Below are 72,089 nucleotides of genomic sequence, written 5' to 3'. Positions count from 1 at the left end.
CTTGTTCCTTGCAAAGATTTAGAAATGGGCATGGAGTAATGGAACCCCCGCCTCTCTTTCATACATTTTTATTTCTAGCGTCAAAGAAGGCCATGTGCTTGTCAAATTAGTGGAAATGAGTGCGGATTGTGGAAATATGGTTTACTTTTAATAAGTTTTACAAATCTAGCGATTCTCTTTTACTCCTTAGTGGATGCGGTTGAATCGGTTTGAAATAAAGATGGCTGAATGTGTTTGAGGGTTTGTCACCTTGTCTTTGTAATTTGAAGTTTGGATATCAAAACTTGAGTCCTTTACATCTAGAACCTTGGGTATTCGCAATTATAACCATGAAAGGAACAGGAAAGATTACAGTTGTGGCTGACTGTCAAATCTTAATTCTGTCTCGTGACGTCTGTTGTCAGTCAAAATTATATCACATATCTGAATGCTTTTAGCAGAAATCTGGTGCACATGCAGATAGCAGAAAGTAAATTTCATTGCAGAGTTGCAGAATTTTAATTGCATAAGAGATGCAATTCAAGTGCGACCCTTTTTACTGCTAAGCATTCACAATAGCTCTTGACAATGGAAACTGACCTGTCAAACCAGGTGGCTACTTTGAGTTTTTTAATGTAAAAACTCTGTTATGTGTGCCTATAAGCTTGATCAGTAACGTAATACTTGTTTTCTTGTTTTTTTTAAAAAAATAGGCATTTTAGGCTGTAGATACCAGTAACTGGAATAGGGATGATTTGCCTTCATGTTCTTGGACTGTGCATATGAATAACTGGAATAGACTCATCTTCTAAATTAGGTATTCAGCCCATCAACTTCAGTTAAAGCAGGTTGTGTATCCTGTCAAGCCTGAGTAACACTTTGACTTGTAGGAAATGTACTTCAGTCAAGTTGATAACTCAAAGTCTATCTATATATGGCTGAATTGGTGTCATTAGAAGTCTGATAGCGTGATGCTGAAGGTTAGAAGCTAAATTGAACACTTATAGCATTAAAAATTATTCAGATCTGGACTAAACTTAGGGGGAACTATGCATTGGTATATGACCAAGAAGGTTAGTGGCAATTGAGGAATAAATTTCTATGACTAGTTTTCAGAGTCAGTTGTATTCCTTATAAATTCTTTACCTTGATGTTTGGCTGCAAACTTTCAAGCTTTTACATTTTGCTCTGAATCTGGGTCACGTCAAAACACAGCTGATTTCCTAGTTCAAATTGATTCTAGGTTGGGTCCCTGTTTGGGCTTCTTTTCCGTTTCAAATTTCTCTACCAGGGTTGAACAAGTAGTTATCTCAATAAATAAATTTCAGAACTACTACCAAGTCAATTCTGCTTTCATGCATTGGGATCTGTTATCTTTTAATGCTGTGTTATTGTTTTTAGAGATAACCTTAATTTGGCTCCAAGTATGTACAATATTGTGATCTTTTAATGCATTGTGGTCTTGAACAGGATCATGGTGCACATGGATGTGGAGAAGTTGTTATGGAGGCCTCCTTCAAGTATAATAATTGATATGCATGAAAAGAATCTATGTACAAAAGTTTGGCTTTTCTCAATTTTGCTTCACTACCCACTGGATGGCTTCCTGGGAAATGGGTTAGTTGTTAATGCGTCATTTTGCTGGTAAAGTAGGTTGTCTTGGTTGGTTGAGCCGTGTCAGAAAATGGGTTCATCAGGTGGTATCTCTGAGATTGTTGAATTGAATGAAGAACAAAAACAGTTCATCATTTTAATAGATCTAACACACTTAGTATTAAACCAAAAACAGATGAGCGAGATTGTAAGCCTCGTGGTCATCCTGTGGAGGATGACCTTGACGATCTTTTGAGGACAATTGATCTCAGGACCACATCAAGGATTGTCGGTCCTTCTTGCCAGGCTGGTGTGGACTTACTGAGGAAGAATACTCTTAAGAAGCCAGTTAAGGTTGGGATATCTCAAGCATCAGGAATAGGAATATCTGAATCAGTGACCTTGAAACAGGCACTACGAAGGTTATGCATTTCTCAGGCATCAGAGATGGCTGCTGTGAAGAGGTTATCGAAGCCAATTGGCTTATCTGGTGTCTCAGAAGCTGGAACGATTAAAAGGCTGTATGCATCTGTAGTGGTCCAAGCAAATGACTCTAGTCTTTCTCTTGATGAAGAAAAAGGAAATTTGGTGGAGATATCCATTGTTCCTGAAAAACTTGCCATGGAATCATCTGGAAAAGCCACTGGTCTCTGTAAAACAAGCTTGGAGCCATCCAACCAAGATGCTATTTCTTCACTGCTTTCTGCAGTTCCTAACACAACTAAGGTACCAAAAGTTAGAATTCAAGATGTTCTTGATCATACATCAGCAAAAATGAAAAATGACCCATCAGTTGTCACAGAGATAGAGAAGAAGGGAAAGACAATTTCTGTAACATTCGTATCTGGCTTCCAGAAAGGGGCTGAATCAAGCAAGGTAAGTCCACGTCTGATCAAGCCAGTATTTCGGAGCAAGGCTTGTGTCAAAAAGAAAGGAAAGAGGGAACCTGCTTCAAAGTCTGGTAATTCCAGCAGATGTGGAGAAGTTGACAAAGCTGGTGTTGTTCCTAGTAAAACAAAGTCAGGTTGCCAAAAAGAATCTGTTTCTCCAGCATGCAGTAGTATCAATCCTGCTGGTGCAGTTGCCATGGAAAACATTTACAGTGGTGCGAACAAGCCTGATTTCAGTCCATATATCTGTAGTGGTGGTAGAGCTATTGGTGTGAAAACAAGTGAGTGCTCAAGTTCACGAGAGAAGGGGGAATTCTCCCAAAGTTCTAAAAGTAGCATTGGTGATTATAGTAGCAGCACCAGCATCAGTGAGGAAAGCCATCATAGTGTCTCTAGCAGTAATGGCAGTAGGCCTCACATGTCAAAGGATGTGAGATGGGTAGCAATTCACCACATCATGATGCAACAAGGAAGCTTAGGATTGAAGAATTTTAAGCTTCTCAGAAGGCTTGGCTGTGGGGATATTGGGATGTTTATCTTGCTGAGCTAATTGGTTCAGAATGCTTATTTGCATTGAAGGTCATGGATATTGAATTCCTGGTGAGCAGAAAAAAGATGCTGAGAGCACAAACTGAAAGGGAGATACTGCAAATGCTGGATCATCCATTCCTTCCTACCTTGTATTCACATTTTACGACTGATAACCTTTCGTGTCTAGTCATGGAGTATTGTCCAGGTGGTGACCTGCATGTCCTCCGACAGAGACAACCTGGAAGATTTTTTTCTGAACCAGCTGCTAGGTAGGTAGCTTCAACTGAAGACCACTTGTAGCTTAGCAGTTGCATTTTACTATCAAGAAGGCATGTGAAAATTGTTCAAGTCATCCTTCTAGTTACATTTAAGTCATGCCATGGTTCTCCTTGTTGTGGTTTATTTTAATCATCCCTCCCACTCGCACTTAGACAGGAGGCTTAGGAAGAACCTTTTATGACATTCTGGATCTTTGGTAGGGATAATATTCTATTAATAGTAAATCACATCTAAATTAACTAAACTTGCTAAAGTATACTCTACACAAAGAGACTGATGTGAGCAAACCAATTGCCTTAAATCAGAAGGCAGGCTATTTTAATAACTAGAACCATGGCAAATCCAATAATCTGGCTAGTTGAAACCAGTCAAACCCCCAGATAGTTTCTGCTTTAGTGCCACCAATTTTAGGAATTCAATACAGAATATGATTGCTGATTTGGTTTTGATAAACCGACTTGCAGAAAGTGCTGGAATGTATTAGGTTCTCATGAAATCCAAATGAAGTTCGGGTGAAGAACGTGACAGTGTGTGGCACTTTTCTGTGCAGCTTCTTGAGTGGCATACTGGTTACTGTCTTCTAAACAATTGTCTGAACCCAAATCTACAAACATGAATGATACTTAGTCAGAAAATTCAGCTATCATTTATCTATAGCACCCAACACACCAGATAGGAATCAGAACACTTGCGGCACATGGCCAGATTCAGAGTTGGTAATAATTGAATCTATGGTGAAGCAGAGATTCAATGTGCAATCCATGGGTGTCACTTATATCTTTTGTTATGCTTTAAGAGTGTGTATTCCCTGTTGATGCTACAAACTAATGCTGCACGATTATTTCTGCAGGTTTTATGTTGCAGAAGTCCTCCTCGCACTGGAGTACCTGCACATGTTAGGGGTGATCTATCGAGATCTCAAACCAGAGAACATCCTAGTTCGTGATGATGGGCATATCATGCTATCTGATTTTGACCTCTCTCTTAGGTGTTCTGTGAGCCCTACCCTTCTCAGATCTTCATCCTTGGGCACAGAAGGGCCTGTAAAGAAGCTGTCAGGACCTTGCTCTGAAAACAGTTGCATTGATCCTCTCTGTCTTCAACCATCCTGGGTTAGTGTTTCTTGTTTCACACCCCGTCTAGTGTCTTCGAACATGGCAAGGACCCGCAAGCTAAAAGCTGACATAGGTGGCCAGGTCAGCCCACTTCCACAGCTTGTGGTGGAACCCACTGATGCACGATCTAACTCCTTTGTTGGGACCCATGAGTACCTAGCCCCTGAGATTATCAGAGGAGATGGACATGGAAGTGCTGTAGATTGGTGGACCTTTGGAATATTTCTATATGAATTACTTTTTGGTAGGACACCTTTCAAGGGACCAGGAAATGAAAAACTTTGTCTAATGTGGTCTCTCAGAGTTTGAAGTTTCCCGAGAGCCCAGCTGCCAGCTTCCATGCAAGAGATTTGATCAGAGGGCTGCTGGTAAAGGAACCAGAGAACAGGCTGGGATCCGTCAGAGGGGCAGCAGAGATTAAGCAGCACCCATTCTTCGAGGGGCTGAACTGGGCTCTGATCCGTTGTGCTGTGCCACCTGAAACACCAAGAAGCTATGATGTCGGGACTCCAGTTGTGATGACTAAGAAGAAGGAAGGAAAATGCCTGGATTTCAGGAGTAATGGAGAAGACGTGGAGTTTGAGCTTTTTTAGCAAAGTTCTCTTTCCTGAGGAGTGTACTTGGTTTGGTAGCTGTCGCCTGTCTTTTTACTCCCTTCTCATCATTGTAAGTGATAGCTGTCAATGTAAATGTGGATCCGTATATTGCAGTGAGTTTTCATTTCTTGTTAATAATGTGAATTTGAATCAAGAAAAAATAGCAATCTATTATTTACTTATTTCTGTTTCATCCCAGAATGCTTAGAGGAGGCTCTTTTTTTTTTTGATGCGACATGTCCTTTTTGTTATTGTTTCATGATTGTTTCATGGTTTTAATGAGAGAAATTTCATGGGATTGTGCGTAACTTTTTGCATGAAGAGTTGAATGTGAATATCAATGATCAAATGGGAGGGATGATAGATGTAACATATGTTGCAAATGATGTATAAAGAACTTAAAGCTGAAAGTCAGAGCAGCTGCAACCCTGAGTCTGCTGTTCTGCTGCCTCTTCAATCTTCTGTTAACCCTGCCAATATTTCTTCCTCTTCATTCTTGTCACCATCTCTGCTCCTGGAATCCCATTTTCACTCCATCCTAGGCCGCCTCTTCTGCAGCAGCAGCATTTTTGGTCACTTCCACTATTTCCTGAGGCCTGAGCCATTTTGTCCTCTTCAAGCACCTTGGTAAGTTCCTCCCATATCATAGAAGGAAAGCATGCTCAGTTGTGACATTCCGTGACCTCTATGGGGATTCATCCATCTCCTGGAGTAAACATTTGCAAAAGCACTGAAATGGAGGTTCTGGTCATAGACGTGCTTGCAGGGAAGGAATGAAATTAATGGCAGTTATGATCATGCACAACTGCTTATCATGGGCAATTTTTATTTTCTTCCTTGGTTGCCGAATTTTCATGTATTTTATATTAGCTTTTATGGAATGGTGTTTCAGTTATGTGACTCTTGATGTTCCTTTGGCATCTTCAGGTTTGAAGAGGGATCTACCAGACTGACATATGAGGGTGGCTTCAGGGAGGGCTTGGGATTCAAGTACCATGGATCCCTAGGCCAATGTGCCTCTTGTATCTAGAGGCTTTCCGATACTGGCGAGGATCATGCTAAATATCAGTGAAAATAAAATAGCAAATCAGTCTAAGCTAGCTAACTCTGCTGTATCTAGAGACTTTCTGGTCCTGGCATGGATTATACTAAATGTAGGTGAAAACAAAATAGCATACTGTTCTTTTTTAATATAATAAAGAAACAGTAAAGTTCAAACAGGCACATCTGATACGGACTGTGATTGTTCTTTTATCACATGCAATAAAATAAATATTTGAGCTCCTCCCTGCAGATGCTTGAAATGCAGTTACTGAGAGCATAATATGCAATTTTGAATAAATGGCCGAGAGTCTTTTTCCCCTCGTTTGGTGAAAAAAATGATGGGTTAAGATTTTGAGTCATTTAGTGCAGTTACTTTGTTAAGTTTTTCCATTCTGAAGTGTCCTTTATTCTTCTTACAGATGCTGCTTTGCTGGCGCATGGAAGCAGCTCAATGAGTTGGTAGTGTTTGAGTTCTTGTGGATGAGATTATGTTCTCTTTGCACATCACTATTAGCTTATGTTCTCATGCTTCTTGCGGTTTACTTCTTTACATGTACTGGTGATGGGTACATGTGCTGCATATGGTTTAGTTAAGAGGATGGAGCATTTGATGAAGGTATTGGTAAATATACTCTTCATTTTACTTTAGGTTTTTTTTTTTCTCTTTTTCAGTCATTAATCAAGGAGTTGATAGGGAAGGGCCTGATTTTATTTATTAGATAGGAACATGTTTTTGGAAGGGTAGTGTATGCATGGTCTCATCTGAATGTTTAATTCATTGCGTTCATGTGCAAACATCCAGCCATGCTGGGTGTTTGTGTTTTGTAGACTTTGTTATAAAAATACCTTTGTAGGATCGCGCTGCGTCTAGCCATGCTGGGTGTTTGTGTTATGTGGACTTTGTGATAAGAATACGTTTGCAGGATCACACTACTTGGAATACCTTTGTAGGCTTGTTCTACTTTATGTTGTCGCATTATAAAATCCTTGTTGGTGTGATACCTCTGGTTCATCTGAGGTGAGAATACCAGTTCCAAGGCACGTTTCTATGCATGATTTAGTTTTGCCAGCATGCTGGCATCACCTGAAGTCGGTCAATTGATGCAAGGTGATCACATACTGTACTGGCCTGTAATTGGACAGCCTGACACTTTACTTTCATGCACATGGAGGCTGGGTTCACTTTGCCCTATGTAATTTGCTGTCTGTTGAGATTTCATTTTATCATTGTATTGTAACATGCAATGGTTGGTAAATTGGTCATCATTTATATTATCACCGTCATTAAGACTCTCGTTATCTACTTGTGAATGACTTTTGTCTATTATTTTACATTTCAGGTTAATGTCTTGCTCGTCTCTTGAATATATTCTGGTGACCTGGTGGTTTAGAGCTAGCAAAAGAACAAGAGAACTTCAGACTCTTTGAGATTGATATGGAGGCTTTTAGGATTTTTTTTCCCTACTAATTACGATTCTTCTCGGGAACGGTTTTAATGAAAACTATTCCCAGGAAGAAACTGTCCTAGTAGGCTTAGTAGTATATCTCACAGTCATCAGATAGGTAGCACTTAGGTGGCATAGGTTGTAACGAACATGTCAGAACCCTACATAGTTAGGATGCACGTTGCCTATTAGGACGATATGCAAAAATTGAAAATCCTGGTGAACCATTTTCTCTCATTCTTCGCAAATACTTGCTTATTCAGTTATTAAAAAAAATAAGTCTTAAAATTTTGCCGTTATCTGCTCACTCTTTTGCCAAGAGAATGCTTGGTTTGGAGACGTAATGACAGGGTGTCAGATCAATTTATTGTTTTGCAGTCATATTTTTGGTGGTCATGTTTAGAGATAATGACCGGAACATTCTGCAGCTCTCAGAAGACACCCATTTCATGTTCACTGACTCCGCATTGAATGTTTCCCATGGGTATTCCACTCGCTTTACTGTGAGATGAGCATGGGCGTCACGCTTGTAGCGTCAAGTTGGAGTTTTCTAAGAGTATTTCTGCTGTGTCAAGAATTGGCAGTTTCATACGATGGCAATGTATTGGTTGTCCCTCCAGTATCTTGTAGCTGTTAGAATTTCACCTTAAAATACTTCCCTTGCATACCACAATTCTGTGCGATTATACTTATACTCAAATTTCCAATACTGTTGTGTTTTGTTCTCGTTGTACTACGTGCAGTATGGTGGAATTTGCTGCTGTCACAATATTATTGTAACATCCAGCATTTTAGAATGTCAGTTAATTAGAAGAGGCTTATAGGTGTTATCAGCCCAGCGTATTGGAACTGTAGTGCTTCCAGTTCTCCAAAGAAAGTACCAAGTATATTGTGGACATGCTTTAGGAAATTGACCGTTTTTGTCAGATCGCTGCAATGTGTTATGGAGAATGAGTTCATGACACAATAATTCTTTTATCCGAATAAGGAAATACTGCGCAATCCATTCTCTGAAATCATGGTGCCATGCATTTCTTTTCATAATGTCAATCATATACACCAAGAACTATAGGCCAGCTAGCATGACAGTCCCTGCTTGTGTGGTTCTACCACTGAATGATGATGTTGGTGGTCAATGATGCGTTAATGGCCCACGTATCAGGCGTATATTAAATCTATACCAGCTGATAAGAAAAAGGTAGCATAGAAAGTTCCAAATCATGGGGTTCAAATCATTTCATTCCCATTTCAATCTGCAAAATCGCATGTCTGGACAGTGGTTATATTTTAATTTGATCGGCAGTATGTATGTAGTGCGCCGTACTCTTTTATTGGTTAATTGTGGTATCCAATCTGGTTGAATCGAATGACGTAGGAAGTTATTCTTCAGTGTAGTTTATATTGTTCAGAAAACTGAATTTAATATAATTTTGGGACCGAACGTGGTCCATCCCTACTTTCCCTCGAATCTTCTTGTGCTTCTCTCTCTCTTCTCTTATCACAAATTTTAGAATGTGAGAGCGAGCATTTTGCATGGTTGCTGGAGGCTTTCATCTACATGCTCGTCTCAAGCTCGCAGGAATGCTCATTATTGGGGAATACCGACCGACCCCATTCGTGCCGACTTACGATCGGATATGCACGACCGACCGACCGACCGATCGATCCTCAGATCGACCGATCGATCGACGACTGTCAACCGACCGGAGATACGTCGGTCGAGCAGACCCTTTCTGCCCTCCCGACCGACTGCGTCGGGGGGTCCGATGCCCGACTCCCGCACCGTGTCCGACTGACCGTTGGAGGGGTCCCGAATCTCTACCCGACGCCCCTCAGCTGGCCACCGACCCAAGGTCGGTCGACTCCTCAAATCGTCGTACTACTGTCAGAGACTGTCGGTCCTGACAACAGTATGCGGCACTGCCGCCTAGGGGCATTATCCCACCTAGGGTATGGGTCAACCCTAGCGATTTGACAGCCCCACGACGATTTGACACCTTTACGGCGACTCTGGCAGTCTACAGTGAATTGACAATTCCTCAATTGTCCGCGCCATTAATGATGGTGCCATACCACGCTCCCCTATATATATCGGGGAAGGCAACAGTGCAAGGGGGTCTCTCTGAAAAACTCTCAGGCTTACTCTCTCTCTCTTTTCCTCTCTCGATTGAGCTCTCTGTCTTCTTTTCACTGTTGCCCAGTCTCCTCTCTGACTTGACCGTCGGAGGGTCCCCGCCGGAGCTGCCTCCGGTCAGCATGGACTTTCTTTTGCAGGCGCTCGTTCCCGACGACCAGACGACGAGGAGATTGGCCGCAACAGATTGGCGCGCCAGATAGGGGGGCAGGCAGCGTAACGGTACTTTGTCCCCATGGAATTCGAGATGACAAAGACAAGAGCTCAGCGATCGAGGGTCATCGGGTCGGCGAGGCGCTTTTTCCGTCGGGAAGAAGCCTCTCCTCCACCCTCCACGGCGGAACCCAACTCACCGCACCCCGTGGTGACCATGGAGGTGCAGATCGCGGCGATCGTGCGGCAGATGACCGTGCTGACGGACGCGGTCAAAAGCCTCCAGCAACAGCTGGTCCAGCTGCCGCTATCACCGGTCGGGCAAACGGCGGCACGTCCGATGCCCGCCAGGAGCAGCCGCCGACGCCCGCATCGATCTCCATCGCCTCCGCAGGAGCACCTGCTACAGCGCTCCCATAGGGAGGAGGAGGGACGGCCGCGGCGTGACGCCCATCGATCCCGACAGCATTCTCCCTCCCAGCTGGAACGAGCGAGGAAGGAGAAGCGACCGCGAACGCCGTCCGCCTCTCTCTCGAACTCTTCCGGAGACTCCACTCCTGGGGTCTCCCAGCAGCGATGGACAGACGACTATGAACGCAGGTTCAAGGAAATCGACCGTCGGCTCGCGCAGCTGCAGGTGGACGGGCAGAAGTCTTCAAACGACGTCGACTTCCAGACCGCCCAACCTCTTTCCCGACTCATCCTCGACGAATCGATTCCCAGTCGGTTCAAGATGCCACACGTGGAGCCCTACGATGGCTCCACCGACCCAATCGACCACCTGGAGAGCTACAAAGCTCTCATGACGATCCAAGGGGCAACCGACGCTCTTCTTTGCATCGGCTTCCCCGCCACGCTCCGCAAAGCTGCCAGGGCCTGGTACTCCGGTCTTCGATCGGAAAGTATTCACTCCTTTGGGCAGCTCGAGCACTCTTTCGTGGCTCACTTCAGCACCTGCCGGAAGCCGCCGCGAACGTCGGACAATCTTTTCTCCCTCAAACAGGGAGAAAATGAGACACTCCGACGCTTCGTGATGCGGTTCAACGTGGCCACGCTTGAGGTCCGGGATCTCAACGAAGACATGGCCATCTCGGCCATGAAACGGGGGCAGAGGGCATCCCGATTTACTTACTCCCTGGACAAAATCCTCCCCCGAACGTATGCTGAGCTGCTGGAGCGCACGTACAAGTATATGCGCGCGGACGAAAGAGCTTCCGATCGATGCTTGGCCGAACCCAAAGGCCCGAAGGAGAAGCGGAGAAAGGGTCGGGACCACGCTGCGCCTAGCAGGCCCCCGACCGATAGTCGGGTCTCACCCCCATGATGGGGCCAGAGGTCGCCCCACCGGCGGAGCCCAAGGCCGACACGCCCCAGGTACGATTCTTACACTCCCCTCTCTGCTCCTCGTGCGCAAATCTTGATGGAAATCGAAGGGGAAGAGTACCTGCGACGGCCTTCGCCTCTGAAGGCAAAGGGCCTCGACCGACGGAAGTATTGCCGGTTCCACCGGGGCCACGGCCACAACACCGAGCAATACATCCAGCTTAAGGACGAGATCGAAGCTCTCATCCGCCGAGGATATCTCGATAAATTTCAGAGGAACCCGTCGACTCAACCAGTCGCCGACCGACGACCCCAACCGACTGAGGAAGCGACGACTAATCAGCCGACGGCCGGGGTCATCAATATGATTTCCAAACGACTCGGCCCGGGGACATCTGCTGGAGGGGAGCCGACGAAGAGGCCGCACCCGGACGATGTAATTACCTTTACGGAGGAAGATGTTCGGGGCATCCAAACCCCCCACGATGACGCTGTGGTTGTCTCGGCAACAAAAGCAAACTATGATGTAAAAAGAATTTTTGTAGATAATGGAAGTTCGACGAATGTTTTGTTTTACTCGACTTTCTCCCGGATGGGACTATCGACAGACCGACTCAAGAAAGTCTCTACGCCCCTGATAGGCTTCATCGGAGATGCAGTCACAACGGAAGGAGAAGTCACCTTGCCCATGATGGTCGGTACCGAACCATGACAAAGCACAGTCCATTTGACTTTTGCGGTCGTCCAGGTGCCTTCGGCCTACAACGCCATACTTGGAAGACTCGGACTAAATGCCCTCAAGGCGATTGTCTCGACGTACCACCTCTTGGTTCGGTTTCCGACCAAAAATGGAGTCGGGGAGATGCGCGGAGATCAACAGCTCGCTCGACGATGCTTCCAGATCTTCGTTCAAAGCGACGAGTTGAAGGGCCCCCTGACGATCGACAAGCTAGACCCACGGGAGGAGGAAGAATGGGGTGAACCGGCTGAACAGCTCATCCCCATCCTAATGGCTGGGGATCCCGACCGAAAGGTATGGGTCGGATCTCAACTACCTGACCCAGACCGACGACGGTTGGTGGAGCTGCTGAGGGCCAACGTCGACGTATTCGTTTGGTTGGCAGCTGATATGTCGGGCATCTCCCCGGAGACAATGATGCACCGACTCAACATCGACCCAACGATAAGGCCGGTGAGACAAAAGAAAAGGTCTTTTACCCCGGAAAGATAGAAGGCCATCGACGAAGAAGTGGACAAGCTACTGGAGGCGGGCTTCATCAGAGAAACCGCCTATCCCGACTGGCTCGCCAACGTTGTCATGGTGAAGAAGGCCAACGGAAAGTGGAGGATTTGTATCGACTACACCGATTTGAATTGGACCTGTCCGAAGGATAGCTTTCCACTCCCAAAGATCGACCAGCTGGTGGATGCGACATCCGGATTTCAACTGCTCAGCTTCATGGACGCCTTCGTCGGGTACAATCAGATCCGAATGACGCCCGAAGATGAGGAGCACACCGCCTTCGTGACCCCAAAGGGCCTCTACTGCTATAGGGTGATGCCCTTCGGACTGAAGAATGCGGGAGCTACCTACCAACGACTCGTCAACAAGGTCTTCAAAAATCAGATCGGGCATAATATGGAAGTATATGTGGACGACATGCTAGTAAAAAGTGTGCAGGCTGCAGATCATGTTCGAGACCTCGAAGAGGCTTTTCGCACCCTACGACAACATCGAATGAAGCTGAATCTGACTAAGTATGCCTTCGGAGTAACCTCGGAGAAGTTCCTCGGGTTCTTCGTCACGCAGCGGGGAATCGAGGCCAACCCCGAGAAAATCAAGGCCATCATCGACATGCGGCACCCAAACACCAAGAAGGAGGTCCAGTAGTTGAATGGAAAAATCGTCATCCTCAGCCGGTTCATCTCTCGATCGGCTGAAAGGTGCCTCCCGTTCTTTAAAACTCTGAGGCAGGCGAAGGGCTTCTCTTGGTCGGATGAGTGCCAACGGGCCTTCGAGGACTTGAAGGAGTACTTGGCTTCCCCGCCTCTGCTTGTGAAGTTGGAAGTCGGAGAGACGCAGTATCTCTACTTGGCCACTTCTCTCGAGGTGGTTAGTTCGGTGCTCGTCCGAGAGAACAAGAGCCGGACCCATCAACCTATCTACTATATCAGCAGAGTGCTCCGCGGCGCTGAAGCTCGATATTCGGAGACAGAAAAGATGATTTTTGCCCTGACCGTCTCTGCGCAGTGACTCCGCCCGTACTTCCAGGCGCATGCCATTGTGGTTCTCACCAACCAGCCCCTGAGGGCGATATTACGCCGATCCGACACATCGGGACGACTGGCAAAGTGAGCAATGAAGCTCAGCGAGTTCGACATATAGTACCGACCGTGACCTGCCTTAAAGGCTCAGGTCCTGGCCGACTTTATCGCAGAATGCCCGACGACCGACCAAGGGTCGAAAAATACGGACCCCGGACGAGACGCGATCTCTGAACCTGATCCGGTCTCCACCTGGGTACTGCACATCGATGGAGCTTCAAATGCTCAAGGGAGCGGGGCTGGGTTTCTGCTCACCAACTCGGATGGGGTAGTCACCGAGTACGCCCTCTGATTTGACTTCAAAGCCTCCAATAACCAGACCAAGTATGAAGCGCTCCTCGCCGGCTTAAGGATGGCAAGGGAACTTGGGATCGACAGCCTCAGGGCATTCTCCGATTCTCAGCTGATCGTGGGGCAGGTCAAAGGCGAATTCGAGGTGCGAGATCCAGCCATGGCAAAATATCTCCAGAAAGTGAGGGATCTCATGACGCACCTCGGGTATTTTGAAATCTCCCACATCCCCAGGTCGGAGAACGCCCGGGCTGACGCACTCTCCAGGCTGGCGACCTCGGCTTTCGACTCTTTGGGTCGGACGTTCGTGAAGAATCTTGAGCAACCAAGCATCGACAAGGTCGACGAGGTGCTACAACTGACGGCCGAGCCAAGCTGGATGGATCTGATCGTTCGGTACCTGACCGACGGGATCAGCCCTGAAGACCCCATGGAGACCAGGCGGCTCTGATGGTCGGCCTCCCAATATGTGATCATGGATGGCCGACTCTACAAAAGGTCGTTCTCCCTTCCCTTACTCAGGTGCTTGGGACCGACCGACGCAGATTATGCTCTCCGAGAAGTGCACAAAGGAATCTGCGGGAGTCACTTGGGGGGCAAATCCCTAGCCTACAAAGTCCTGCGACAGGGTTACTACTGGCCCACCATGAGAAAGGATGCGGCTGAGTTGGTCTGAAAGTACGAATCATGCCAGAAGTACGCCAACATACAATGCTGACCGGCCAGCCAAATCACTCCTGTTGTCGCCCCGTGGCCCTTCGCTCAGTGGGGGGTCGACATCCTTGGTCCTTTCCCTCTGGCATCGGGCCAAAGGAAGTTCATAGTCATCGCCATCGACTACTTCACCAAGTGGGTGGAGGTCGAGCCTCTGGCATAAATTACGGAGCAGAAGATGGAGGACTTCATCCAAAAATCCATCATCTTCAGGTTCGGATTGCCACATACCATTATCACCGACAATGGGCGACAATTCGACAACCAAGACTTCAGGGACTTCTGCGCGAGGTTTCACATCATGCACCGACTGACTTCAGTCGGGCACCCGCAGTCCAATGGCGAAGTCGAGGTGACCAACCGGACCATACTATACAGGCTCAAAACCCGACTAAATGAAGCCAAAGGCCTCTGGGTCGACGAGCTGGGCTCCGTTCTGTGGGCTTACCGAATGACCCCCCACGTTCCGACCGGAGAGTTACCTTTCAGTTTGGCCTATGGGATGGAGGCAATGATACCACTCGAGATCGGGCTACCATCCACCAGGGTCGAGCGGCATCGAGAGCCGAACAACTCCGATTGCCGGAGGACCGACCTAGACCTCCTCTTCGAACTGCGAAACGAGGCTCAACTTCGTATGGCTTCATACCGATAGAGGATAGCCTGATATTACAACGCCAAGGTCAAGCCGAAGCTTTTCAGGCCTGGGGACTTGGTCCTGAGAAAGGTAGAAGTCTCGAAGCCCCTGGACCAGGGGAAGCTGGCTCCGAATTGGGAAGGGCCCTACGCGGTGGCGGACACCTACGGGCCAAGGGCTTACCGACTGGAAACTCTGGAGGGAAAATCGATTCTCCGAACCTGGAACGCCGACAACCTGAAGTTGTATCACCAATGAGCTTTGTACTTGTTCATTTGGAATGCAAAACCAGTTCCAAGTTTTGGAGTTTTCGCTCTTCGACTGACAGTCGGTGCTCGCCAAGAAGGCCGAGTCCCGACTCAGACTTAATGTCCACATGGGACCGATGGCTCGATCGCCAATGGTGCATCGGACACTCACAAGGGCCGAACCATCCACGACAACGGGAGTTAGTGCTCCTTCTACGGTCGAACTTTCGGGCCAAACGATCGGCTAACTTGCCGATTAAAGCCCCGACCAAAGAAAGGCATAATGCCTGCGCGACCGACGTTGCGACTTACCGACCGAGCTACGACCGGTCGAAGGATATTCGGCTTACCACCGTCTATCACATGGCGCGACTCCTGTCACATTCATGACTCACCGACCGAGCTGCAGCCGGTCGGGAGATATTCGGCTTACCACCGTATATCATGCGGCGCAGTGTAAAAATCCGACACAAGGGTATCGGGATCCAACTTATCATCGCTCCCCCGACTAAAATGCATCAGACGATACCCGACTGAACGCATCGGAGAAAACCCGACTGCCAAGTCTTATCCGGCGGTCGGTCGGCTTTCGACTCTCAGCCGGGCGAAGGATGCCCGACTTAGGCAATCGACCATTGACAGGCCGATCCAAAGTCGAGACTTGTTCTACCTTCGTGGTGGCACGAGCTACCGAACGTCCTAACTGATCTATATGGGTTAGCGACTCACGTGTTTAAAGGCATTCCACAACATATGAAAAACGAAAGACATGCAGAAGGAAAAAATTCAAAAAGCTTCGACTTCGATTTCATTGAAGATCAAAATAGGCTTTACAAAGTTGGGCCGAAACCCGAATACAAGCCGGAGCGAAAGCAAAAAAGAGAAACAAAAAATCGACTAATCATCAGAGTCGGCCTCCTCCACTGGACGACGATGGGGGACGGTCGGCGAACTCGCTCTGGCTTCGGCAGTCGGGGCGGCCTGATCTTCGGTAGCCTGCTTTACGTCTTCTTCGGCTTCCGCCCTGGTGGAAAGGCCTTCCGATACTAGTTCGGCCGTCTCCTCCGCAACTGGGGCCTCCGACTCCGGTAGAACTATGCTGCTAAGATCAAGCTCCGGGTACAGGCTTCGAACGGCTTCTCGAGCATCCATGTATCCGACCCGATACGAAAGGAAGTCGCTCTCCAGAAGCTCTTCTCGGTACTCTTCTGAGTCACGGAAGTCTTCGACGGCCCGACCCATGGCCTCCTTCGCCGATTCTGCTTCGGCCTTCGCGATGTCTGCGTCGGCCTGGGTGATAGACAAACCTTCTTTGGCCTTGGTGAGGTTTTCGAGGCTTGCTCGGAGCTGCTCGCGGTCGGCCTCCAGCTCCTTGGCGAGGCCGTCCCGCTCGTGCCGAAGCCGACGAACGGTCCGGGACTTCTTCTTCGCATCATCCCGGGTCGACTGAAGCTCCAACTCCGATGTCGCCAAGGCGCCCTTGAGTCGGGAGACCTCCTCCATAAGTCGGGAGACCTCCCCCTCAAGTCGGCCCTCCCGCTCGACCGACTACTGCAGTTGGTCGACCAGGATGACCCTGTCAGCTTCAACGGCCGCGATTTTGTCTCTCCAAGCCGCGCGCATGTCGCCGAACTTTCGGTATCCGGCCTCTAGCTCGAATATGTTGTAGACCAGCTACAGAAACAAAACCGACTGTCAAGAAGCCGAGCCTACGAAAACCGCGTTGAAAATGAAGGAAAGAGGGACTTACCCGAATCATCATCGGGTAGAACGAAGACAGCATGTCGGAGACACGCTGGTTCTTCATCGCCTCGATGTCGGCGGGAAGGAGGAGCGCCTGGCACAGCCTCCTGGTCAAGTCATGATTGGCCAGGCCCAATGCACCTTTGGGGAGGGGGAAGTCTGTCAATCCTCCGCCGGCCGATCGTCCTTCATTGCTCGACGCCATGGGGGCCTTCCCTCGGTCGGATGCCCAGGCCCTGACATCGGAGATCGACGGTAGGCTTGAGCCCGACCGAGTCTCGACCGACGATGCGACAGCGACGGGCATTGGTCGCTCGGATTCGCGAGCCTCCTCCCGATCCTCCTCTGCCTGTTGGGTGGCCGGCACGCCATCTACCGACTCAGCCGCCCTTCTTTCGGGCGAAGCGGCGCCCTCGCCGACAGTGCGATGATGGGCTCCGCCCCGACCCAGTCGGTTCGCTCGGTGGAGCTACGTGGGGCCTCTTGGGAGGCCGCGACGGTTTGGCCCCTTGCGCCGGTCTCTTTCGGACAACGTACTGGCGTACGTCGGCTGCCGTCAGTCTCGACCTCGGCGGCATATCTGCAAACAACGACAGACGATCAGTACCATAAGAAAAAAACAAAAAGAAGAAAAAGAGGAAGAAAAATGAAAAACCAACCTAAGTGAGGGACCGGGCTGAGGCCGGCGTCGTACAGGGCCTGCTCGATGACGAGCTCCCTCTGCTTCGGCACCGAGATATCTTTTAGCCGATGGAAGTCTTCCCGATCTTCGGCTTCCACCCGACTATTCTCATTTGATTTGGTTCGGAGATTCCCCCAACGGACAGGGAATCCCCAAGGAGTGGAGGACGATGCAAAGAAGAACTGGTTCTTCCATCCGTGAATGGACGACGGAAGACCAGTGATGAAGGAAAGCCCCTTCCGAGGATTGAAGTACCACCACCCTCGGGCTTTAGGGTGGGGTCGGATGACGAAGAAAGCTCGAAAGAGGAAGATCCGAGGATCGATCGACAAAAGCCGACACAGAAGCGCAAAGCTAACTATTAGCCGAACTGAGTTCGACGCGAGTTGTGCCGAGCACAGCCCGTAATAGTCAAGGATGTTTCGGACAAACTCCGGGACCGAAAAATGAAGACCAGCCTGAAGGTCCTCCACGTAGAAAGCCACCTGGCCCTCAGGCGGGCTGTTAACCCGACTGTCGGCACCAGGGGCGAACAGCCGAAACTGCCCCGGGATGCGGTATTGCTCCCGGAGCCGGTCGACGTTCGGCCCCGAAAGTGAAGAGACCTCCACCTCTGGGGTCAACCGAGTGTCGTCAGTCGGCTCTCCCGACCGACCACCTCGTGGGGATGTTCTGGCCATGGATTAAAACAAGAAGAAGAAGTGGATCGCGAGAAGACGGAGAAAATGGGGAAGGCCCTTAGAAGAAAATCTGAAAGGAAGGAAAACAGAGTACCTGGAATTACACGGACAGAGTCTCGACAGTGAAATGGAGGCGGGGGGTAAAAAGTGAATAGGGGCGACCCTGTATATATAATACCCCCCGACGGTCGAGATGAGGGCGCGACCAACGAGAAGTCCCCAGATCTTGCCACATGGCATCGTTCGGGCCGTCCGTCGGCCCGACTGTTCGACGCACCTATCTTCAGATTGAGCCACGTCACCTCCATCCGCTCCAACGAACCCATCCCAATGGCCGCACGCCACGTGGCGTAAAGGTCGTGGCGTTTCGTATCCCCGAAGAGACGGCGGGAACGATGGTTTCCCTTCCCGATGGGATGGGACATCTGACACCGACAGGATGTCTGACGCCGATGGGACAGGACATCTGACACCGACTGGACGTCTGACGCCAGCAAATCGCTCGGCATTCATGAGATGCCTGACATCATATCGACCCGCGGTACGGTCGAAACTTGGCACACAGTGAATCCACTCCTTTTCACCCGGCGTTACTGCCCAAACGAAGATATTGGCCAGCGCGCCGTCCGACTCAGGAGTGGAGGGGGGCAACTGTTGGAGAATACCGACCGACCCCGCTCGTGCCGACTTACGATTGGATATGCACGACCGACCGACTGATCGATCCTCGGATCAACCGACCGATCGACGACTGTCAACCGATCGAGGATACGTCGGTCGAGCAGACCCTTTCTGCCCTCCCGATCGACTGCGCCAAGGGGTCCGATGCCTGACTCCCGCACCATGCCCGACTGACCGTCGGAGGGGTCCCGAATCTCTACCCGACGCCCCTCAGCTGGCCACCGACCCAAGGTTGGTCGACTCCTCAAATCGTCGTACTACTGTCAGAGACTGTCGGTCCTGACAACAGCATGCGGCACTACCGCCTAGGGGCATTATCCCATCTAGGGTATGGGTCAACCCTAGCGATTTGACTGCCCCACGATGATTTGACACCTGTACGGTGACTCTGGCAGTCTACAGTGAATTGATAATTCCTTAATTATCCGCGCCATTAATGACGGTGCCATACCACGCTCCCCTAAATATATCGGGGAAGGCAACAGTGCAAGGGGGTCTCTCCAAAAAACTCTCAGGCTTGCTCTCTCTCTCTTTCCCTCTCTCGATTGAGCTCTCTGTCTTCTTTTCACTGTTGCCCAGTCTCCTCTCTGACTTGACCGTCAGAGGGTCCCCGCCGAAGCTGCCTCCGATCAGCGTGGACTTTCTTTTGCAGGCGCTCGTTCCCGGCGACCAGGCGACGAGGGGATTGGCCGCAACACTCATTTAGGGGACTAATTACCTTGAGAGGAAAGATGGCTAGCAGGTTTGAGCGGCAAAGAACTTGGAGGCATCCTCTGTGAAAGGGTGAGGGATGTTTGTACTACGCCCCTCCAACAATGAGTGGATTGCACCTTGTTGCGGTCAATCCCTCCGTCGCCCGATCGTCGATGTCGCACATCCGCAAGAAAAATCCTCACAGACCGAAGATGCCTTCGACGGGGACCCTCCGACGGTCAAGTCAGAGAGGAGACTAGGTAACAGACAGAAAATCAGGGGCTCAACGGGAGAGAGGGAAAGAGAGCTCAAGAGCTAAGAGGCGCTTCTTGAGACCCAACCCTTGGGATCTTAGGACTTGAAACTTACCAATATTGTTGCCTTACCCCGTTTTATAGTAGAATGCGGTAGGATCCCATCATTGATGGTGCAGACAACTGAGGAGTTGTCAAATCGCCGGGGGCTGTCAAATCGCCGCAGGCTGTCAAATCGCCGTGGGCTGTCAAGTCACTGGGATCAATCTATGTCCTTGATAGGACAACGCCCCAGGACGGCCATGCCGCATGTCCTGAACAGGACAACTGCCCATGGCAGTCGTACGACGTTTGGGTGGACTGGCCGACTATATGTCAGTATCCGACTGCCGAGACGTCGGGTGATGACCCAGGGGCACCATCAGCTGGTCTAGTGCCTAGCGGAAGTCGGGCGTCGGGTGCCACCCCCGACGGTGGGTCGGTGATTTGGGCTCGGCCGCTTGGCCGGTCGGAAACAGTATGAGTCTGTTCGGCCGACATACCTTCGGTCGGATATCGTTGAAAGCCATTGTCGGAGCTGTCGGTCGGTCCGGTCGGTAGAGTCAGCGTAGAGGAGTCGGTCGATATATCCCAACAATTGCCCCCCCTCACTCCTGAGTCAGATGTCGTGTTGGCCAGCATTTCCATGCGGGCGGCGGCTTCAGGCGAAAGGAGTGGTCATCCATCACGTCATGCTCCGACTCTGGCAACCGTACCAACGAGCGATCCGATGTCAGATGTCGCATTGGGAATGTGAACTGCCATCTCCTTGGGAATGTGGATCACCGTCTCCTTGGGAACACGAACCACTGTCTCCTTGGGAACATGAACCACCGTCGGTTAATGAATCCCGAGATGCGCCACGTGTCAGGGAGCTATTGGGCCAGAACTGTTCACGCGGATGGAGGCGACGTGGCTCGATCTGGGGGCAGGTGCGTCGGACCATCGAACCGAGGGAGGGCTCAGGCGCTGCCACATGTCGGCATCCGAAAAGTCCTCGTCCGACGTGCTTTCATCTCGACCGTTGAAGGGCCTTATATATATGCGGCCACTTACATCCAAAACTTCATTTTTGCTGCAAATCTGCTCCTAGCACTGAGGCTTTGTCGAGTTGTCCCCCAGTCCCAAGTAGTTGTCTTCGTGCTCTCCCTTTGAAAGCTCCTTTCGAAGTTTTCCTTTCTGTGCCTGTTTCTTTGCCTCCTTTCTTCTTTGCCATTTTTCCCTTTATTCTTCTTTCTGGGGCTAGCGTTATGGCTAGGACCTCTCCTCGAGGAATTCAGTCGGAGAATCCGACCGACGATTCCCGATCGACCTCGGAGGTGGAGGATTCTTCACTTTCGGGACAGAACGTCGAACGGCTCAGGGAGCAGTACGGTATCCCGGAGCAGTTCGAACTCTTCGCCCCTGGAGCTGAGGGTCGGGTTAACAACCCGTCTCTGGGCCAGGTGGCCTTCTATGTCGAGGACCTTCGGGCAGGTCTTCGCTTCCCGATTCTGGAGTTCGTCCGGAACGTCTTAGATTACTACTAGCTTTGTCCGACGTAACTGGCACCGAACTCAGTCCGGTTGATAGTCAGTTTTGCATTGCTGTGTCAGCTTTTGCCGACCTTTCCTCGTATTTCTCTCTTTCGGGTGTTCTTCATCCTTCGACTCCACCCGAAAGTCCGAGGATGGTGGTTCTTCAATCTCCAGAAGGATCTTTCGTTCATCACCGGTCTTCCATCGTCGATCCATGGGTGGAAGAACCAATTTTTTTTTGCTTCCTCTTCGCGACCTTGGGGGTCCCTTCCCGCTGGGGCGACCCTCGGACTTAGCCGAACGAAAACAGTCAGGTGGAGGATGGAGATTGAGAGGACTTTTACCGACTGAAGGATGTGTCGGTGCCGAAGCAGAGGGAGCTCGTCACTGAGCAAGCTCTGCACGACGTCGGCCTAAGTTCGATTCTCTGTTTAGATATATCTCGGTCTGTCGATTGTCCTTTGTCTTTTCCATCCATCTTTGGACTTGTGCTGACCCTTTGTTAAAATTACAGGGATGCCGTCGAGAGTGAGGCTGACCGATGCCGACACTCGACAACATGCGGCGAGGAAGAGACCGATGTCCAGGGCTGAACCTTCGCGGCCTCCCAAGAGGCCCCAGATAGAATCGCCGACTGATATCGCGACGGCGGCAGTGCAGCCCGACACTGAACATGCATCGGGTTATGAGCCAGTTATCGCCCTGTCGGTGCCGGCGGTGCCACCCGAAGCACCATCCGAGGAAGGGGCGGTTGAGGGGGTAGCGGAAGGAGCGTCGGCTCCCCCACCCATGGAAGAGGTTTGGGCCGAAGCACGTGAGCCCGAACGACCTACGGCGGCGGGCGTCGCGGCCTCGGAAGGGACCCAGTTGAGCTCGAGCTTCCCGTCCCTCTCTGATTTTCAGGCCTGGGCGGCCGAACGAGGGAAGGCTCCGATGGCGCCGGGCGACGACACAAGGTCGGCCGACCGTGCCGCGTCATTTGGCGTTCAACTTTTCGAAGGGGCGTCAGCCCTGGCCAACCATGATTTGGCCAGGAGGTTGTGCTAGGCGACCATTCTCCCGACTGACCGGGAGATAATGAAGAGTCGATTGGTGTCCGACATGCTTTCTTCTTTTTATCCGACTATGATCCAGGTGAGCTCCTCTTCTTCCTCTTTCCTCTTCATTATTATTTTCTATCAGTTCAATTTTCTGACAACCGGCCTTCTACCTGCAGCTGATCTACAATATGTCCAAGCTAGAGGCCGGGTATCAGAGGTTCGGCGACTTCTGGACGGCCTGGAAGAGAAGGGCTGAGATCGTCGAGGCTGAGAAGGCGACGTTGGTCAACCAACTGAAGCTGTCGGTCGACCGTGAGGCTAAGCTCGAAGAGAAAATCTCCCGACTCACCAATGGCTTAGCCGCCTTAGAGGCCGAGCTTCAGTCAGCCCATGAGCAGATCCAGCGCAAGACCCATTCCGTTCACCGATTGCGGTGGGAGCGGGATGGCTGCGTCAGGGAGCTCGAGGCTGAGCGCGAACAGCTTCGCGTTAGCCTGGAGAACCTGACCAAGGCTGAGGAGAACTTGTCCTCTACCCAAGCCGACGCCGACATAGCGAAGGCGAAGGCGGAGTCGGCCAAGGAGGCACTGAGTCGTGCGGTGGAGGACTTTTGTGGCTCGAACGAGTACCGGGAGGAGCTCCTCGAGAGCAACTTCGCCTCCTATCGGGTGGGGTACGAGGATGTCCAGGATGCGATTCAGAGTCTACACCCAGAGCTTGACTTGAGCGGCATCATCCCTCCAGGGTCGGAGGACCAAGCCACAGAGGAGGAGGCCGACCCACTACCGACGGGACGAGTTGCCGAGGATGAGGTGGCTCCAACTCCTGATCCCTCCCCGACCCGAGCAGGCACGTCGGTTGCTCCCAAACTCCACCCAGTGCAAGAAGTTGACTCCGATGAATAGTCGGAGTACCTGCTCTGTTATCTTTATATTTTTTATTTCTGTTTGGTCTTTGATATTTGTAATCGGACTTTGTTCCAATTTTGTAACCGAACTTCAACCCAATTTTGTAATCGAGCTTCGGCCCAATTTTGTAAGTCATTTCGACTTAACAAAATCAAAGACTTTTCACACTTTTCTTGCATGTGGTTGAATGTGTTTGATCGTCCGAGCCATTTTCGGGTGCATAGGTCGTAGCTCCGACACATCCCACTAGGATGCTCGGTAGGGTCTAATGTCCACCGCCCGGACCTTGGTCGGGCGTGTACATTAGACCGAGTGTCGATCGATTAGCGAACGTAGCTTGTTGGCATGATCATTTCATAGAGTCAGATAGTCGAGTAGTGTCCGACGTATTCGGATAGGATAACGATGAAGAGTCGAATATTCATTGTCCGACCCTTGGTCGGGCGTGCACGTCGGGATGCATGATAAATGGTGGCAAGCCAAATATCCTTCGATCGGTCATGACCAAGTCGGTTTGTGGTAAGTCAAATACCCGCTGTCCAGACCTTGGTCGGGTGGGTACATCGCGACGCATGATAAACGGTGGCAAGTTGAATATCCTTCGATCGATCGTAACCAAGTCGGTATGTCGTAAGCCGAATATCCGTTGCTCGAATCTTGGTCGGGCGGGTACGTCGCGGTTGTCTTGGCATTTTGCCCTTCTCAGCCAAAACTAAGTGGGCAAGTTAGCCAGTCACGTTGGTCAAAGCCCTTTGCCCCTAGAGGTGAAGGCCGTTGGTTCGACGATCGAGCTGTAGATTCGATGATCGAGTCGTAGATTGATGATCGAGTCATAGATTCGATGATCGAGTCGTAGATTCGGTGACGTGGCGTCGTAGATTCAGTGTAAAGTCATAGATTCCCATCGAGACATTGGGATCAAGTCGGGACGTCGAGGCCTGTATTTCGACATGGGCCGACCTTCGGCGGGGAGCCAAACTTTGTAAACTCTGGAGTTTTGAAATTGTATTGTATTCCGAGCAAGAAAGGTATACAGAGTTCATTGGTAATACAATTTCAGGTTATCAGCATTTCAGATCCGGAGAATGGCCGTCCCCTCCAGGGTTTCAAGTCAGTAGGCGCCCAGCCTGCAGATGTCTGCAATCTTGTAGGATCCTTCCCAGTTTGGGGACAGTTTTTCTTGATCCTGAGGCTTCGAGATTTTCGCCTTCCTCAAAATCAGGTCTCCAGATCTGAAATATTTTGGCATGACTTTAGCGTTGTAGTATCGGACCACACTTTGTCGGTAGGAAGCCATGCAAAGTTGAGCCTCGCGTCGGAGCTCGGACAGGAGGTCCAAGTCAGCTCTCCGACACTCGGAGTTGTCCGGTTCACAGTATTGCTCAACTCTAGTCGATGGTGGCCCGATCTCTAGTAGGATCATTACCTCCGTCCCATAGGCCAGGTTGAAAGAAGATTCCCTGGTCGGGGCTCGGGGTATCGTTCGGTATGCCCACAGGACCGAATGTAATTCTTCGACCCAGAGACCTCTGGCTTCATTCAGTCGAGTCTTCAACCCATGCATAATGATTCGGTTGGTGACTTCGACTTCTCCGTTGGACTGTGAGTGGCCGACCGAGGTCAGCCTGTGCGTGATATGAAATCTTGCACAAAATTATTGTTGTCAAACTGTCGCCCATTATCGGTGATGATGGTGTGCGGTAGTCCGAACCTAAAGATGATGGATTTCTGGATAAAGTCTTCTATCTTACGCTCGATGATTTGTGCCAGAGGTTCGGCCACCACCCACTTAGTGAAGTAGTCGATCGCGACAACTATAAACTTTCTTTGGCCAAACGTCGGAGGGAAAGGGCCGAGTATATCGATCCCCCATGGGGCGAAGGGCCATGGGGCGACAATGGCAGTTAGTTGGTTGGCGGGCCGGTGTTGTAAGTTAGCATACTTCTGACATGGCTCGCACCTCCGAACCAAGTCAGCCGCATCTTTCTTCATGGTGGGCCAGTAGTAACCTTGTCGTATGACTTTGTAGGCCAAGGATTTGCCCTCCAGGTGACTCCCGCAGATCCCTTCATGCACCTCCCTGAGTGCGTAGTCCGTGTCCGTCGATCCTAGGCACCGTAGCAAGGGAAGAGAGAACGACCTTTTGTAGAGTCATCCATCCATCATGACATATTGGGAGGCCACCCACCAGAGTCGCTTGGCTTTCACGGGATCTTCGGGGCTGGTTCCGTCAGTCAGGTACTGAACGATCGGGTCCATCCAGCTTGGCTCGATCGTTAGTTGTAGTACCTCCTCAGCCCTGTCGATGCTCGATTGCTCGAGACTCTCCACAAGTGTCCGGCCCAAAGTGCCGTAGGCAGATGTCGCAAGCCTGGAGAGTGCGTCGGCCCGAGCATTCTCCGACCTGAGAATGTGGGAGATCTCGAAATACTTGAGGTGTGCCACGAGATCTCTCACCTTCTGAAAATATTTTACCATGGTCGGATCCCGTGCTTCGAATTCGTCTTTGACTTGCCCCACAATCTGTGGAAAAAATTCAGTGCAGGGGTAAAATGGTAATTTTAAATTTTTTTCAAAATCACTATTTTATAGTAAAAATTATTAATTAATCTAATTAATTAATAAGAATTTATCCTACACTAGGATCTAAATATGATATATAGCATGTATGTATTTAAATTTGAAATTCAAATTTGAATAGTAAATACTTTATTGTAATATGTTCATAACACAATACCTTTATGCGGATAGTAGATCGCCGCAATCTGATCACCGTCAGAAAAGATTGATCATCGCGATGCAGCCACACAGCATGTTTGGCCTCTGTGAATCGTCCACATGAAGCTCCCGATCTGATCGACTCCTCAAGAGTGCTAGCTCGTTGTAGAGCCCTTTCAACGACCGATGCTGATCGAACTCCTTCGATCGATGTCTGTAGATTCTATGGACATCTAGATTATCAGCAGACGTGCTTGAGAGGATGTTGAAGATATTCTTGAAATTTGGTGGGCTCACGACACTCGTAGCTCACCTTCTCACTTTCCGAACTCCAGGCTGAAATCCTGAAGAACTCACTGAAACCCTGCGCACACTTTTTCTTTCTTTTCTTTCTTTTTCTCTCAGAAGGATATAGACCTTCACCTTGCACACAAGGATTCCTCACGCCCAGATTTTCTCTCCAAAATTTTTCTTGCACACGTCCCACTCTTCTCCTCCTTTTAAAACAATGTCAAACGTCTTATCCACGTGAGAGGATAAAGATGAGTAATTGCACATTTAAATTCAAATCAAATTTTGAATTCAAATAAAACCAATTTATCCCTATCCACTAAGGGCATGAGAAGAGGAGGGTGTGGCTTAATTTGTGCGTGAGTGATTTCATGAGAAACATTTTCTCGTATAATAAATGGGGCGCTAAAAGAGGATAAGGTCAAGGCGCTAAGATTGGTTGCTCATTCAAATTCAAACTTTGTTTTGAATTTGAATGGCCAACCAATCATCCTTATCCACTCATTTGGCACATTAAAATAGGGCATGAGGAGGGCTTTGCGTGAGAAAAAATTTATGAGAATTTTCTTCTCGTGAATTCAAATGGGCGCAGTGGAAGTGAGGTGGCGCAGGGAGAATGGGTCAAGGTGGTTTCATTATTTAAACCAACCTAATTGAACCATATAAGTTAGGCCCAATTAGACTAATTTAAACCCAACTAAATTAGACTTAATTAGGCTCAATAAAATCCTAATCAAAGCAGAAATTGATTAAGCCCAACCCCTGATCAAATCAGGGACCAAACCATCTCGACGATTAGGTCAACTCTTAACCTAATCGGGTCAAACCCAACTGAATCCAATTCAATTGGACTTGATCCAAAAATAATTACTCAATCAAATTGAGTTAATTAGCAATCAAATTACTAATTAAATCTCTCATAAATATTGAGTTCAAATCTGATGGATAATCGGGCATCAGAATTCATCGATATGTAACCCTGATCGAAGAGTCCCAAACCAGTGGGACTCTTGACCCTGATATCCAAAATGTGTGGGACTCATGATCAGAGAATTCTGATTCTCGATCACAGAGACCCAGACACGTAAGACTCATAGTCCACGAGCATTAGGACTCTTCATCAGCCATCAGATCAGATAGAAACCTCTAATGTGTGTGACCCCGCAGGTTCGAACCTAAGTCGGTAGCACAGGAACCAATTCCTGTACTAATCGAAGTGACCATCTAGCAATGGTACCCGACGATTGGATAGGTCGAATAGTCACAATCACAACACTCAGAACCTACGTGAATATGGTTACTGTATAATTCATCCTTTTGACCTCTGTGTTTAGGACGACTCAGGGTTAAACTGTTCATCCTGATTAGATCATCCGAATCGTGCTCAACTCAAACAGTCCTGTGACTCCTCACTAGGACTACCCTGACCAAGGTTTTGCTAAATTGAAACATGACTGTACACAGCTCCTAAACTAGAGTGGTCAATCCCATCTTGACACACGCACCGATAAGTCAAGTACTTGACTACACCCAGCAGCCTTCCGTCACTGAATTAAAAATTCAGGTAGTCCAGTGCCTAAGTGCAGTGAGTTTCTTGCAAGTCACCGTGGCGGTCTCAGGTCGGAGGGACATTTATACCCAAATTCCATAGGAGCAAATCTTGACAGTAGAAATAGCTCCAGAGTTGGTCACGTTCAGTGCAGATGTACCCTTACATCTCACCTATATGCCATACCAGTGTCTCCACACTCATTGGTTAAGAGGACAATCAACCTATATGGCACACAACGATCTATGCTTGATAAACGTTGTCATCTTTGGTAACAACGTATCATTTGGTCGCGAACAGATTTAAGGACTAAACGACAAATCCTCCTTTATCGAGTCTAAATAGTCCTAAGGACTTTACCACAACATAGGAGTTCATTAGAAGATGAAACATTTTGTGATGAAAAATATCAAAATAATTTTTATTAATCCATAATTCATGTATATATACAAAAATGAGTACAACCGTCAACAGACTGACGATTGACTTTGGGACACTATTCCAACAATCTTCCACTTGGCCTAAAGCCAATCGGTGCAGTATCTAATACCCATCGTCGACTTATAGTCGTCGAACTCCTTCACCGCAATGGCTTTAGTGAATGGATCGGCCAGGTTCTCCTTTTCGTCGATCTTCTGAAGGTCGACGTCACCTCGATCCACAATTTCTCGGATGAGATGGTAGCGGTGCAGAATATGCTTCGTCCGTTGGTGTGCCTTGGGTTCCTTCGCCTGAGCAATGGCTCCAGAGCTGTCATAATAGAGCAGAACTGGACCAACAAGGGAGGGTGCTACTCCGAGCTCGGTGATAAATTTTCTCAGCCACACCGCTTCTTTGGCAGCATCTGATGCAGCGACATACTCTGCCTCACAAATTGAATCAGCCACTGTGTGTTGCTTGGAACTCTTCCAGCAGATAGCCCCACCATTAAGAGTAAAAATAAATTCTGACACACTTTTGCTATCATCGTGATCAGACTGAAAGCTAGAGTCTGTAAACCCTATAAGTCTCAAGTCCGAGTCACCATAAACAAGCCACTGGTCCTTAGTATTTCTTAAATACTTCAGGATGGTTTTAACAACCTTCCAGTGATTCTCCCCTGGATCAGATTGGTATCTACTCACTACCCTAATGAGTATGCCACATCTGATCATGTACATATCATGGCGTACATGATAGATCTCACTGCCGAAGCATATGGAATCCTACCCATACGCTCTCTCTCTTGAGGTGTTGTCGGACAATCCCTCTTCGAGAGAGAAATTCCATGGCCTATCGGTAGATAGCCTTTCTTGAAATTCTCCATGCTGAACCTCTTCAGCAGAGTATCTATGTACGTAGACTGGGATAAACCAAGCAACCTTTTAGATCTATCCCTATAGATCCTCATCCCTAGGATATAGGAAGCTTCTCCCAAATCTTCATGGAGAATTGTGACGACAGCCAAATTTTATTCTCTGTAATACAGGGACATCATTTCGATTAAAAGAATATCATCCACATACAATACAAGAAATACCACTACTGACTATTAGCCCACTTATAAATGCAGGGCTCTTCTCCGTTCTTAACGAAGTCATACGTCTTGATCGTCCTATCAAAATGTATGTTCCAACTTCGGGATGCCGGCTTAAGTTCATAAATTGACCTCTGTAGTCTGCACACCTTAGACTCATCAGTGGATGTGAATCCTTCAGGTTGTATCATATACACCTCTTCATCCAGCTCTCTGTTTCGGAAAGCTGTCTTCACATCCATCTGTCAGATTTCATAGTCCAGATGGGCAGCTATCGCAAGCATAATCCGAATGGATTTGAGCATTGCCACAGGAGAAAATATCTCATCATAGTCTATACCATAAGGTTGACGATATTCCTTGGCAACCAGATGAGCTTTATAGGTTTTCACCTTTCCGTCTGTGCCCCTCTTCCTCTTGAAGACCCACTTACACCCTATGGGTTTTACTCCTTCGGGTGGGTCAACCAATGTCCACACATCGTTGACCTTCATGGACTCCATTTTGGATTTAATGGCCTCTAGCTATTTCTCAGAGTCGGGTCTCAGCATTGCATCCATGTAGGTGATCGGATCCTCATCATTTTCATCAAGTTTGATAGGATCGTCATCTCGAATCAAGAAACTATAGTATCTATCCGGTTGACGTGGTACTCTACCAGATCGCCTTAAGGGTGCTTGAACAATGGGCTTCGGATCTGATCTAATCAAATTCGATTCAGGTTCAACAACTTGTGTCGATTTTTTCACCTGTCAAACTTCGTCAAGTTCGACCTTAGAGACAACAGTCCCTTCATCAAGGAACTCTTTTTCCAAAAAGATTGCCTTTAGTCTGACAAATACCTTTTGCTCATCAGTCAAGTAGAAATAATATCCTTTGATCTCTTTTGGATATCCTATAAAATTATACTTGTCAGACCTAGGTCCAAGCTTGTCTGTAATTAAACGTTTAACATAAGCCGGACACCCCCAAACCCTAAGGTGCGAGAGTACTGGCTTACGTCTATCCATATCTCATATGGCATTTTGGTTACTGACTTACTCGGAACCCTATTTAGAAGGTAACAAGCCGATTCAAGCGCATATCCCCAAAGAAAGATCGGCAGACCAGCAAACCCCATCATGAATCGAACCATGTCCAACAAGGTCCGATTCCTCCTTTCAGACACACCATTATGCTGTGGTGCTCCAGGAGGTGTCCATTGAGAGAGAATCCCATTCTCCCCAAGATATGTCAGAAAATCATTGGAAAGGTATTCACCTCCTCGATCAATCGAAGAGTTTTAATACACTTTTCAGTTTATTTTTCTACCTCATTTCGAAATAGTTTGAACATTTCAAACGACTCCGACTTATGCTTCATTAAATAGACATACCCATACCTCGATAGGTTGTCTGTGAAAGTTATGAATAGAAATATCCACTCTTGCACTGGAGCTTATGGGTCCACATACATCAAATGTACCAGAGCCAAGAGTTCACTGGCTCGCTCACCTTTTCCAGTAAAAGGTGATTTGGTCATTTTACCAAGAAGACAGGACTCACAGGTTGGAAGTGATTCATAATCACCTACTTCAAAAATTTCTTTTTGAGCCAACCTGTTTATCCTGTTCTTATTGATATGTCCTAGCCTACAGTGCCAAAGAAGACATCTGACACATTATCTATTCTAGGCATTTACCGAGGTTTGAACCACATTAACAGGTTGTGATAGAAAGTAAATTCTATTATTAATTATCCAACAAACATTGTAACACCATTAAAATGATATTGTAAATATTTTTTTTATTAAAAATTGATAACCGTTCATGGCCAAAAGGCCTACAGAAATAATATTTAATAAAAAGCTTGGACAATAGTGACATTCACTCAGAATTATTTTTCGAAATTGATTACAAGGTTCATGATTCCTAATGCTAGAACTGAAACTTTGCTTCCATCTCCAATGTTCAGGAATCTCTCACCTTCATCAAATCTTCTACTGACCTGCAGACCCTGCATCGAATTGCAAATATGATAAGGGCTTCCGGTATCCAATACCCAGGCAGTAGTATCAAAATAAAAAGTTGCAAGTGTTATCATATAAGTACCTTGCTTCTTCTTCGGCCTGTTCGGATCCAGTGAGGCAATGTATAGAGGACAGTTCCTCTTCCAGTGCCCCTGCTTCTTGCAAAAGAAGCACTCCGCCTGGCTCTGGTCGGGCTTGCGCTTCTTGATCTGACCCTGTGTAGACATCCACATGCGGTTGCACCTTCTTATTCTTCTTCTTCTTGTTCTTCTTTCCTTTCTTAAAGGTCGACGATCAGAAGAAGACCTCCCACAATATTTACCGACTCCTTATAGAGCTGGTGGTCCTTCTCAAAGTTTGCAGCAACCCCAACAAGCCGTGGTAGTTCACTGCAGGCTTTATCATTCGAAAATGAGTAAGAAGGGAAGGTAGGACTTGGGCAGAGAATTAAGGATCGCATCCTTACCGAGCTGCTCGTGCAGGGAAAGCCAGTTTACTTAGGCGCTCAATCATTTCGATCATGTACAGTACATGATCAGTGACTGAGGCTCCATCCCTCATCCGAGCATTGAAAATGGCACAACTAGTTTTGTGCCTTTCAACATCGTCAGGCGTGCCAAAAGAGTCGTTCAATATTTGAAGCATCTCCTGTGGCTGGGCATTCTCGAACCTGTGACTGAACTCATCATTCATTACCGCCAGCATTATGCACGGACGTTGTGCGGTCGTTGAGCCACTTCTGGTAAGTATCTCGGACCGTCCCTCTAGCGTTCAGGGCTGGCTCCTCAGGTGCCGGATCCGTTACTACATAAAGGATCCGCTCATGCTCAAGGACGATTTTTAATTTTCGATACAACTATCGAAATTAGGTCCCATGAGCTTGTCATTATCTAATAATGATCGGAGCGACAGGGTAGTGGCCATAGCTGCATAAAGAAAACCAGACCTATATTAGTACATAAATTATTAATACTAAAGACTTGGACTTTAGTCTAAAGTTTCTTTCCAGTATTTTTACGAATTGTAGCCTCAACCTCCAATTCAGAAATTACTTTAATTCCTTAGTGGGTACTAGAATCCACACAGACTACACACGAGCCCAACTTTGGTTGGTCAACCCATGTGCATCTATGGGTAGGTTCATAACAGTTGTTTCTCTAAACAACTTCTAGTAATTAATTTTGCCCCAGAACCTAATCAGTAGGCTTTGGCCTCCACTGAAAAAATCTGGTTAGGTCCAACCATTAACATGATTTGATTTGGTGAATCAGACCAATAAATGATCAAGCCGACTTTGATCGGCCAACCTAACCACCATCAGAAAGACCAAACCAAATTATCATACTATGAATGATAATTCCATTAGTCAATAAGCACCAGGCCTTTGGGCCTCCAATGATTATTAAACTAATGGACTCATTATCACTCACTTAATGGGAGGCTATGACTTAGTTATCAATATAACTTAATCATTTTTAGGACTTAATAATTTTTGAGGATTTTATTAAAGAATAAAAGAAGAAAATATCCAATCAATTTCAATCCTCCCACTGACTTCACCAAGTCAGATTAAAAAAGATTTACTTAAAGCTGGCATTAGGAGCACCTAAATCAGTCAAACTGATTTACCTAATGACATGGGTGAGCCCTAATCACCAAGTGATCTAATCAAAACCTAATTCACCAGGTTGACCAGGTAAGTGAGATCAGTGGTGGGGATAAGCCATTAACTCGTCAGAGATCAAATCACTGCGAGTAGCTCCCGCTTAAAAACCACTGGTCAAACTGCCAAACTTACCTTAAACACCAACCGGTTCATTAGTTTTAATTTGATCAACTTAGTAAATAGGGTTCCACCGCGTAGCCATGAATTAAGTCCATCTTGGTCTAGTTAAAGACATGGACCCATTCAACTACAACTATTGGAGTTGAGTCTAGAGTATCCTTGACCTAATCTAATTCAACTTTTGATTAGATTTGACCAATTACTCTAATTTAGTCCATTTTTTAAGCTAACCTTAGGTCTAACCCAATTATGGACCTAATCATCTAACCCATTGACCCACAAGTTTATGCAATTGTCTTAGGTCTTAATTCATAATTCTAGACCTACAAGACAATACTTAATTCTTTTAATTAAGTATTTGGGCTGATGGGTCAGGATTTGGCATTTCGAAAATAATTTTCAAATTTGAAAGGTTTTATTTTCTGTTCACCAAATATGTTGACTCATTACACAAATAGATCAGCACATTTCATAAATAGCAATCCTATTGCTAATTACATAATCAGAAAATAAATCATGAATATTTCTTTTTGTTACTTCATCTGCATGAGATATAATTGCATCGGCACCCTACCGCCATAGGAGACCCCATCGAATGGGAAGAGAGGGCCTTTAAACCCTACTTTTCTCCTATGACCGGATGGCCATGGCAACCAACCCAATTCGATTACTTGCTACTTGGATCAAGTATATCTAAATATACCAATTTTAAAATTTAAATTTTAAATTTTAAATTTTAAATTTTAAATTTTAAATTTTAAATTTCAAACAAATTTCAAATTTCAAATTTTTGAATTTTAAATTTAAAATTTAAAATTTAAAATTTTAAATTTCAAATTTTAAATTTTTTGAATTTAAATTTTTGAATTTTAATTTTGAATTTTGAATTTTAAATTTTAAATTTCAAATTTTAAATTTTAAATTTTAAATTTTTGAATTTTGAATTTCGAACAACTTTCAAAATTCAAATTTTAAATTTTAAATTTTAAATTTCAAATTTAAACTTTTAGATTATAACTTAATCTATGCATGCAAATATATATATCATATCTAAGAACCCACTCTGATACCATTTGTGGGAAAATTCAGTGCAGGGATAAAATGGTAATTTTAAGATTTTTTCAAAATTACTATTTTATAGTGAAAATTATTAATTAATCTAATTAATTAATAAAAATTTATCCTACATTAAGATCTAAATATGATATATAGCATGCATGCATTTAAATTTGAAATTCAAATTTGAACAGTAAATACTTTACTGTAATATATTCAGAACACAATACTTTTGTGCGGATAGTAGATCGCTGCAATCTGATCACCATCGGAGAGTCTGATCATCACGATATAGTTACATAGTATATCTGACCTCTACAGATCATCCACACGAAGCTCCCGATCTGATCGACTCCTCACGAGTGCTAGCTCGTTGTAGAGCCCTTTCGACGGTCGATGCTGATCGAACTCCTTCGATCGATGTCTGTTGATTCTTTAGATGCTCCAGATCATCAGCAGACATGCTTGAGAGGATGTTGAAGATCTTCCTAAAATTTGATGGGCTCACGACACTCGTAGCTCACCTTCTCACTTCTCGAACTCCAGGCTGAAATCCTGAAGAACTCACTGAAACCCTGTGCACACTTTTTCTTTCTTTTCTTTCTTTTTCTCTCGGAAGGATATAGACCTTCACCTTGCACACAAAGATTCCTCACGCCCAGATTTTCTCTCCAAAATTTTTCTTGCACACGCCCCACTCTTCTCCTCCTTTTAAAATAATGTCAAACATCTTATCCACGTGAGAGGATAAAGATGAGTAATTGCACATTTGAATTCAAATCAAATTTTAAATTCAAATAAAAATCAATTTATCCCTATCCACTAAGGGCGTGAGAAGAGGAGGGTGTGGCTTAATTTGTGCATGAGTGATTTCATGAGAAACATTTTCTCGTGTAATAAATGGGATGCTAAAAGAGGATAAGGTCAAGGCGCTAAGATTGGTTGCTCATTCAAATTCAAACTTTTTTTTGAATTTGAATGGCCAACCAATCATCCTTATCTACTCATTTGACGCATTAAAGTAGGGCGTGAGGAGAGCTTTGCGTGAGGAAAAATTCATGAGAACTTACTTCTCGTGAATTCAAATGGGCGTAGTGGAAGTGAGGTGGCGCAGGGAGAATGGGTCAAGGTGGTTTCATTATTTAAACCAACCTAATTGAACCATATAAGTTAGGCTCAATTAGACTAATTTAAACCCAACTTAATTAGGCTTAATTAGGCTCAATAAAATCTTAATCAAATCAAAAATTGATTAAGCCCAACCCCTGATCAAATCAGGGACCAAACCATCTCGACGATTAGGTCAACTCTTAACCTAATCGGGTCAAATCCAACTGAATCTAATTCAATTGGACTTGATCCAAAAATAATTACACAATCAAATTGAGTTAATTAGCGATCAAATCACTAATTAAATCTCTCATAAATATTGAGTCCAAATCCGATGGATAATTGGGCATCAAAATTCATCGATATGTAACCCTGATTGAAGAGTCCCAAACCAGTGGGACTCTTGATCCCGGTACCCAAAATGTGTGGGACTCATGATCAGAGAATCCTGATTCTCGATCACAGAATTCAGACATGTAGGACTCATAGTCCATGAGCATTAGGACTCTTCATCAGCCATCAGATCAGATAGAAACTTCTAATGTGTGTGACCCCGCAGGTTCGAACCTAAGCCGGTAACATAGGAACCAATTCCTGTACTAATTGAAGTGACCATCTAGCAATGATACCCGACGATCGGATAGGTCGAATAGTCACAATCGCAACACTCAGAACCTACGTGAATATGGTTACTGTATAATTCATCCTTTTGACCTCTGTGTTTAGGACGACTCAGGGTTAAACTGTTCATCCTGATTAGATCATCCGAATCATGCTCAACTCAAACAGTCCTGTGACTCCTCACAAAGACTACCCTGGCCAAGGTTTTGCTAAATTGAAACATGACTGTACACAGCTCCTAAACTGGAGTGGTCAATCCCATCTTGACACACCACCGACAAGTCAAGTACTTGACTACACCCAGAAGCCTTCCATCACTAAATTAGAAATTCAGGTAGTCCAGTGCCTAAGTGCAGTGAGTTGCTTGCAAGTCACCATGGCGGTCTCAGATCGGAGGGACATTTATACCCATATTCCATCGGAGCAAATCTTGACAGTAAAAATAGCTCTGGAGTCGGTCACGTTCAGTGCAGATGTACCCTTACATCTCACCTGTATGCCATACCAGTATCTCCATACTCATTGGTTAAGAGGATAACCAACCTATATGGCACACAATGACCTATGCTTGATAAACGTTGTCGTCCTTGGTAACAACGTATCATTTGGTCGCGAACAGATTTAAGGACTAAATGATAAATCCTCCTTTGTCGAGTCTAAATAGTCCTAAGGACTTCACCACAACATAGGAGTTCATTAGAAGATGAAACATTTTGTGATGAAAAATATCAAAATAATTTTTATTAATTTATAATTCATGTACATATACAAAAATGAGCACAACCATCAACAGGCTGACGATTGGCTTTGGGATACTATACCCAACACAATCAGCTGGGAGTCGGAGAAGACTCTGAGGCTGTCGATCTCGAGCTCCTTCACCACTCTCAAGCCGGTGAGAAGCGCTTCATACTTGACTTGATTATTGGAAGCTTTGAAGTTAAATCGGAGGGCATACTCAGTAACCACTCCCTCCGAGTTGGTGAGCAGGAACCCGACCCCGCTCCTTTGGGCATTGGAAGCTCCATCTATATGCAACACCCAGGTTGACCCGGGGTCAAATTCAGAAGTCGCAGCTTTTTTGGAGCTCCCACCTTCTGATGCTTGGTCGGTTGTCGGGCATTCCGCAATAAAGTCAGCCAAGACTTGGGCTTTCAAAGCAGATCATGGTCGGTACTAGATGTCAAACTCGCTCAGCCTCACCACCCACTTCGCCAGTCGTCCTGATGTGTCGGGGCGGTGGAGGATTGCCCTCAGGGGCTGGTCGGTGAGGACCACGATGGCGTGTGCTTGGAAATACGGACAGAGTCGTTGCGCGGATATGACCAAGGTAAATATCATCTTCTCCACCCTCGAGTACCGAGTTTTAGCCCCGCGGAGCACTTTGCTGGTATAATATACGGGCTGGTGAGTTCGGCTCTCGTTCTCCCGGACGAGCACCGAACTAACAGCCTCCGGGGCGGTGGCCAAATAAAGGTACAGTGTTTCTCCGACCTCCGACTTTGCGAGCAGGGGCGGAGAAGCCAAGTACTTCTTCAAATCTTCGAAGGCTCGCCGACACTCATTCGGCCAAGAAAAATCTTTCGTCTGCCTCAAGATTTTGAAGAACGGGAGGCATCTCTCAGCCGACCGAGAGATGAATTGGCTGAGCGCAATGACCTTTCCGTTGAGCTGCTGCACCTCTTTTTTGATGTTCGGGTGCCGCATGTCGATGATCGCCTTTATCTTCTCGGGGTTGGCCTCGATTCCACGTTGAAAAATGAGGAACCCGAGGAACTTCTCCGAAGCTACCTCGAAGGCACACTTAGTCGGATTTAGCTTCATCCAATGTCGTCGAAGAGTGCGAAAGGTTTCTTCCAAGTCTTGGGCATGATCTGAAGCCTGTGCGCTCTTCACCAGCATGTCGTCCATGTACACCTTCATGTTTCGCCCGATTTGATCTTTGAAGACCTTATTGATGAGGCATTGGTATGTGGCTCTGGCATTCTTCAGACCGAAGGGCATCACTCTGTAGCAGTAGAAGCCTTTGATGGTCACGAAGGCTGTATGCTCTTCATCCTCGGGCGCTATCCGGATCTGGTTATATCTGATGAAGGCATCCATGAAGCTGAACAGTCGATAACCGCACGTCGCATCCACCAGTTGGTCGATCTTGGACAAAGAGAAGCTATCCTTCAGGCAGGCCCGATTCAAGTCGGTGTAGTCGATACAGATCCTCCACTTCTCATTGACTTTCTTCACCATGACGACATTTGCAAGCTAGTCGAGATACGTGGTTTCTCTGATGAAGCCCGCCTCGAGTAACTTGTCCACTTCCTCGTCGATGGCCTTCTGTCTTTCGGGGGTGAAAGCCCATTTCTTCTGTCTCACCGGCTTCGCACCAGGGGTGATGTTGAGTCGATGAGTCATTGTTTTCGGAGGTATGCCGGACATATCCGCTGCCGACCAAGCAAATACGTCGGTGTTAGCTTTCAATAGCTCTATCAGCTGCCGTCGCTCCGAGTCGGACAACTACGACCCGACCTAGATGACCTGTTCAGGATTCTTGGTCATTGGGATGGAAATCAGTTGTTCAGCCGGTTCACCCCGCTCCTCCTCTTCTCGTTGGTCCAACTTGTCGACCGTCAGGGAGTCCTTTGATTCATTACTTTGAGTAGAGATTTGAAAGTACTGTCGAGCGAGTTGTTGATCCCCGCGCATCTCCCCAGCTCCGTTTTTAGTCGAGAACCGGACCAACAAGTAGTATGTCAAGACTATCGTCCTGAGGGCGTTTAGTCCAGGTCTTCCAAGTATGGCATTGTAGGCCGAAGGTACTTGGACGACCGTGAATGCCATGTGGACGGTGCTTTGTCTTGGCTTGATCCCAGCCATCATGGGAAGAGTAATTTCTCCTTCCACCGTGATGGCTTCCCCGATGAAACCCACTAGGGGCGTAGAGACTCTCTGGAGTCGGTCAGTCGACAGTTGCATTCGAGAAAAGGTCGAGTAAAACAAAATATTAGTTGAGCTTCCATTATCTACAAGAATCCTTTTTACATCATAGTTCGCTATCGTCGCTGAGACAACAATAGCATCATCATGGGGAGTTTGGATTCTCCGAGCATCCTCATCTGTGAAGATGATTATATTGTCCTGACGCGGCCTCTTCGTCGACTCCTCTTCAGTAGTCATTTCCTGATTCGATCGTCGGGAGATCATGTTTATGACCCCAGTCGTAGGCTGATTATTTGCTGCCTCTTCAGTCAGTTGGGGTTGTCGGTCAGGAAGGGGTCGAGCCGGCGGGTCCCTTCGGTACTTTTGAGATATCCTCATCGTATAAGGGCCTCTATTTCATCCTTGAGTTGGATGCATTGCTCGGTGGTGTGACCGTGGCCCCGATGAAATCGGCAGTATCTTCTCCGATCGAGGCCCTTTGCCTTCAGAGGCGGGGGCCGTCGTAGGTATTCCGCTTCTTCGATCTCCATCAGAATCTGCGCACGAGAAGCAGAGAGATGAGTGTAGGAGTCATACCTGCGATGCGTCGGTCTCGAACTCCGACGTCGGGGCAAGACCCGTTTATTAGTCGAGGGCCTGCTGGGTTCAGCAGCAGCCCGGTTCTTCTTCCGCTTCTCCTTTTGGCCCGTACCTTCGGTCAGGCACCGGTCGGAAGTTCCTTCATCCGTACGCATGTATTTGTATGCGCGCTCCAGCAATTCGGCATACGTCCGGGGGAGGTCTTGTCCAAGGAGTATGTGAATCGAGACCCTCTTAGCCCCCTCTTCATGGCCGAGATAGCCATGTCTTCGTTGAGGTCCCGGACCTCAAGCGTGGCCGCACTAAATCGGGCCACAAAATGTCGGAGCATCTCGTTTTCTCCCTGTTTGAGGGAGAAAAGACTGTCCGAGGTTCGTGGTGGCTTCCAACTGATGCTGAAGTAGGTCACGAAAGAATGCTCGAGCTGTCCGAAGGAATGGATACTCCTTGAGCAAAGGCCGGAGTACTAGCCCTGGCAGCTTTACGGAGCATGGCGGGGAAGCCGATGCAAAGGAGGGCATCAGTCGCCTCCTGAATCGTCATGAGAGCCTTGTAGCTCTCCAGATGATCAACTGGGTTGGTGGAGCCGTCGTAAGGCTCCACGTGACGCATCTTGAACCGACTAGGGATCGGTTCGTCAAGGACAAATCGAGAGAGAGGTTGGGTGGTCCGGAAGTCGACATTGTTTGAGGACTTCTGACCATCCACTTGGAGTTGGGCAAGCCGACGGTCGATTTCTTCGAACCTACATTCGTAGTCGTCTAACCATCGGTGTTGCGAAACCCCGGGGGTCGAACCTCCCGATGAACTTGAGAGTGAGGCGGACGGTGTCCGCGGCCGCTTCTCCTTCCTCGCCCGCTCCAGCTGGGAAGGAGAAGGATGCCGAGACCGGTGGGTGTCGCACCGTGGCCGCCTCGTCCCTTCTCGGTGGGAGTGCTGAGACAGCTGCTCTTGAGGAAGAGACGAAAGTTGACGAAGACGTCGGCGGCTGCTTCTGGATGGCATAGGGTGCGCCACCGGTTGTCCCGCCGGCGGATGCGGCAACTGAGTCGGTTGCTGTTGGAGGTTTTTGACTGCGTCTGTCAGAACGGTCATTTGCCGTACGATCACTGCGATCTACGCCTCTATGGTTACCACCGGGTGCGGAGAGTTGGGCTTCGCCATGGATGGTGAAGGAGAGGCCTCTTCTCGATGGGAAGAGCGCCTCGCCGACCCGATAGCTCTCGATCACTGAGCTCTATTTTCGTCATTTCGAGAGATTTTTCAAGCCTTGTGGAGCTCGTTGGCTTACCTCTGTCGAGTATCCCCTACCTGGCATGCCAAAATCTGTTGCGGCCAATCCTCCCGTCGCCCGATCATCGGTGTCGCGCACCTGCAAGAAAAGTCCTCACAGACCGGAGATGCCTCCGACGGGGACCCTCCGACGGTCAAGTCAAAGAGGAGACTAGGCAACAGACAGAAAATCAGGGGCTCAGTGGGAGAGAGGGAAAGAGAGCTCAAGAGCTAAGAGGCGCTTCTCGAGACCCAGCCCTTGGGACCTTAGGACTTGAAACTTATCAATACTGTTGCCTTACCCCGTTTTATAGTAGAATGCGGTAGGGTCCCATCATTGATGGTGTAGACAACTGAGGAGTTGTCAAATCGTCGGGGCTATCAAATTACCACGGGCTGTCAAATCGTCATGGGCTGTCAAGTCACTGGGATCAATCTATGTCTTTGATAAACAACGTCCCAGGACGGCCATGCCACATGTCCTGGACAGGACAACTGCCCATGACGGCCGTACGGTGTTTGGGTGGACTAGCCGACTATATGTCGGTATCCGGTTGCCGAGATGTCGGGTGATGACCCAGGGGCACCATCGGCTGGTCTGGTGCCTAGCAGAAGTCGGGCATCGGGTGCCACCCCCGATGGTGGGTCGATGATTTGGACTCGACCTTTGGCCGATCAGAAACAGTATGAGTCTGTTCGACCGACATATCTTCAATCAGATATCGTCGAAAGTCATTGTCGGGAGTCATTATCAGAACTGTCGATCGGTTCGATCGGTAGAATCGACGTAGAGGGATCGATCGGTATATCCCAACACGTCTGACTCGAATTTTCTGGTATAGTACGCTAAATATACAGACCACCCAACGCCAGTGCATGGAGGGAAGTACATACGCTCGTACATGGAACACAAACACAATATCCCAACAAACCATGTGCGCAGACCAGCGAACGAGGGTCCACCAGACGAAAAAAATATTCGTTGCAACGAATGATAGCATGTCAAAACTATAACAAATTAATTAAATTTTTTTATTTTATTAATTATTATATATTTATTAATTTTTATAAATAATATTTTTTATTATTTTTATATTTTATTTATTTTTAATTATTAATTAATTTATTATAATAATGATGTGATATCACTGCCGCAACGAAAATTTACTCGAGACACCAACTCAAGATGAGCCTCCACGGACCCATCAAACTTCACAGGAATCAGCATCATCAGTTACCATGCCTTCTCCATGCAGTGAGGATGTGGACCAGCACAAAAGAGTTGTACATGGTTGGTGGAAGGAGGCGAAATAGAGAAGGTTAGAAGGAGGATCCAAAGGGGCGTCCATCTCAGTTCACCATTATCCAATCATGCAAAATTTTTTATACACCATGGGTAATATAAAAATTTAATATAGAGTGCATCACTTTATATGATTGATCCATATAGCCATTACTTTTTAAATATTTTTGATGTCTGCAGTTTTATTTTTTGATTTAAAAATTTTAAATGACAAAAATACTCCTGTTCTTTTCAAAAAATTATGACATCTTATACCTATATTATGATATTCTATATACAGAAAATCATAATTTTGATGCAGAATGTCATAATATATCACAAGATGTCATAATTTTTTTCAAAAAATAAAAATATTTTTATCATTCAAAATTTTCAAATAAAAAAAGAAAACTACAATCATTAAATACACGTTTAAAAATTATTGGACAAAAATATCATTTCTATATTATAATATTTTGAATTATATTATGACATTCTATACGTAGAAAATCATAATTTAACGTAAGATGTCATAATATGCCACAAGATATCATAATTTTTTTAAAAAATAAAAATATTTTCATCATACAAAATTTATAAATAAAAATATAAAATTATAGATGTTAAATGTATATTGAAAAATTACAACTATATAAATCAATCACATAAAATAATATACTCTATATCAGATTTTTTATACCATTTATAATGTATAAAAAATTTCTCATCCAATCATGTAGCATCTGCCACCAGTTGCTGGAGGGCGCCCATCATTGGGCAGCCGATGGTGGAACTCTATTATAGAATGGCTTGACGAGGTGGAATGGCAGCCAATGATGCAGCCCAACCCTTCCATAAGCATGTTATATATGCGCCGGGTGCACATCTGTGAGGCCCAGCATCGTGGCACCAGCCCTGCAGTGGAGTGCAGCGGCCTACCCACAAAGCCTAGGTCAACCTTAGCGGGTTGGCCTCAAGCCGTTGAAGAAAGCATCCATGCACTTCCTCCACAGCATATCACGAAAGACTCATTTAGTTTGAGGAAAGAATTTTTCATCTTAAAAAATATTTTTTATAAATAATTTTTTTAAAAAATATTTTTAAAAAATAAAATTTTGATATATTTAATTAATTATAAAAAATAATATATTATAAAATAATTTATATTTGGTTGAACAGTTTTTTTTTAAAAATTATATAAAATATCTAGTATACCTTAATAAATATAAGATCATATTTTTTGTTCCTAAATTTTATATAAATATAAATATTATATTTATATTAATATATTATAATATAACATTAATCATAATATTTTATTGTATTAATATAATATTAATAATATTAATATTCTAATATAATAAATTTATTGATATAAATATAAATATTATTATATTATATTAATATATTATATTAATAAAAATATTATATTAATTATATATTAAAATAATAATAAATATAATAAATAATATTATATCACTATTCAGTATTTTATCATAACCATTTATTGAAATTTTGCAAAATCTTAATCATGGATCTTAAAAGGATATTTTTGAAAAGAAAAAAAAGTACCATCAATTCCCGACCATCCCATAGGAAGTGCCAAAATTCACTTTCTCCATGAATTTTCACTTTCCATGAAAAGTGAAAAATATCTTACTATGAAAAGAGATTCACTCTCTCTATTTAAAACTCCAACCAAACAAAAAACTCTCTCTCCAAACAAGTCCTAAGGTGTGGTCAATAAAAAATTACCCCATCTATATAGAAAAATTATGTCTTACACCATATGCACCACCACCCAGCAATGCACCATAGGAACAATTCAAGATAAGATAATAGGGGCAGCAATCCACAGCAATAAATAAGAGACATATGAACGAAATTAAGATGATTGGCACAGTGCATCATCATGAATATACATATACTTCGTATAAATATTTATTTTATCGTCAAGGCTAACATATCGCTCAGGGTGTATCCTGGGCACCGTCCAATCAATTGGGCCAAGATTACCGTACCGGCCCAATTACCTCCTCCAAGCAAACTACTTCTAGGCCGAAGTGAAAGATCTACCTGACGTGTCTTCTTTGGACCGGTCAAATTACTTTACTAATGAAATTCTTTATGCACTGCAGATGGTATAAAAAATTTGTATAAAAAATTTAATATGGAGTGCATCACCTCATCCGATTGATCCACATAGTTATCATTTTTCAATACACATTCAATGTTGTAGATCGATTTTTTCATTTAAAAATTTTGTATGTCAAAAATACCCATCTTTTGAAAAAAAATATGACATCCTGTAACACATTATGATTCGAATATCACAATATAAAAAAAAATATTTTTATCCAATCATTTTCTAACGCACGCATTTAATGTGATTTTTATTAAAAAATTTTAAATGATAAAAATACCCTTCTATTTTGAAAAAAAATTATGACATCTATGCATATTATGACATCCGTAGATAAAAATTATGACTTTTCAGATATAGGATATTATAATATGAACATACGATGTCATAATTTTTTTAAAGAATAAGAGCATTTTCATCGTATAAAATTTTTAAATGAAAAAATCGATCTACATGCATTAAATGCATGTTGAAAAGCAATGACTAAACGGTCCAATCGGATAAGATGATATGCTCCACATCGAATTTTCTACACCACCTGCGGTGCACAAAGAATTTCTCTACTTCACTGTCGAACTACATGACATGCCATGGATTTTTCCTGGGCCCGGCCATTTGCCTCGTTAACCCAAAGAGTGCAGCCCGTCACCGGTTCCTTGCCATGGCAAAACAGGTCAGCTTCAGAAGTCCACAAACTGGCTACAGCTAGAAACCAGAAACTGTTCCAAACCTGTAATCATCCATCACTCCAGAGGTCAGGTGAAGACCCCTCACCAAATCATGACCATCCAGGATCCTGATAGGATGTCCCATTCTAGTTTGAAATGCCTGAAGCATGCTACACTGGATATCAGTATGAGAGCATCTGTTACCATAAGACCCATAAAGAAGGTGATCCAAGATTCAGCCTTAAAACACATTATTCATGCATCTACAATTACCCAACAAGGGTGAGTATTACAAGATGATAAGTAATTTGTTCTGTAATTAGCTTATACAATCATAGCATCCAAATTCATCAGGTCTGACCGATGAAGCAGAAAATTAAATTAAAACAAGCAATCTGAAAGAATACATCTTTACATTTCAGAAGGGTGAACAGCGCGTGGGAAGGCTGGATAACACCACATAGTTCTTGATCTGTCATTAAGTGAGCAAACTAGTGTGGCAAACTCTTCCAATAAGTTAGGCCTTACAAATAAAAAAGAAAAAGAAGCCAATTCCATTACCTCATATAATGTAGGTCTTCTTTAGCACTTTCCTACCCCTTTTCCTTTTTGGGTTGGATGGGTCGACCATAATGTTTAACGCATTAATGATCTCTGCATCCTCATCATTCCAGAGAGTCTTAGCGGCAACAGGGTTATCAAGCAGAAGCTTCGCCACAAGAAAGCCTGCAATAGACCATGTCTGGTGCAGCTGAGATTGTTTCCCAATGAACCGAGCTTGCTTAGTATCATAATATTCAGGCCATTTATCAGCCGCTATGCGCTTCTCTGCAACCTCAACAGCCCTTGCAGCAATCTCTGGCCTGTTCATCTTGATACATGCAACCGCAAGCTGCAACAGAGAAGAGATTGGACCCTCAATAAAATTTAGATGGCTGAAATACCTAGGAAAAGATAAATTTTCTTGTTTCATCTCACATTTCAGAATACACAGTGCTGGACCATGCCCATAACATGCCCAATGGCAATTCAGAAGTTGAGGGTCAATCTACCAATGTGCATGACATCTTTGCAGTCCTCAACAAATCATTATAAATGCTCGTTGGACTCGCAAAAAATGCAACACCACATATCACCCTTCCAATGAGATACTTCTCCAATTCTGGAGCTTAGATATATGAAGCAGACAATTAAGTCCTATCAGGACAAACATCAAATTGGAGAGTCATGTAGAGCCATATTTCTTGCCCAGCTAGCATTTTCTTCATAAGCACCACTACCACCACCACCCTAATCAGATACTTCTCTAATTCTGGAGCTTAGAGGTATGAGCCTGATAGCATGGGATACTTTTCTAAACACAGAAACACAAACAACAACAGCAGCAACAAACAAACAACAAACTAGCTGTTCATGGGATGCTATTCTAAACAGAGACACAAACTAGCTGCTCCTGGGATGCTTTTCCAAACATAGAAAGATGGTATTTACCAATCTCTCTAAATTTTCACGCAAAATGCACAACAAGCATATTCCCAAAGGAAACAATCTGGTTGCTCTGACATCAAATACACAATTTCTACACCACATACACCATTGATAAGGCATTCAACACTGATAAAATGTATGTTGACTCCTTTTTCCAGTTTACATCTGTTTAATAATCTAATAGCATCCAATTGCTGGAACTCATTACCCCAAAACCAACACCAAACAATATATGAGGGTCACAGTCAGAAGGATATCATAAGGCCATGGATGGCCCTCATATATTCACATGAACAATATGAATGCAGATAAAACCAAAATAATCATGAAGATCAAATGACGGTACCAGCCTAACACAATGTGAGCATATGGAAAATCTAAAATGAGTGAAGTAAAATCAAACCTGCCAGAGCAATGTTGGCCAAGCACCGCCATTGTGGTATGACCAGGGGCTGCAATTAAACCAAATAAAGAAAATGAATAACAGGTAATTGAAATTAAGGAATAAATGAAGAATAGGTACTTTAAAATATTACGTGTTCTTGGGATCACTGCCTGTAATGATTCGCCATTCCTGACCCTCAAGAGCAGGATAACATATCTTAAATGGCATATCTGCTACCAAGTCGGACCATTTGGCCTCTATCAGGTCCAAAATGGCATGTGATTGATTCACTGTTGCCAAACTGCTTACTATAGACCACAGATTTCCAAGAGAAAAGAAACGAAAATCCATGTGAGCAGGCTGCAAATTCCCAATCAAGTAGCCTCCTTTATCAGGCATCCACTCCACTAGCCATGGAGAAATCTGATCTGGGTAGATGTTGAACTTGTTAACTGCATCATAAGAATACTCCTCTTGTTTGTATCGGTAGATCTCATTGAGTTTTCTCATGTCAACCCAATAATATTCCCTGATATGAAATGACAATGCTATTAGCCTGTTATTTAATGCTCGAATAAGGTCTGCCGATCCATCTCCTGGTGCAAGCATCTCACGTGCACATAGAAGTGCTGAATAGAAGAGTGCCTGGAACAATATGAAGTACTCCATCTATTATGATCATTAATACAAAAAATCAAAATCATACTTTTTCACTTCGAGGGTGTCTCCAGCAACAATATTCACAAAAAAGGAGGCTTTGTGGACTGGATAGTTACAAACCCAAAATTGTTCTTTCTAACGCTTACAATAATTGTACTAACAGGGAAAATCATCATGAACTCCCTGCACAACGATTCTAGTCTGACTGAAGGGATCTGTAAGCAACTAAATCATGGAACTTTCATATACTAATGACAATGATAGCAGATCAGGCTGTGGAACAAAGATGGAAAAAGGACCACCTTTTCAATTACAGAAGACACCGACAACACCGACAAATTCAAAAAATTGCACATCAGTTAGTTGCATTTTATGGGATGCATAAAGCATATGGAACTTATTGCTAAGCACCTATACTTTATGTGCTTCTTGAAATAGCTAAAATTACAAAAGTTATAATTCTGGCTCTGCAGTTGTACTTGAAAAAGCAAAAAGATGCAGAAGGATTGCATAACTGCAAAGAAACATGACCGTGGTCATAACCAACAATCCTCACCTCAAGAATTTTGGGGCCGGCATGCCAATCAAATAGTAAATTTTCAAACAACATGAACTAATCCCTTCTCCTAGCTTCAGTGCATATCCTCTTTGGCCTTCGCTTGCTGTTTACAAGGCTTTTGGCTTTTGTAGGATATGACTAAAGCATGCATAACAACCAGAAGACAGTGCTTGATATGAATGAAATGCAAACAGTGACACTACCCATTATAAACTTTGTGCTGATCTTATAAATATTATCTCCGATACTCATTTCAGTGAATATTTTACACTATTTTCATATAAATGATATGTGGCAGATATTGATAACATAATGGCATACACTTGCCAAAGATACATATCTACAAAAGAACTTGTGCCGATCGTTTATAGCGGATGAACAAAACTGCATCGATTATTATTATGGGAATAAAAATGCGAGGCATATTATAGAGGAAAGGATGATTGAACAGATACTAATAAAAATGACAAGAAACACACATAATAAAATTTGGTTTAAATTGAAAAGGTCGGCAATGAAGGTAATTTTATTGTTTTAGCACCTGATGGAAAGAGAAAGAATCTATGAAGCACGGGTACTTCTATTTCAGGCGTGTACAACACTGGGTACATTTTCGGTGCGGATACGTTTTCGATACGGCACCGATACTCCTATCTCTGTATTCTTGAGATTGCAAGTTTGTCATTTGATAAACCAGATGTGGAGAAGAAGCTTTTTGCTGATGATGTAGAGAATGAAATAGCTGAAACTATTATGACTTGATTATTAAGACTTACTATTTTGATTTCTTCTATTTATTTAGACTGTTAATTTTTTCTTTTCGTTAATTGCAAGTATTTGTTTGTTTTTTATGATGATGCTCATAAATTTAGTTAAAATTTGAAAACTTAATTTTATTAATATTCAAATATTATATATATGATTTAATTTTTTTATATATTTTTATTAATATTAAATATTATATATATTCAAATATTAATAAAATATAAAATATCTAGTCATACCCGTACCATGATTTTTTCAATTTTTGCTGTATCGACATACCCGTACCATAAAATACTCGTACCGCGTACCGGTATCTGTGCTTCCTAGGAAAGAATAGACTACCATATGATGTAATTTTGTGGGCATGAAAGAATAAGGTGGACTTGAATAGTATATTATAATTTCTCAAAATATATATTATGTGGCAAAGACAGCATCATAAGAAATTGCAGCAAGAAAAGTGAATTGGTAGTCATACTTCACATACACCCACAATCAACAGTCACATATCTCGAATCAGTCAAAAGTGGACTTGTTCATGACATTTAGGATGGCAAATTATGGTATGTATTATGGTTGATGAAATATAATTGACTGCTGAGATGAGGACAAGAAAAACGGTAAAGCAACAAGGCAAAAAAGATAATATAATAAAAGCAAAGCACATCATATGTAATTTCAAAGAAAAAAGAAAATGAAAACAAGGACCTAATTAAACTTAATTGCCAATACATACCACAAATAATTGGTTTCATTTTCAATCCATTTTGCAAGAGAATTGAGAAGCATACAAAGACCTGTTCAATAAAGATGAAGCAGAGTAGATGAAAGGGCTTGATGTTTTTGGGTCTTTTATAACTGTCACATGTCTTGGTTACTTAATGGCAGCACTAGCTCACAAGGTTGTATGGTTTAAAATATTAGGCAATAACATAGCCCAAGCTCATGAGATGAATGTGGCAAAGATGAGAACATTTGGATGAATCTGCAGTGAAAGTCGAGCGAGGAAAAATCAACAGCTATATTAAAGGATGGATAATAGTTGACAAGTTGGCAAGATCTACACTACATCGAAACCAACAACATAAGTACCAAGGGCAAATGTACCACATATTCCCAGAAAATACTAAGAATCATACTACATGTTCATGCAGTACATAAACATTTAGTTTTACTTGCACAGTTAAAAATGATGGTTAAACATGCCAAAACAACTATCTTCTGTAAAAAAATTAAAATTGCTTGCAGAGTTATCAGGATAATGGTGGCAAATCATGGCTTAATCTAACAAATCCTGCGCAACATTAGTACACTATTATCTTGCTTAAATGTCAGAGAAAAGACATCGAGATTTGAGGATGCATGAAGACCTTTCCAGTACACAGAAATTTGAGCAAATATGTACACATCATCTGGCTTTCAGAATAGTCCAATAAAACGTAAAGAATGCTTTGTTCCTATAGTCACTCCATCTAAGAAAACATCATTATACATTCACTGAAAGAGTCTTTACTTACTAGGACATGCATACATAATACACAATTATGGCATCAATGCACGATCATTAAAGAACTCAGGCGACTAAGAAAAAAAAAGGTTGATTTCTGCATGTTTGATAGAATAGTGTACAAACTGTTACATGTTTGTATTCAATGTCAGACAAGCATAGGATGCATTTCTCTCAACTTTTTTGGCTGAATCAAAGGGGATCCTAGTGTACAAGGCTCCAGCCACTGCAGGTCAGAGGAGGTTCAGGTGTACACAACTTTACCCCCATATGCAGAAAGGCTGTCTCCATGTTTTGGACGCATGACATCCATGTCCCAATAAAGCAACCTTACTGTTGTGCCAAGGACCATCCACTAATTCTTTTGGTTGCATAAGAATAAAAGTTTACTGACGTTAACCGTTCTCCCTATATCTTCTGCCTAGGAATAAGGATAAAAAACAGTGTTTGTTGCACCCAAATTCATGAGCTAAAAGAAACTGAGTTTCATTATTGGGAAAAAAGAAAAGTTAACATTAACTAATATTCAGACCAAATTTACCTGAATTTCAAGAGGGTGGCCATGAATTCCCATCCGGCGGTCTATCATGCATGAACCATCTGTCACCAGTAAAGTTGGGAACATGTCAAAACCATCAGCCAGACAGAGCTTCAAAATCATCTTAATTCCTGTCTGGACATCAATTCTTTCCTGAACTGATAGGTCCCCAGAGCATTTTCCATAAGCTCTTAGCAGTATAATCCACCATAATCCTACAAATGACAGCAAATGGAACCTTAATAACTGCAGGACCAGAAACAATGTGCACGATAATCAATTCAGAAGACTCGTTGATGATGTTTGATAACCTTACCTGAATCAACTGGTGCTACACGGCCTATTGCAGCCTCTCCAAAGTCAGGATCCAACACCTCCTCGGTTGCAAAGTCATCACCATCAAGTGGAGCTGTCCTCACCTTGAAGCTAGCAGGCATCAGCCCTTGACCTGGACTATGGCAATCCATTGTTTTCTCCCAGCTCTATGACATCCGGGTACAAGGCTCAGAAGGAAGAGTAAAAACATGTTTATTTAAACAGCTATGCAACCAGTAATATAATAGCATATTTTTTTTTCTTTTTCTTTCCTTTCATTGTACCATATTTTATAAAGGTAAAACACCACAAAAGCATGAGCTATTCCTTTGAAACCTTTGGCCTTTGATGTTAAGGCAAGATAATTATTTTTATTAAAAAAAAACGAATCTAGAGAAATTATCTAATTTTGTTTATGCTGGAATGATTGTGCAAGACTTCAAGATTTGATATAAAAGAAAATTGTCACTCAAAAGTAACAAGACAATATATTTGCATGCACATGGATTAGTTGAACATCTTAAAAGAATTTTTTTTTTTTTTTAAATGTCAAAACCTTAGTGATTTATACTCAGAGGCATCTGGAACAGCCAAGACACATCACGAATGACATTTCACTTTAAAAGTCCAGATGCCTGTTAAGAAAATACAGTCATGCAAGAGGGAAGGCCATCACTATACTTCAATTTGGGAAAAAAATATATGAGACCAAACATACAAGGGTGTCAGTTCAATGCTGGATAATTTCTTAGAAGGTGAATAAGCAAAATGGGAAAACAAAAATAGAAAAGTATTAGAAATTAGGAGGTTCAAAGGAAATCATGGGCACTTATCCAACTTGGAAGGTAATGAGATTCTCAAAGTCAAGGATTGTAGACACTATAATGCACACTTGTTGACCATCCATAGAACATAGCCCAAAAACTAACAAGAGAAAATTATTACCTGAAGCTGAAGGGTGTGAAGGATAAAGTTGCGCACAATTTCATACTCTCCTTTCAAAAGAAAAGCAATTCCAGAAGGTATGAAGTCACGAATGAAGACCTGATCATAATTTAGAACATTGTTGTCAGAGGGGTCTTTTGCAGCAATTGTTCCAACAGGGCTACCACAGTAATAAACCATAGATTCTTGCAATAGACTCCATGCTTCATCCTCGACAGAGTTTCCTCTTTTCTTGTGCATTGCATGTTTCGCAGCTCCAGCCAAAACAGATTTATCATCAATTGCCATGGCAGGTCCATTTTCCAAACCAATAACTTTCTGGCTATTCACATCAGTAAAAATCTGGCTTGTTTTGCCAGCTGGTTCTTTAAGGCAGGCCCCATTCCCATCCTTACCGGTCATGTCGGTGATACCCTCAGTCATCTGGCACTGGCATTTGAGAGACTTCGATCGATTGTTGACGACCCGGACACCACATACCCTCATGCAATTGGACTGCGATCTCATGTACACAGAACACTTCTTCTTTCTGTACTTTCCACTAGGCTTGGAGGATATGCCTAGTTGTGAAGTGTTTATGTATAAACCGGAACAAAAATGTCTTGGTGCAGTCCCAGGCACCACATGTACAGCAGCCCCAGAAATTCCCATCTTCGTAGAGATAAAAATATGACGGAATATAAATGCTTAAATATAGTATAATCAAGCCAACAGAGCAATCCTTCCTGTATACGATCCGAAAGTCTGAGCGTAAAATCACCAAATTATGATAAAACGTGACAGGAAACAGAAGGAAACAGTTAACGAAAGATTAAATGAATGAATGCATCTCAGTTCAATAACATCATGAAGATATGGTATCTAAACAAACACATAATATCTTCTAAAAGCTACAGAAAGTGGGATTTTTTTTTTTTTTTTTTGCTTTATTTACTCTCTAGAATTCGCATCACGTACGATCAAGTTATCTAATTTCATTACATTAAGGAAGAATATAATTGCTCGATCTGAAATCAGGCGTCAACATATTAAAAAAAAATGCCGCAAACATTTCCAGAAAAAGAAAACATAGATATTGGATTGAAAAATTGAGATTTACTCGTGCATCTCAGGTTTTCTATTTCAAACAGATAGTAAGACGGGAAACGATCTTTGTTTCAACCGAATCGCTTAGTTTCGAAAAAAAAAAAAAATCGCTGAAATTCCAAACCCTAATGAATTGGGATGTAATGAGAAATTGAGCCAAAATGAAAAATAAAAAAGCCTCACCTCGTATCCCGAATTTAACGATCGAATCGAAGAGGAAGAAGCGGAAAAAGTAGCCGACTCGTCGCGTACGGGAGGGAACTCGAACAACGGTCGCTTCTGCTTGTAACAAGGGCCGAAGAAAGAGGAACTCGAAAGAAACTCCCGTTTCTATTTCCGTTTATATCATAAGATGTGATGTCTTCTGGGTATTGTATCATCAGCTTCCGCTTCATATAATAGCAACAGCTAGAGGATAATGACCCTGTGATGCACTTTTCTTAAACCATGATTGACTTGTTCAAGTGGATAAGTGAGCCCAGATCCTGGGATACCACCATAATAAACCAAAACCTCTGTTTTTTTTTTATTATTATTTTTGGATACAGATGGATGATCACACGACTCTGACGCGAATACATCCCATCAAATCAGAGTACACAACATCCTGCAGGGCCAAGGGCATCTCTAATCAAAAGCTTCTTTGGAGAGGAATTTACGCCATTATAAACTCCTCTGATACTGTCACTCCTCCATAGACTATACTCCTTTATTTACTTACGGCCCATGGAGGATTCTCCATTACACCTTTGGAGCCATGTTATGGGTTCACCACTTTCTTTTTGGTCTGTCTCTTTTGGAAATTAATTAAGGATTCATGTGCAATTACTGGTGTTAGTGTGGCATGATTCAATTATTTTGAGATATTTCTTCAATCATGTAGTAGTATTTTATCATTTTCTGCAGATAAAAACATAACAAATAATGTATTTATGAATATGAATATTCTTCAAATCAACATAATTTATGTAGGCAATTACAAGCTTCATCATATGTGCTTGTAATGGATATCGTGGTGATCAGTGTTAGTCCTACATGTCCAGTTACAATATCGTGAATCATACTCTGTAAACAATAAAATTCTTTTATGAAATAGTGATTAATGACAACATAGATTTTGGACAATATTGAAATTTTCACGGCATTGCATAGTTGGTTGTATTCTATCAAGTCAAGTACAGGTTATATGCAGCAGTATAGGCAATAAGTCAGAATTATTTTGTAATTTGTTCTTTGCTAAATCAGTCAAATGTGATGCAAGTGCTATTTAAGCGGATATTACATATCACTATGTAGCTATTTAATTGAACCACTAAAAAGAAATTCAGAATAAGGTTTTAATCGTCATTCTTGTTTTCTATCATATCGATCTAATGATCACACTTCCTTCGTTGGAACGCAAACTTCCCTCACCGAAAAGGATGATACCAAGGATGCACGTTTACAGAGACCCTTCCCTCCCCAGTATCCCGCAATAACAATGGTATGCAAGGAACTTATTTCTACCTTGTGGTTTTCCCTTTTTTTTTTTTTTTAATGAATAACGGAAAAACATTTCTCTGGTAATAACTAGACGAAAGAACATCCAAACTTCAGCTTACCAGATCATTACCGGATGATCCTTCCGTGACAAGTATCGCTGTCGCGATCCAAACCACTGGCCTTTAAAATAGTCACGTTGCTCATCGAGAGGTAGTCCTCTTTGTTGCGCGACGTGTGAACTTTTGAGGACCTCCAAAGTCTTCAGCTATCTTCACCGATATTTTGGAGCCGATGTACATTCTTGGCCTCGGACATTCCCGTTATAGGGTGTAACATGATACCCAGAGCCGAGAATATCGGGTGCTGAAAGTGTCTTTTAATTTTTTTTTTCTTGCTTCCTCTTTGGTTCTCTAAAGATCTCTGTAATACTATACCAAAAAAAAACAAAGAAAAAGAAAAGATCCCCGGAACAGCAAAAGGAAAGACGTTTATATCAAATCAAGACTTCATAGTTCTTCTTTTGGTGGAAGAAGCTTCATACAAAAATTTGAATTTAATAAATAATTCATTGGAAAATGTGAAGCCATGTTATATATGCATTTAATAATTTTTAAATTATAAGTACTGCTATGATCAATTTTATCATTACTATCTTTTGTACCGTATATCATATAATCGACTACAAATATAAATATTTTATTTATATGAAAATATCTAGTACGAACAAGATTAAAAGATGATTATTTTTACAAAAATACAACTACGAACACAAATACCAAATCATGCATAAAAATGTTTATCAAATTAAATCAAGCTTTTTCTTTTTTTTTTTACATTCACTTGGTTTCATCAGTTATTTAAAAAAAAATAATTCTTTTATCAATCAAAGATGGATAAAATAAGTAGATTATTATTTTTAAAACAAACAATTATTTTTCATGTTTTAATCATCCAATGCCGGTGGTCCCTTACTAGTTGTAAAGAAAAGGAAGAACGCAGTGGAAAAAATGATTTTCTATATATAAATACATTCCAGCATTTTGTAATGATTTCAAGTTTAGCGCCTGTGCTTTGTTGCCTGAAGGACCTGGATGTCCAACAAAAAAGAATGCCAGACACACTGAGTTTATCTGCTAGCTGCCCCATTCAAGAAAATTCCCACCACTGCAAATTGATTCATCACAGTGACCCATCTGAATGATAGAATGCGAAGAGATATATGCTTGCACAAAGAAAGCAGAAACAAGCTCGCCAGGGCTACCGAATAAAAAAGAAACAGCACTTAACAGACGACGCTGGGCAACCGCAACAACTGCACAAAGCATCCCATTTTGAATACCGTCTTCAGAAATAAGCAGGTAAACCCCAGTCAGACCAAGTCTTACTTGAGTTTCATCCAAAATGATCCACCAACTTCATAAAAAAGCTGAATAATAATTACCCATTTTTTATCACTTGTAAATGTACACTTCTTAAAAATAAAATGGAAAAACTGTATTAAAAAAAGAAAAGAAAATTATGAGAACACTTGCAATAATTGCCAAGTACCCGTTGACAAGATTCAGTCTCAATCCTGTTGACAAGATTCAGTCTCAATCCTATTTGAAGGACCTTAAATCATACATGCATTCATAGAAATGTAAACAAAACAACTTTTTCTACAGAAAAAAGCAGGCTGTCCCATAAATGAAAAATTTCAAGTAAAATTAACACTTGTATGCAGCAGAAGACTACAGAAATCACAACAATTTACAGACCATCCTCCATGTTATGATCATTGTCATTGTCCCCATCATAGTACTCATCATCCCGCTGAATTTGCTTATCTTGGGTATGCTCTGAATAACAACATGACAAAAAAGCAGGGTTTTAGGATCAGATAAAAAGCACAGTAACTTCCATGAGAACAGACACAAGAATTTCAAATGTTAAATATAGATCCTAAAATGTTTTCATGGTAAGAACTAGAAGTCTTAGAAAAATTGGAGTATTAAAACGGAAAATAGAAGTTATTACAGAAAATGTTTTAAAGCAAAGAAATATAGAAAAGGCACGCTTTTTGTTTAGTTCCAAAATATCTTTTAGAAAAAAAAAAGTTGTGCATTTTTCTGAAATATAAAAAAACAAAAATGGAGAGTATTGCTGTGTTTGTTATTGGCCTTTCTCGACAAACTAAATAAATACTTGTAGTTATATAAAGAAAAGCATCCATTTAATATTTATGCTGTGAAGATATTTTACTTACGGCCAACCCTTTCATCTGGATTCTGCTCATCTTCATCAAAATCTGGAATATAAAAATCTGGAGGAACCTGCACAATAAGTCATCATATAAATATCTACAGGTGTTTATCTTTTCTGCCCCCAGATCTAAATATTACTGCAACAAGAAAGAAACTAACGAAAAATCATTTATAGGGCCTGTATCTGGAAATTCATAAAGATAGAAACTAACGGATGGCAATCAGGCATGCTCAATAATTACATTAAGATATAAATACAGCAACATTATGAAAAGAAGCTAGCGGAACCTAAATTTAGATTGGAAAGCCACAGAACCATATAATCCCAGGTAAGAAAAAAGATAATCACCTCTTGCATCTGAACACCGGGAGCATGTTGTATGCACCGCAAACTTTCCAGAACTTGCACTTTTATTGTGCTAAGATATGACTTGCTATTCAAGTTCTCCTGCTCCATTAAGTAAACTAAAGGAATTAAAACATGTAACCATCCAAAGGATCCTGAATAGTGCAATCTGTGTCATAATGAATGTTCAAATATTTGTCAAACAAGTTGGAAGTCAATTAGATCTGCTGAGTTGGAGAGTCATATAATTTCGCTGAAGTCCATTTATTGAGATTGGACTTATTCTAGACTACAAAGTCGATGATTGACTTGGCAGAGACATACACCTGATATTCAAGACCCACTAATTTTCATGAAACTATTAGATATCGGAACGAAAAGTTGAAAAAAACCTACCATATTGCCATTCTGAATCTTCAGAGTGTAATCTGGGGCAAAATATTTGGCATACTCATTATCTGGAATTTCTGCAAGTAATAAAATGCATAAGCCTTGATTAAAAACTTATCTCATAGAGTAAGCACCAACTGAATGAAAGTGAACAGCGAATAGGTCCAATAGTAATTATGCATATTCAATGATATTTTTGCTTTCATTCCTATTTGAGTTGCAAATAAAATAGAGACAATATAAACATACATACTAATTATGCATATTTTTGCTTTCATTCCTATTTGAGTTGCTTTCATTCCTATTTGAGTTGCAAACAAAATAGAGACAATATGACATATTGCTTGCATGCCTATTTGAGTTGCAAATAACACAGGTACATGCATGCACCTATACATATATATATATATATAGGGAGAGAGAGAGAGAGGGGGGGTTGGACTTGGCTACACTCGAGTGAATCTCTGTGTTTAGATTGAACAATGAAAGTCCAATATCGATGATCCGGGCTGTTGAATACAATTTACTGCCTCTAAACTGCTTACACACAAAAAATCATGTGATTGACCTACCTACTGAACTGGACCGGACCAGCCCGGCCCGGCCAATGGAGGGACCGACCGACCAATGCCCGCCCGCCCGCCGGCCTGCCATATTCAGAAATTACTAAATTTTGTTCAGAAATTACTAAATTTTGTTCTGATTTATGATTGGTACTTGATTCATTTCATAGTTTGGTCCATTCGCAGACAAATGGAGACCTTTTCCTCTAATCCAGCCTCAGGAATCTCAACTGACAGGATTCTTTATTTTCATCAATATAAGTGAACAGGGACTTGAAAGAAAAATTGCTCTAGGACCCACAAAGGCGATCCAACAGGATACTGAGGCCCATTGGTTATCATTCTGAATCTATAACCATACTTCCCTAATAATTGAAACATATCCAGACTAAAACATATCCTGTTGCCCATTGGTTATCATTCTGAATCTATAACCATACTTCCCTAATAATTGAAACATATCCAGACTAAAACAACCACGGCACATACAGTATGATCTATTGAAATAAATATGAATGGTAAGGTGGATGCATGGTAAATCCATGAAATATATACAATTATGGATTGAACCACGGAGAATAAAATGATACAGAACCACCATTATGGTATCATCACAAGCAACTAAGACTGGAGCCACTAGACTATGCTTTAGTAAATGGAATCAAGTACAATGAAAGCTGTATCAGACCTTGGTAAGATGCATCTAAACTTCTGAGGAAGGACCAGACCATGGAAAACGAAGGGTGATGCTCAAGAAAGATGAAAATCATGATGGGCAATTTGAAACTTACCCTTATTAAGCTATGGATGGGGAAATTCATAAATTTTTTGAGACAACTGAAAGGATAACGCTGGTAAGTTACAGCTACTGCATCAAGGCAACATGAAAGTTGTAAACATATATAAATTAACGTAGAATTGGTGGGTGTGCAGAGTTGCAGGAAGTGGACAGCCAGCTAGTCCAACTGCTGCTACACTCCTTTTCTAATGTTTGCTTAATTGTAGATGAAAAGTCACAATAAACTAGAGCTTCAAAAACCAGCCCAGTGCTGCAATCTGGACAAAACTGTAGGTAAAAATTGCAGGGCTTAGGGTAGTTGGGAGAATATATTGGTGTAATGCTTGACAGTGTAAGTGAAACTGCTCTAAATCCAGCTTCATGCAACTTGCATCACCCAGCATATTAAGTTAGTAGCAACCAAACAGGCAGGTATAAAACATCAAGCCAATCCCATAAGAACATATTTGCATCGTATGTTGCCTTTCGGTGCCCAATTTTTCCAACATTGGAAGTATCTTGAATCCTTTTCTTTCATGACTTACACTGAAGCCTTCTTTTGCCTCCTCTTTTACAAACCTTTAGCCTGATTTGCAGCTCCCTTTTCACCAGGGCTTTTTGGCCTAAGCTCATATTTAATCCATCTAGAAAGTTCTTCTCCATTTTCGCTTTTCCTAGCATTCTACACAACTACTCCAGCTTCATTAAGAGATAAGATGGAAGAAGTAAATACTTTAGCATACCATTTGGAAGTTCAGCATCTAAAAGGACCCCAGTTTCAACAGTCCAGCAGCGAGCTACATTTTCTTTTGTGTAACCCCCACCACCAGTTACCTGCAGAAAGAGAATTATTTTTGATATCTAAAAATGTTCAGAACAACCACAGCCATTTGGTACCCAGACTTACCAATAGAGGCAAATTGAATTTCTTCACAAATCTGACACATTCAGAGTGCCCTGTGAGCAATGCATCAGTAAACATTGATTGATAAAATCCAATAACACATACAAAATAACACTAAGACAACACTGTAAATGAGAAACAAAACAATTTCGAACACTGATTTATAAGTTAACTAAATCCTGAGTTACTTTTCCCTCTGATAACACCTATCAACACCCTCTCCCCTCCTTTATTTTGTGTGTTTTTAGGGGCTTTTTTTTTGGTTTTGGGGGGGGGGGGGGGGGGGGTTGGAACACTTTATTCTCTAATAGATTACCACATGATGGAAAATAAAGGTTTTGCAACATATTACAGAATATAACTAATCACCATATTTATCTTACAAATTGCAAGAATACCAGTAAAAGGACCATTGTGTACAGAATCACATACCAAGTAATGGTTCTAACAAGGAAGCTAAACATATTTTATCAAATTAAATAAGCTATTAGCAGAGGAAAACATATTAAAAGGAGATCAGCACCTTCAATGGAGAGATTGAAGCAACCCAAGCGATCTCCAGCCAATGAATCAGCTCCACATTGAAGAACGATCACACCTGGTAGATATGTTTCAACAACCTTGGCAATAATCTACATGATTTAAATGCTGTGAGGAAACAGTTACCACCACACCACAATATATTGACTTGAAACTAGTGCAGCATTGCAGCTTATTGAGTGACAAAAGCAGGCTCGTGACTTACTGTTTTGAAAAGTCGAGTGAAACTAGCATCATCGATTCCATCCTTGAGTGGGACATTGATGGCATAATATTTTCCCTCCCTTTCACCTATTTCCTTTGAATGACAGCAACCCTATCAATATCGCTATGATGTAAATATTTATAAAGTAGTCTTTGCAAGAAGAAAGGAGGGTAAAGGGAGAAATGAAAAGCAGGGGCATTTGCAAAAAACAGAATACAGGTAAAAAAAAAAAAAAGAATAATGGGCAAAATATTTAAGTTTAACCATGACATTTATCTTACATGATCAGTCTACAATATACAAATCCAGATGCTCACAGGATTCATATTAAAACAAGGAGCTAAATGATGTTGAGCTTTAACTTTACACATAAATGATAAATATAAACCTATAATATTTATTTGACAACACAAAGGATTGATGAAGATGATTAGATTAAAGACAATCTGTGCACAGTGAATATAAAAAACATCCACATCTTTATCAAAATAGAAACTAGGGCGGTAAAAGATTACCTTGATGTCACCTGTTCCAGGAAAGAACATATCCCCATACTTGTGGAAACTTACAGTCATCACCCTGTTTAATATAAGTTGTTAAACTTCAATTTTAATTATCTTTCTGGAATACATGTTGGCAGCACATAAATGCATATTTTCCTTTTGCAAGGAAAATAAGGATGTCCAAATATTTTCATCAATGAAACTCTTAGGGATACCATACTCCAAAGACTAATTCAGTTTACATCTATATCTGCAATTTAAATTTGATTAATATCATTACCTATCTGTGAAATAGAAAGCTTCTTCAACTCCATCACCATGGTGAATATCTATATCAATATATAAAACTCGAGCATGAAATTTAAGAAGCTCTAGAATTCCCAACACTAAGTCATTAATATAGCAAAATCCAGATGCCCCGCATTTTTTGGCATGGTGCAAACCACCAGCCCAATTTATAGCAATGTCACAAAGCTGATGGTTCAGCCTTCGTGCAGCATCTGCAAGAACCATGGAGGTTAGAGAAGTTCAATGGCCGCAATAACCTGAAGAAAATGAAAGAAAGTAAAAAACAGTCCCAGCCAGTAAGGACCTAAAGATTACCTATTGTGCCACCAGCATAAATTTGACAAAACTCAAACAAATTCTCAAACACAGGGCAATCTTCTCCTAGATTATCTGTTGGAAAATAGTTATCAGAGATAAACATCCAAAATCAAGTTGCAAAAATAAAATGATCTTAATAATCAGACAGAAAAGACAAAATCAAATAATTCTAATGCATGAAACCACATTAATGCATTAATATCTAGTAGGTTTCCAAGTTTACAAAGAAAATGTTCTATCTCATTAGGGACGCAAGGCAAAGCTCCAGAAACCAGCATTCATCAACTACCACCAAATTAATGAGCAACATTGGATTTTCTATACTTCATATGTGCGACACTCATCTTTACTGCGCATATTGGTAGGAAAACTGTAGATGGACATATGACTAGCATGCTCCATGCAACACGAAATGAAGTGCTAAGAGAAACAAAGATAAAAATGTCTTATTATTTCTTTTCACCATACATCTAGCTAATTCGTCTGCAAACAAATGTTGTGTGTCAGGAGTAATCCGATGCAAAAATTCCACATAATCTGCTGAATGGAACTGTGCAAGCTCCACTGGATATGCCTTATGCGGCCGCTGCATAAGTCAAAATGTATTATCAAGCACAGCATAATTTCCAAGAAGAATACTAGGAATTAACAAAATCAAAAAAATTCCAAGGACACACATATATCTCCATCTTCTTGTGAAGCTCGTATGAGAGCACAAGATGGTGCGTCATACAGAGTCGATGCGGTTTCATCGGATGATTTGGTCCAAAATAAACATTACCCACATCTCCTGCAAAATTCATGAGCATGAAAAAAAGGTTGTATAATTATACAGATTTTTGAAAGGAGCATTAATAAAACATTACCAAAAAAAAATCTTTAGATTAGTTCAACTAGAAAGGGTCAATTTCTCAGCAAACAGCTGACTATAATCCTGGCAACTCAGAAGGGTGAGAGGAAGCGTAAAACAATATAACGGCACAAAGCTCTAAGATGATAGTACTATAAACCTTAGTGAAGTTGTGGCCTTTATAGAAGAACTGGCACAGATTATGGACAGTTTTCACATCGAAGCAACAAAAGGGCTAGGGTTGGATCTTGTTTTGAGACAAAGGCATTCGACTTCAAGATTTCTAGCTGCAAGGGAAGAGGAGGATTTAACTCACTGTCGTAGAAATATGCTATTCTGTCCTCGGACGGCATCTCGAAGGGCTGATGCCAGGAGAGAGGGTTTGTCTTGTTTTGAAACAAAGGAATTCGAATTTAAGATTTCTCGCTACAAGGGAAGAGGAGGAAACTCACCGTCGTAGAAATACGCTATTCTGTCTTTGGACGGCATCTTGAAGGGCTGGTGCTAGGAGAAGCTCGCCATGGGAGAGAAGCTCTCGAGGAAGAGGGTCCACGAAAAGGATGCACGGGGTCGACAGATTTAGTGCTTTTAGGAGAGCTTATTGGGTGAGCGACGGATTTCTTCCTTTTTCCTATTTTTTCTTTTTATTGTTTTAAAAAATAAAAATCCGAGTTTGGGTCCTTTCTGTTTCGAGCCGAGTAAGTTAGTTCTCCGCCGTCCGTTCATGCCAGTCGCGCAAATGGAGAATGCTGATTGAAGTGACGAGACAAAACGAGTACTACAGTGCTTGCTGTTTTTCCAATACAAAATTGGATGGGAAAGCGGGTCTCTTAAAAAAAAAAAAAAAAAAGCCGGGTCGAATCAGATCACACATTAGAGCTCGTTTATGCAACAAGTGGACTCCCGCCCCGCTATGTGCTCCAAAATGATTAACATGGATAACCCCTTTAATTTTTTTTTTTTTAAACTCTAGCATGGATATATCAAAAAAAAATAAAAAAATTTATCTGAAAAGATCATTAAAATAGATTTCAACTTAATCCATGGCATCTCACTAGAATACTCAATTACAAAAAAGATCATTCAATCCATAGTAAATATATCAAATATCTTGCATAAAAGGATATATCCATTCTCCTCCTGTCTATCTTTAGATTCATTCAATCATTATGGCAGTTGCCCTCGACATAAACATAGCTAATACTTGCCCAACTGTACTTAATTTCGCTCCAAAACTTCGACATCAAAGATTGGATTCTCGTTTGTTGCTATGAGCTTGGAATCCAGGTTTCTGATCATAAATCCTATTTCGCCTTTGGATCCTCTCCATTTCGAGTGAGTAAGTTAGTTTTTCCACCGTTCGTTCACACCACTCCCACAAATGGGCAGTAATGATTAAATGAGGTAAAACGTACACCATAGTGATCGTTGTTTGTCCAATAAGATAGAATTAGATGGAAAAGCAAGTCACTTTGGTTGGACATTAGAATTCGTTTATGCAACGAGTGGCTTGTATCATGTGCTCCGAAATGATTAATATAGATAACTCCTTCAACCTTTTTTTTAAAAGAAAAAACCTCTAGCATGAATATATAAAAAAATTAAAAAAATAAAATATCTGAAAGGACCATTGAAGTAGACATCAATGCAAAGGTCCATAGCACTTCGTTAAAATACTCAACCATGAAAGAAGAGATCATTCAATCCATGGTAAACGTGCATCATGAAAAATAGCATGTCTCCCTTCACTAGTCTCAGATATCTTGCAAAAAAGGTTGTACCCATTCTCCTCTTACCTATCTTTGGATTCATACAATCATTATGGCAGTCGCCCTCAACATAAACATAGCTAATGCTTGCCCAAGCTGTATTTAATTCCACTCCAGAAACTCAGGCATCAAAGATTGGACTCCTGCCCACTGCTATGAGCCTGAAATCTAGATCTCTAATCACAAATCTTGCTCTGCCTTTGCTATAACCATCAATTAAGCTGTCGTCAAAGTTGACTTAAGGAAACTTAGAGCTGGATGTAGGCTTTTGGATAATAAATATTATCCGGATTACTGTAAGAACAGAAGAAAAGTCCCAAGTGTCCCAAGATGTCACAGACTTTCCAACAACATGTAAGTCCGTGATCTTGGTAGCTTGAACCACAACCCTCTCCAAAGTGAATCTCAAAGGTTCACTACTTTCCTCAAAGGTTTGAGCATTCCTGACCAACTAAATATGATAGGCAATACAAGCAGTCCTAATATCAGAATGTCTGCATGATAGTCTGCTAGAGTGATCCCCAAGTATGCAAAAAATATCTCAACTGGGGTCACCGATTGAAGCACCTCCTAAGGGATACTGGCAAGTCTCTACCCTCATACAACTCTTCTATGTTGAAAGAGGACATAAGCGACAGACTCCACCTCATAGTTAGGGTAGGCTGGTAGGATGTTCATCCCCATCTAATTAGAATACTTTGGTTGAAATATGATCCTATGCCAAATCCAGATTAACAAGGCTACTCTCATGTGAACAATAAGCCTCCAGATCCGGCACAATCACACCTCCAAACAAGCTCTCCTCTAAAGAGATTATAAAGGTTTGTAACTCTCACCCTTGGGCTGCAAGTGGATCTCCAAACTTTTGCATCGTGATCACCATGCCTAAGGATCATAAGAGATAGCATCCTTCCAGCCAACCACTCCCAAATAGCTAGATGACCAAAGTAGAGTTCCACCTCCTCTCCCAAGTGGAAACTTGGAGATTGGCTATCCATCATTTTTGCATTGACCATAGTTGACCAATGCCTCGATGGAAGGATGACACCTAAGTATCTCTCATCACATCCATTCTTTGTCCATCCCTAATCAACCATCTCATGTTAGCCATCACTCTCAAGGTATGCATACTAATTTTTTTCAGTTGAAAAAGCTACCCTGAGCAACCTAAATATCGGCAATTGAGATCCATGGGCCATACTTAGCCCTCATCATAAAGCTCCAAAAAGGCTCAGGCTCTAGTAGATACTTCACAACATGCCTCATTATTATGGTCTCTTTATTGACTAGTAGAGATAAGATGCCTAAACCACCATCTTATAGTGGTTGACATATCAATCTCCAAGCTACTGGGTGCATCCTGTAGCCACCTTCATGTAAACTGCATAAGAAATTTCGAAACTTTGCTCAAGCTTCATAAGAGAGATTCTCAACATAATAGTGTTGAATATGAGATAAATCGATGTGGAGGAAAGAACATATCTCGCTAAAGTCAATCAATCCATCAAAGACAAGATCTAGAATATCAAATCTCTAGATAGTCCTGAATACTCTACTCCATATTGGCACACTCAACCCTTTGGAGCCTCTACTTGATGATAGGCACACCTAAGTATCTCACAATATCCCCTCATGGTCTCTGATCCCAAGGCATTCCCAAAGAGTATGCTTACTTGCAGCTTTATCTTGGGGCTGAAGCAGACAGTAGATTTAAGAAGATTCACTTTTTAGTTTGAAGTAGCACAATATTCCTCCAAAATTCTCCTGAGAATCACCGCATTCCTCAAGGAGGCATGGGTTAGCAGGTAGATTAGCAAGAGATAGTCATTGAAAAGAATAAATGTGAGATTAGTTGAGCTCCTTGTGTTGGAACATAAGCATCTAAGGCTTGATGCAAGCATGTTGCCTAAAGAGCTCGAAATAAGGCAATAATAAAAAGGTAGAGAAATATAGAACAATCTTAGCGAAGGATAATCGACGATAAGAAGGCCATTGATATTTTGCTGATCATGATGGAGAAAGATGGAGCTCTCACACACAACTCAGTTTTCATCCGATCCACACCTCATGAAATCTGAAGCTCTCCATAGAGTATCATAAAAAATCCTAATAGATGTGGTCGTAAGCTCTCTCCATATTGAGCTTGATAGTCATGAGACTCCAACAACTAGGGGCCATCTCAAGATCATGCATAAATTTATGGGCAATGAGGATATTATCTATGATACTCTGATCACCCACAAAAGCCTCCTACTTGAGGCTAATGAGCTAGGGAGAACCAGCTTTATTTTGCTCACAATGACCTTCACAACAATTTTGTACAAGGTGGTGCAAATTAGTCTATAGTGGGTAAGCTCCAAGGCATCCTGTCTCTTCAAGATCGGAGTGATATAGGTCTTCTTCCAAGCCTCTAGCATTATGACTATGCTAAAGAACTGTTAGATAGCTGCCACCATCTCATTATGGATGATCGCCCAATATATCCTAAAGAATAAAGGGGGGAACCATTTGACCTTGGCTCTTTATCCTCCTTCATAGATCAAAAAGCTTCATTAACCTCCTTCACTGACACTTGCTTTATGGAAAAAGTATTATCTAAGTCCAAAACCATCGTGTTCAGTGGTGGAAAGTATAAGATCCCTCTCTCCTAAGTTTCATTGTCTACCTCGATTTAAAGAACTCAAGAATCTCTTGTCCGACTACATTATCATTATCTACCATCTGCTCGATACTATCCCTCAGAGATTGGATTCCTCCTCGTAATGATCATGGATTGATGAAAAAAAAATATGATGTTCCTATTCCCCTCTCTGATTCATTGAATTCTTGACTCTTGCCACCAAAAGACCTTCTGCTACCTCAATAAAGAATGGTGTATTAAAAGCTTCACTTGGAGGTCAGCCAGCTCCTCTATAGATAATCCACTATCCTGGTCCTCTTTCACTTAGAGATCAATAATAGAAACTTCAGCCTCCTCCAATAATTTGAAGATGTTGCCTACCTCTACTCAATTCCATTGGTGCAATCTCTGCTTGAAAAGCTCTAACTTGTGGTTTAGCCGATACATGGCATCACCTGACACTAGCACCTTCGATATCTTGCACAATATTTTAAGATCAAAAATAAGAAAGCAACAGCTTCTCAAATCATAAGAGACAGTAATAAGAAACATCCATATCAGTGTTAACTAAAATCAAGTAATGGTCAAATGTGATCGGAAGGAGGTGATGCACTTGGTAGTTGGGGAAATATTGGATTCAACTAGCCATAGCAAAGGTTTTGTTTATCCTTTTCTCATACTTTAGCACCGTCTCGTCGATTATTGTACTAGATGAATCCAGACTCAGAAAATCCAAGTCAATCAAACTATCCACCGTAATGAATCCTCGAAACGCACTTCAATCTTTCTGGAGAAAGGCTTCCCCCCCTCTGTTTATGAGGCCTATCAATGTAATTAAAGTTACAAACTATCATAGATGGGATACCTTGCCAAGTCAAGTTAGAGACCTCATTCCAAAGGATCTGCCGCGATTAAGCCAAGAATTTCCATTAGGTTCCTAAATCACTATTACAACTTGCTGAGTACATTTATGAAAAACATCCAACGTAGCCACACTTAACCTCCATACTACCATAATACCCCCCCCCGAAAGGTCTCGAGATTCAATGACATAGAAGCCCCGAAACACTAAGAAGCGATGCTAGATTCAATTAAGCTCTTACTTGAAAGCTGCATTTCCAACAACAAATAATCTTCGAGTTATGTAATTGCACCAATCTTCTGAAGAAGAGATGGAGGGTTTCTCCAACCCCCTATAGCTCCAAAGTATAATCTTTATTCCAAAGAAAGGGATGATGATGGTTCCGAGTCTATGCAACTCTGGCTAGCAACCTTCGACCATCGCTTATCAGATTTGGTATTATACACCCCTTCAACGGACAACAAACTACTTTTCAAAGTTGCTTTAATCCATTGGACCACAGTCTCATGATTTGCAATCTGCTACCAAGGTGACATCTTGATTCCTATGCTCCTTGTCAGGCTGGTCTGCAATAGCCTTAAGTTAGCTGGAGCTTGGATAGAGCCTCGGGTGGGAGCCATAATATAGATTGGCCTATCCACTGGAGTAGTGGATGAGGTTTGTGGAGGCTTAAGGACCACTAGTGGGTAGGATTCAAGCAGGGAGGGGTCGTCGAAGGAGAAAGGGATAGAGTCTTCAGCCACTTATCCACTCATCAGCTTCAAAGATGAAGAGGGCATTTTATCCTTAGAGCAGTGCATTAATTGTTGCAGACTTTGGGATGAGCCCTTGACTAAAGCTAGCCCATCGACCACCTATCGCTTTGGACACACCCAACGTGCTTTAGGTTGGGCCCCTATCTTTCATAGCCGTAGTTGGACTCCTGGGCCACTTAAGATCGAACAAGCCTGAGCCAACATCCGCTATAATAACATTCGGCCCATACAACATGTTCGATGAACTAGATCCTTCTATCTTTTAGGTTGAGCCCAGCTCCCATAGTGGGTTAAGCTAGAGCACGATCCAATTGCTTGCTTAGACCCAATCCCTTATCGCCCTTTAATGGAGACTGATGGCATACGACTTTATATGGATTTTTCCATTCATTAAGTCGGGTATGTGATAGAGTGGAGTAAATTGGCACCCCTATGAATGTGAAGTAAAATGATCATATAAGATTATAAAGAAGCTACATGTGTCTTGTATATCAACAAGTCATCTTTATTATGTAGGTAGGCCTTTCAGCTTGATCGCTAAAAAATTATTGTTTACACTATATGCACTAGCGTATTCATGCACAAAGCCAACCACAACTGCCTATTATTATAATGATGTACCAAGATACTTGTTTAATGAATGTGGCTCACAGGAGCCAACAATCGTTATTTACTATGTGCATAATCACATGGTGGATGTAGTGTAAACAATAATTTCTCCTAATAGCCTCAGTTACCACTTATTTTTAGAAAATATACTCCATTAAAGTCAACAAAAAAGAACTAACACTGATACTTAAATTACAAATATTAAAGGAAGAACATCAAATGTGATCACCACCATCCATTGAGAAGGCTTCTTTTCTTATTTTACTGGGGGGAATAAAACTTGATTTTAGGTGTGTCTTATGCATTTAAACACACTACTATATTCAATGCATTAAGAATAAAAAACATATCATGCAGGCACCATAGAAGAAAATATAGAGTAGGCTTTCTATTTTATCATATTTTCTTCTATACCCATCTTAAAGCAGAAATCTAAAAGTTAGAAATTTTTTCTACTAATAGAGTCATTAGTCTCGTGATAAAAAAAAAAGAAGAAAGGAAACCACGTATGGCATTATCTTTCTTTTTTATTTCAAAAATATATGCCAATGCATATTATACAATTAGATAATACACATCTAGTAAATTAATCATCTAGCAAGTCAATATATATATATCAAAATAAATTGATACATAATTTCTAGAACATGATATTCATTATTACATAATATATGACCAGATGATATATATTTAGCAAATTAGTCATTTAACATCAAATATACATCTTTAAGTAAATTGATATATAAGTTTTAGAACATCATATTCACTGATACATATACATGGTCAAGTAATACATACTTATCAACTTCCTGATATACACTACAAGCTTCTTTAATAAACACCTAACAGTGATCAAATATATATTTATAGGTAAATCGATATATAATTTTGAGAAATTATATTTTATCTAGAGATGTGTATTGGATCACTTCTGAATATATATCCAAAAAGCTTATGATATATATTAGAAAGTCGATAAGTATATATCACCTCGTCATGTAGTATATATTGATGAATAGGATGTTCCAAAAACTATATATCAATCTATTTGAATGTGTATATTAAATTGCTGGAGGACTGATTTGCTAAATGCGTATCACCTAACCATATATTGTATATCAGTGAATTTATATTTTGTAAACCGAGTATCGATTTATTAAGAGATATATATTATTTGTTCGATAATTAACTTATTTATTGTTATTAGTTGGCTATATTGGGGGTGCTTAGTTCACAATGAAATCGGAATCAGAGTAGATTGAAATGAAATTGGAATAGCCATATCTTTCAAAGTGTTTGGTTTGAGATCGGAATCAGAATCGATGAGTACCATTATTACTATTTGGTTCATTTAAAGTTAAAAATTAAAATCAAATATATTATTTTTTCATCGATTTTTGATAATTTATCTTATTTGATATTTGAACTGGCTTTCTCATAGAGCACATTTTAAAGAATCATTGAAACTATTACTTTTGACAAACAAATATATCATCCTAATACAAACATAGCCATCAGAAAAGAATCCATTTTTTTTTATAGTAAAAAGAAACCATTTTTTATTACAAAAGAGTATAACCAAAGGACAAAACTATCATACTATAAAAAAAATATCAACCTCATTAGCAGCATTGTAGTACCTAATGAAAGAGTTGTATGAGACCCAATTTGGGGAGCAAACTTTTCTCTTTTCTTTTTTTCTTTTTTTTTTGAATAGTGTGGAAGAGGGAGCAGCCCTTAAGAAGCATATTGTCAAACAGCTTGTGTGCTCTCAATCCAGCAAATGACAGCCACTGAAGAGGCCGCTTGTAGGGTAATACCATGCAATCCCATCCCCAACCCCCTCTGCCCTCCTCTCTAACTTCTTCCTTGACTGGACCAATCGTCTCTCCATCGACCTCGAAGTCCCCTGCCTTGTCTTCTACTCTGGCACCTTCATTGTCTCCATCGTCGATCACTTCTGGCAGTGTATGTACCATTGTGAGGATGGTGACGGCCCCATTGCCCTCACCATCCTCTCCAACCTCCCCTCTTCCTTGGTCTTTCCCTTCGACTATCTTTCCGACATCTGGCATCGATTCAGGGCCGATGACCCGGATCAGGAGTCAATGCGGGAGAGCTTTCTTGCCAATGCCACCTACAGTAGAGGATCCATCATTAACACCTTCACACCCACGAGGGCCCCTTTCTCACGCACCTAAAGCGTGGCTATCGTCGCGTCTGGGCTGTGGGGCCCATCTTCTCGATTGATCCCATAGTGGGGTGCTGTGGTCGGAGATCCATCCCAACGGAGGAGGTGGCGGCTTGGCTGGATGCGTGTCCACCGCAATCAGTGACATACGTCTACTTCAGGAGCCAATACACGCCCAAAAAGAAGTAGGGGCAATAGGTGTTTTTTTTTATCCCATTCTACTGGAATGAGATTTTGACTCTGTTGGAGAGAGTCCGAATATAGTTACAAGGGATTAGATCATTTCCATTCCTTCTTAAAATGAAAATTAGAATGGAACTTCTCCCAACCAAGTGGCTAGAATAGAAGTTGTTGCTGTTGAAATCGATCGAGATCGAAAGACGAACACTGATCCTCGTGCAGGGATACTGACACTGGAGTGACCTACAAAATAAATTCCAAATCGAAGGTTGTGGCTCCAACGAGGACCCTCCAATGTTTAAATCAAAAAAGCAGAGAACAAAAGAGCAGCAATAGATTCTCTGTGAGGGATTTGATTTGACTTATCTGGATCCTCGAG

At 42.8% G+C, this 72,089-nt stretch overlaps 2 protein-coding genes and 1 pseudogene across 5 annotated transcripts; 1 reads left to right on the top strand and 2 right to left on the bottom strand.

Annotated features, from left to right (window-relative positions):
• Positions 1-5,828, top strand: part of LOC105033886 (serine/threonine-protein kinase D6PKL1-like) — a 6,275-nt pseudogene extending 447 nt beyond the window's left edge.
• A 39,472-nt stretch (positions 5,829-45,300) lies between these two features.
• Positions 45,301-53,774, bottom strand: LOC105058899 (neutral/alkaline invertase 3, chloroplastic). Of its 3 annotated transcripts, none has more exons than XM_073243449.1 (7): positions 53,498-53,774; positions 52,229-52,879; positions 51,285-51,450; positions 50,972-51,183; positions 47,091-47,584; positions 46,958-47,006; positions 45,301-45,958 (listed from the first exon to the last, which is right to left on the bottom strand). In XM_073243449.1, the coding sequence occupies exons 2-7, from the start codon at positions 52,877-52,879 to the stop codon at positions 45,629-45,631; spliced, it is 1,902 nt and encodes a 633-aa protein (XP_073099550.1). In that variant the 5' UTR covers positions 53,498-53,774; the 3' UTR covers positions 45,301-45,628. The 3 variants fall into 3 exon arrangements, with proteins under 3 accessions (XP_073099550.1, XP_010940288.1, XP_010940279.1); XM_010941986.3 differs by having other exon boundaries at positions 52,229-52,972; positions 53,498-53,773; XM_010941977.4 differs by having other exon boundaries at positions 52,229-52,953; positions 53,498-53,772.
• Positions 53,775-56,312: 2,538 nt separating this feature from the next.
• Positions 56,313-63,334, bottom strand: LOC105058918 (histone deacetylase 9). 2 transcript variants are annotated; one of them, XM_073243450.1, is made up of 15 exons: positions 63,177-63,334; positions 62,552-62,664; positions 62,343-62,460; positions 61,872-61,946; positions 61,549-61,768; positions 61,281-61,344; positions 60,766-60,858; positions 60,544-60,652; positions 60,024-60,073; positions 59,860-59,950; positions 58,348-58,422; positions 57,782-57,852; positions 57,389-57,487; positions 57,042-57,108; positions 56,313-56,634 (listed from the first exon to the last, which is right to left on the bottom strand). In XM_073243450.1, the coding sequence occupies exons 1-15, from the start codon at positions 63,211-63,213 to the stop codon at positions 56,546-56,548; spliced, it is 1,371 nt and encodes a 456-aa protein (XP_073099551.1). In that variant the 5' UTR covers positions 63,214-63,334; the 3' UTR covers positions 56,313-56,545. The 2 variants fall into 2 exon arrangements, with proteins under 2 accessions (XP_073099551.1, XP_010940301.1); XM_010941999.4 differs by lacking the exon at positions 58,348-58,422.
• Positions 63,335-72,089: the final 8,755 nt, after the last annotated feature.

Source organism: Elaeis guineensis, chromosome 9, assembly GCF_000442705.2.
Source record: "Elaeis guineensis isolate ETL-2024a chromosome 9, EG11, whole genome shotgun sequence".
Classification (NCBI taxonomy): domain Eukaryota; kingdom Viridiplantae; phylum Streptophyta; class Magnoliopsida; order Arecales; family Arecaceae; genus Elaeis; species Elaeis guineensis.
Note: the sequence above shows the minus strand (reverse complement) of the source record. Positions and strands in the feature narration are given on the sequence as shown.

What these genes read in the sequence shown, in the direction of transcription:
- LOC105058899 (XM_073243449.1), bottom strand. Translation starts at nt 52,879, where the DNA reads ATGGGAATTTCTGGGGCTGCTGTACATGTGGTGCCTGGGACTGCACCA. An exon ending in GGCAGTGATCCCAAGAACAC is followed by an intron (nt 47,007 to 47,090) that starts GTAATATTTTAA and finishes GTTTAATTGCAG; the next exon opens with CCCCTGGTCATACCACAATG. An exon ending in GGCCAACATTGCTCTGGCAG is followed by an intron (nt 45,959 to 46,957) that starts GTTTGATTTTAC and finishes TCTCTGTTGCAG; the next exon opens with CTTGCGGTTGCATGTATCAA.
- LOC105058918 (XM_073243450.1), bottom strand. Translation starts at nt 63,213, where the DNA reads ATGCCGTCCAAAGACAGAATAGCGTATTTCTACGACG. An exon ending in AATTCAATTTGCCTCTATTG is followed by an intron (nt 59,951 to 60,023) that starts GTAAGTCTGGGT and finishes CTCTTTCTGCAG; the next exon opens with GTAACTGGTGGTGGGGGTTA. An exon ending in CCGGTGTTCAGATGCAAGAG is followed by an intron (nt 57,109 to 57,388) that starts GTGATTATCTTT and finishes CTTATTGTGCAG; the next exon opens with GTTCCTCCAGATTTTTATAT.